Here is a 72,089-nt window from a genome sequence, read left to right on the forward strand (position 1 = left end):
AGGGAAGTGGCGATTACTCTCCTTTTATTCACATACAAAGTTACCCTATAAGAATCAAATAACAATGTCAAATTGAGGATGACAATATACTATTTTTTTTGTTATGATATGACAAATCTAATAATGTTTGACATGATTCAGTCAAAACAAAACAGCAACAACAACAGAAGTAGAATATTTCTTCAAAATATATCTAATTTTTCTTTGGTCTACAAATATTTAGCTTTTATGAATTTACTTGATTCCAAGAAACTACCAGTTTACATAATTTCTCAAATTCCAAACTAAATGATTCTGGTCTATCAGTCATTACACATTATTTTCATTTTTTCTAATATTTTTTCTATTATCTTCTTGGTGCGGAAGGCCAATGAATTCATTCTCTAAGATCAGACTTTGCCAAGAGTGAAGCAACAGATCAGCCCTTGAGACATAACTTTTCATACCGTAACAACTAATGTACTTGAATTAGACACACACACCCACATGCTCTCATACACAACGGGTAGTGGGGTTGAGGGCAGAAAAATAAATAAACAAAAGAGGGGAACAAGCAGGTAAAATATAGCCCCTTCCCTCTAGAAGTATCTGATTTAAATTTTGGAGAAATAAAATTGATGAAAAATTAAAAATTAATAGCTATGCATAGCTTCCCAAATCAAAGTTAAGTTTCCCCGTGCTCAAGTAGCTACCTCTATTTATATAAAGCCAGTACTGAAATTAAAAGTGTCGCTTAAAAGAGTTAATTCTGGAAGTATTTCATTTAAATAATTCATTGATTAGTAAAGTGTTTGAGTGTTTACACTGGTGTGAAAGCCAAGGCCAAAATGCTTAGACTAGCGTTTTTCCCAGGGTGACAACCGATGGTCAATGTCAGAATTATGGAAGGTTCCCTCTTTCTGTTGGAAAGAGTCTTTTTTCTCTACCGCAGAAACAATATATGTTAACTGTAAACATCAAAACATTACAGAAAGTTAAACTCACCCACAATGAACCTCCCAGATAATTTATAACTTTTGTGCTGTTTTCTTGAGGGGTATAGTAAAGAATTGAACCTTGGCCAAGGAAAGTTCTAACCTTTGTCCTAGTCTTCTGGGAGGTAATATCTAAGTCCCTGTGGACGTGTCTTTGCCTGGGAACCTTGGGACAGCCAGTGAGGCAGCAGTGTGATTTAGGGTGGGATTCTTGGACCTTGTGGTACCTCTTAGTCCCTGAAATTCTGGAAATTGAGAGCAGCCAGGTGGTCAGTCAGCTGGGCCTGTGAGGTGGAGCCCTAATAAGTATCCTGCATGTGCAAACTCACGTGAGCTTTCCTGGTTGGCCCAATTCCATGAGTGTTGTCATTGCTGCTTGAAAGTGACACAGTCACGATTCTTCAGGGAAAGAACAGTGAAAGCACGGCATTGGCATTTTTCCTGGGTTCTGCCCTATATGTTTTTGCCTTTGCCAATTTTAATACAACAGCTTTGAGTGAGTTCTGTGAGTTTTGCTGGTGAATTATCAAGCCTAAGAAGTTTTGTGACCTCTTGAATCTGTGATTGATGACAGAAGTGAGAGTGGTATTGTGTATTTCTAATTATACAGTTGGCAAACTCTTGCAGATGTCTATTTAGAAAATACAGAAAAGAAACAAGAAAAAAACTATTGTAAAGATTTCTTAAATCTAAAAAAAAGTATTACATAGTAAAAACTGATTTACTGTTAAATAATGTTGAATCCTCTAACTACTTTTTCCAACCACTTTGACTTGTACTTTGATTTTATGTTTATAACTCCAGTTCACTACACTGTTATCATAATTAAACAATATAAGGTGTCTTGCATACATTTACGCTTCAAAAAAGATACCATACAATATTTATTCTCTCTCAACCTGCTCTTTGTACTCAAAATTCTGCTTCTGAAAATTATCCAGCTTGCTGTTTTTCCTGAAACCAAGATGACATGCTCTCCTTCCCTTGTTATTAACTAGGCAATTACCAAGAAACAAGTACGAAATGCCTCATATTTATTTCTTTGATTTAACAATATAAACATCATTCTGACTTTATCAAAAGTTGCTGCTTTTTTATAAGCACCATTATAATATGTAAACTGAAGTATAACAAGGTTATCAGAAAAATTTTAATGCATCTTAATAGTAAAAATGTAAAAGTCATCCTTATACCTCATAAAGGAAGCTAAGAAAATCTTTATTGCTCACAAAGCAAGTTTTCATATCAATTATGATGGATAAAATTTAGTCGATTTTTTCATATAAGAAATGGATTTTACTGCAGAAAATTAGTTTGCCCTGGACTAAATCATACATTTAAAGCAATATCATCATGGGCTACAAATGTGCAATTAAGTAAATTTCTTAATTTCAGAATTATACCAAGAAAGATGGTTAAGTAATAGAAATAAAATTCATACCACTAAGCAGCTCTGCCCGTATATTTTAAAGTTCGTCAAGCCACTGACTACTGTTGTCCCTTTTGTAACAGTTAGCTTTAATTATTACCGGAGCTCGAAGAGAGAGAGAAAAAAGAAGCAATCAAGTTTCACTATTTTGTTAATTTATAAAAGAATGGAGCAATTTATTCTAGGGGTCCACTGCCCAAACCATTCTCCCATAAGTTATCCCGATGAAATTAACACTTGCGTTTTTAAGTAGCAGATTAGTGATTTTACTAATTTTACTCTACTTTTAGACTTTTGCTTCATCGTTTTGCCCTGTTCTCTCTCTCATCTTTACTGAGATGTATCCAGAGGTTTCATTCTCACTACTAATAGCCAACTTCAGTACACTTTTAAAGCAAGGTAATTTTATGTTCAATACTTCTTAGGAGCATGAAACAGAATCTCTGTTTCACTTTAAGCTTTGGCCCTTTTTTGGAAATAATATATTTTAATGGGGAAATGTTTTCTAATAGCAAATTTAGTCTCGAAGATAAAACACATTATAAGACAAATAATATAACATGTTATTAGTGAAGCCATTGAAAAAAAGGGAATCAAATAACAATGTTATTACTAAGAGAGCAGAATATGAGTCCGTTTATTTGCTAAAGCCTCAAGCTAACCATTCTATTGATATACCCAGTTGTAATTATCACATTAAAAAAACATGACTTGGGCTGAATATTCTTAAGAATGTGTCTGCTTAATGCTTTCTGCCAATCTGTTGAGTAAGATTAAATTGGAATCTATTTGAAATTAGAAGAAAAGGGAGAGGACATTTTTTAAATTGCTTAGTCTCAAGAATAAGTTTATTTCCAGTATTAAAAAAAAAGTATTCCATATGTGATACATCTTTAGATTTTGTGATAATAAAAGAATAATACTGAGAATACAAAAACAAATCTGGGTTAAAAATAAAGCATAATTATTGGCTCAGTTATCTGATTGTAAGCCAAATTTTAATATTTTAATTATAATTATGTATATTCAATAGAATAGTTGGTATTCATGAAAAACTTTGTCAAAGTGTTGCTTATTCATGAACTTGATAATAGAATTATGTTAATAGCAGAAAAATATGAAATTATAAAGAATTGAAAATCATACTCTGGAATATTACTGTCTTTTGCTTTCTCCCTTTTATCTCACTTCTCTTGGATATAAAGCAAACAGACATGAGCTAGGTTTGGTGACATACGGAAATAATTGATCTCTGACTGCTCTATCCCCTTTGTATAAGGCAAAATGTCACTTTTGACTTTTGGAAAAGGAAACTTATTTTTTTTTTAACAATCTAAGGAAGATCTTATCTTTTTTACTTTAGTCTTTGCTGGTGTGGTGGCTGTGTAATACGGCAGTTTGACTGGGTTGGACTACATTTCATTGAATCCCCTTCCACATACGATTCTAAGCGCAGTGCACTACAGAACACTTCTGTGAGATTTTAAAGGGGGAAGTTACACAGCAACCATTTTGCAGCTCACAACTTGTAGCTAATCTGCTGGGTTACCTCATTTTGGCAAGGGGCATTGATCAAGGCTGTGACTGCTCTGTAATCCATATTCTCCTGAGTTCCCCTTCAGCCTTCCTGACTCCTGCACAAGGTGTGCCTTTTGCCACCCATGAAAGGTGCCAGCCTTTCTGTTTTGTTTTCAAATTCACAGGTTTCAAGATCAGAGACAGTGAGAACTGACAGGTTTCAATCTATCCCTGCAGGTCCTAACTCGTACTTGTAGGTTCCAGGTTGTCTTTGTTCTGATTTTACATTCATGTACTCTTAACAACTGCCTGCCCACTGGATGCCAAGCTGCAGCATAAGACTCAAGACAACAGCATTATGGAGACTGCTTATCCAGTCCCCACAAGTGCTGGAAGGCTAACCCCTATAAAGAATTTCTGTGTGTGCCTGTTAACATATGCACTTTGGTTTGGCTTACACAATTTAATTCTGATAAAAGTACCTTGTATTTTGTCACATGTTGTGTCTGAAGTTTTAGATTTTTTTCGCATTAAACTATATACTAAAAGTAATAGCAAGATACATGTACATGTAATTGATAAAAACCACCACCACCACCAATAATCATGAAAGCAAAAACTAATATTAATTATACTCTCAGAATGTGCCAATCATTCTACTGGGACAAACTTTTACAATCCTTATAACTACCAATTTGGGGGAGGTAGTATTGTTTCCACTTTGCTGATATGACCACAGCTTTATTGAACTTCAGAGCCCTGAATACTATTTTACAGTCTTAAGTTTCATCTTCTACAGCACAACGTCTCTCACTCTAGTATTAACCTTTAGCGGGCAGTGTCACAGGAGCATTGAAGAGAGTAATCGTTTCTTACCTTTGAATAATACTTGTGTAAAGTTAGCAATTATTTTTATAATGCAATGACTAAACAATATTTGAGCACATATTATACATATTATCACCAGATTTATATCAAAATAACAAATCATAATTACATATATCACATAAAATATTAACATGTATCAGTGAAAAATATAATTGAATCTATTATCTAGATTGTCACTGCAACTGATTGTGAAGTAGTAGACTCAGTAAATTTTTTATAAGTAGTAAAAAGTATTAAAGACACAACCACAGATTTGGTTTTTTTTTAAAGCAATATATAAAGGAAGACAATGTTTAATATTTCAGGGCTTGGAGGATATAGCAGGCGAAGAATTACGGCTGAACCACCTTGCCTGAAACCTAGGAGTTTTCCCACTGTAAGATACTTCAAAGTAAGTTTTAATTTTGTGCCATAATCCCATTTCTCCTCTTCAGTATGCTAGTGCTTCACTCATAAAGATCATTTATATAAGCTTTCAATGCTCTTCAGTTTCAATTTTCTTCTGCAAAATGAAGGTACTAAGAACATATTACATAAGATTATTTTGATAATAAAATATCATATGCAAAGTGCTTTGCTAGTTTAATTATATTTCTTTTAATTGCAAAATAGATTGAGTATGAAGTTTTTCAGAATTTGTAAGATGTGATCCAAATCTAAGTAGGTATTTCTGTTGTTTTTCTGAGCGCTAGTTTTCTGATATTACCACCATTTGATTGAAAGTATTGAGAGGTCAGTTAAGCGTCGGATTAGTGGGAATAAAATGTTATTCTTGATGATGTTAACCTGAAAGACTAATAAAAGGCATCGGTGTGCTTCTATTGATTGTAGTCTGGAAATAAATTACCTTTTAAAAAACAGGAAAGATTAAATTTAAGAAATAATGCCTCGGTCTAAAAGTTTTTTTTTTTTAAGACAATGTATTATAGCATATTTACTCATAGAAATAATACCAAATAAAGGTAGATTTCTGGAGAAGCCCTCTATTTATATGATTCAAATTTAGAGCTTAATTATTTTGGAAAACTCCATGATCGTATGAGTATGTATGTATGTATGAGTTTCTCTGTGTGTGTATACTCCATTTTTTTTTTCCTATGGCTTTTAGCTGGGAATTAACTCAGTGGCTGATCTCTGATCCTTGAATGAAGCCTTGTAGAAAAACAGCCAGTTGTACGGCAAGAGTGACGCCAACTTGAAGCCAAACTGCTCTACTAACCCCTGTTTGACTCCTGTATGCCAAGGTGTTTCTAGAGCATAGATAACCCCTTACAGAGAAATACTGCTTTTAGTGTGGATAACCCCGCATAAAGATTTTTATTTAACCTCTCCACTGGTCAGGATTTGTAAGAACATCTGAGACATAGCGAGCTGCCTATGTTTTACCCCAAAAACTTGCTATAGGACATCTTCTGGAGGGTGGGTGCTGGGATCCGCCGTCTCACTGCCTATGTTTCACCCCAAAAACTTGCTATAGGACATCTTCTGGAGGGTGGGTGCTGGGATCCACCGTCTCACGCCCACCTGAGACATGGCTTCTGCCTGTAATTTCCCATTATCTTTTTTCTCCTGAGAAACTTGATGTCTCAGCCTCTCTCTTTGACATCTCAGATCCTTTGGCCTTTGGGAGCAGGTTTGTCTATACGTGCTCACCCTGGAACAGACCCCCACCAAATTCAAGACAACGAGGGCCTCTGAAATTCTTCTGGTGCTTAAAATCTCTCTAATGTCTCTTCCTGCCACTAACTAAAGAACATTTTTTTGCTTTTCATGTGCTCCTGTGAAGAGACTGTGACTACCCAGATAATCTCTTTTTTGACACAGAGTGTAATATAGTAATAGAAGAAATATTTCACAATATACAGGTTTTTCACCTGCACTCAAAGGGGAGGACAAGACCTATGAGCAACCATTGTTAAAATTCTGCATTTTTCAGAAGTAATTTTAGTTTTAAGCATATATTCTCATGAAAAGAAGTCGTTATGTAAGCTTTATGAAGCCCTGCCTTGAAGAGAAATACTACTTTACGAGGCTTAAGATTTATTCTAAAGATCATCAGACTTAATTTTCATTGACAAATGTGTTCCTTTAAACAAGATATGATTATATTTCAAAAAAATCTACATGATATTTTACTTCTCCCAATCTTATCACTCTCTTCTAAGTAAAGTATAATCTGCTATTCTCATGAATTATCAGTATAAAGTTCTTTTTCAGTTCTTGAAAATAGCTTGGGGCAACCTATAGCTATTGTGATAAATGATAGAACTTACTAGGTTGTAAGTAGAAATAACAATAATTTTAAAATCCTAACAGAAAATAACCTGAAAGACTGTCTCCCATTATGCAAGTATCCCAGCTTCTGTGCTTCCTTTCTTCCTCTCTTTCTTCTTGTCTTTCCCTCCATGACATAAGTAGGGGAAAAATCTCCCTGCTTATCAGAAAATGCTGCTTCTCAGGGACGGGTCAAACTCAATACTGGACTTTGCTGTTTACCCATAACACGTAAATATGCAGTAACTGTCAGAGTATACTAGTAATGTCAGTTTATTTTTATATGGAGTGAAGAAAACACCAAAAACACTTCTCCTTAACAACATTAACATATACAAGCATTACACTAATGGATTACCAGATCATTGCATAAGAATTCTCTTCAAACCTTTTTCAACTTTCTCCTTCATTTAGCATGTGATTCTTTATCTTCTGTTGTTTTTTTTTTTCTTTTCTTATACTTGATTCTTTCATTCAAGTGTCAGAATTGATATGTCCACAATTTACAACGTACTTTTCAAAGAAACGGGAGCAACAACAGTGGACAGAAAATGTGTAGCTCCTATTTTTATAAAGCTGAAGTGTTTATGGCCCAGGAAAATTGTTTTCTTTCTACAAACATTTTCAAGTATACCAGGATATGTCCAAAGGCTAGCGTTGATACTCTTTTCCAAAGAGAAAAATGATATATGAGCCACATATAGTTTAAAAAATAACCATGGATTACAGTTGTGGTGTCAGCTATATGGAGAGACTGGTGGAAGTGGCTAAATAATATTTCCATAATCCCCCTTAATTGTTGATGTTCTCTCTGGAATGAGGGCATATTACTGGGAGATGATGCTCAGAGATTCTAAGTATTATGTGGAATATAGGATACTAAGATTGTATTTTGAAGTTTGAGCTCTGAGTCAACACTTTCTGGATATATTTCTTTGGGGAAATAAAGCAATTGTGATAAGCTTTATTTTCTTCAATTATAGCAATACTATGCCCTTCTCTTTTTTTCTTGTATCATTTTACATGCTTCAAATTAACTTGATTATTTATTGCATTATTTTACCAACTAGACCATAAACTCCATGAAGTCAGAGACTACATCTGCTTTGTCAATGAATGTCCAGGACCTAGCACATAACCAGGTAAAGATGTGTTCAATAAATATATGTTGGCTGATAAACTGTTCAAATTGTAAAAATGCTGACCCCAGAAAAAACATAATAAGAATCAAACAATGCAATGCTGTGACAGCATTTGAGAAAACATATATGATTTAATTTTATGACATACAGATGAGGTATTATAAGTAATAAATTGTTTATGATAACGTTAAGTCCCATAAAAAGTAGAATGTGTGAAGACAGGGATTCTCAACAACTTGTTTTTTCGTTTACTTAGTGATTTTTCAGATCATATTTTAATGTCTAGGGTGTTGCAAAATCTAGTTGATAATCTATCCTTGAAGAGCTTACAACTGAAACTGAAGGAATTGGAGAAAATGTTTCTTATGTTTTCTCTGTACATTCTTCACTGAGTTAGTAAATTCCAAACTTAAAGAGTTCGTCATGGTGTTTTACTATGGAATGTTTATTTCCCAAAGACCTTTGTAAAGTATGTTTAGAATGCTGTCGTTAGCCCAAATTTTAGTATCTTGACAATTTTTCCTTATCTATACTATTTCAAAATTGTTCAGCCATTGTTGATGAGAGGTCAAAATTTTTAACTTCAACTAGCTACTCCAAACAAGGACGACTTATCCTTTTGGGATGCTTTTCTTAGAATTTTCTGCAATCTTAGATTCAGATTTCTATTATATCATCTATAGGACCTCCTGATGATAATCACCATCCAGCTGAAAATTAAAGAACAGTTTTCATCAAAGTAATTAAAATTTGGAGCACAGCCCTATGATAAAACAGTTCAAAGGATAATTTCTTACTGAGTATGTGGCACAGGTTTACAAAGATGATTAAGGAATTGTCAGAACCTGTTTTCTAGTCATGAATAAAACCTTTGCAATTATAATTATTGATATTATGTACCCTAAAAAAATAACTGATATAGTTTTTAAAATTGTATACTAAAACACTGAAACATAACAGAAATAAAATGCAATTTATGTTAAGAGAATATAACAATTTTGCATATTTAGGTATTTTCAAAAGGCAGTTAAATTATATTGTTTACCTCAGTTGTACAACTGTAAACAATCATGTCTTATCTGAGAGCATATTCCAATTTTGTGTTCTTACTATACTTTTATCTCATTTTGGTGTGTCTAAAGTATGTGTAAAGGTGAATTAGTCCATTATTAAAAGTATTTATGTTGGGCACGCTGGCTTATGCCTCTAATCCCAGCATTTTGGGAGGCCGAGGCAAGTGGATTACTTGAGATCAGGAGTTCAAGATCAGCCTGTCCAACATGGTGAAACCCCCATCTCTACCAAAAATATAAAAATTAGCCAGGCGAGGTGGGGAGTGCCTGTAATCACAGCTACACATGAAGCTGAGGCAGGAGAATCACTTAAACTCAGGAGATGGAGGTTAAAGTGAGCCAAGATCGTGACACTGCACTCCAGCCTGGGCAACAGAGCGAGACACCGTCTCAAAAAAAAAGTACCTACATTGATCATAAATCAGTAGCATTCCTGCCATCTAACATGTTTCAGCCCTTTGCTACCCTCTCTCACTGATCAGAATCATTGGATAGAATCAACTTTATGTTCTGCCGAACAAGGGGATGCTTATTTGTGTTTCAGGCAAAGTTCTATTGGATTGATATTTAAATGTAGTGCAGTGAATGAAAAGCTTGTTAGTTGTGCTCATGCTTGTGATTGTGATTCGCCATTGTGTCATAAATCCATAATTATAATTCTGTTCTGCTCAGAGGAGTCAGTTAACAAATTTCAAAAGAATACTGACTGGATGGGCAGAATAAAATTATGAACTAGTTCTAATTAATTTGATTATTCTTTAGCATGTGTTATTTACATGTTAGTATTTGGTAACATTTCATTCTTTTTGAAGTATTCAACTTAATCTCCATAACTCAATGAGGCAATTCAATTACCTTTTGAATCAAAATTATTAAATTTCTCCCACCACTTTCTATGTAAGAAGATGAAAAATAGTATTAATACAGAGTATTCACGTAAAGCCAAGCCCATAGCATTTATTTAGGGTATTTCCAAATAATAATAATATTGCTCCTGCTAATGATAATGTATTACTTTTTATCATAAACATTATGAATTAGAACTTTGAACATTTTCTTCTTACATAATGACCATATGTAATGGAAGGAAATTAAGTAATGAATATATATATATATATATATATATATATATATATAGTGGCTGATCAACAGGGAAAAGCATTCTAATAAAAAAATCTATTAAACTGCAGGAAATTATCTCTCTAGGGAAGTTATACTAGCTTTACTGCTTAAGTCTTGTAAAACTGGACCAGAAACAAAGAAGCACTAGAAATTGCACCAGAGGGAACAATCCTATTTTAGTGAGAAAAGAAAGGCAGCAATACAATGATTGCTCTTCTTCCCCTCTGCTAGAAACACCTTCAATCTGCACCTCAGAGAGTCCCCTTCTATACATCGGCGGGTTTGGGCACAAGAGATGCATGGGTCTTTTATTTCTTCTTTAAAAATTTTGACAATTTAGACATGAAAATTTATGTAGCAATGCAATGATAATTATAAAATATAATAATATATGGCTTATTCTTTCCTATAATATATAATCTTTAAATGAACCACAAAAATTAAAATGTTATTAAGAATATCACATATAAGACCATAGATAACATGTTATATTATTTAGTTCATGTAACCTAGATTAACAATCAAAATAATTTAATATCTCATTTACTACAAAAAGGAGGCTGACAGGGTAATAGGGGAATCACGTGTGAATTCCCGTAGCCAGAGTTTGGAGATAGGTTAAGAAAGACAAACAAAGCTATGTTATTGAAGCATGAAAATTAGGGCACAGTTATTTAGAATGAAGGAATGGTAAACATAGAATCTTTGTTTTTGGTCCTTCAGAGCTTAATATACTGGGAATTTCAGAAGGAAAATTAATAATCTGGTGAATTGATCTGTACAGAGCAAGTAAGAAACAAACAAAAAGCTGTGATTGTGGACAGAACTTTAAAGTACAAAAAGAACCGACAACCTTATTCTTACCTAATGTGCTGGGATACCGTTCTTTGCCAATACCTGTTTTTTGAGCTTTTACTCTGTGCCAGGCACTGCATTTTGTTCTTGAGCTCATGGGGCAATAGAGAAGAGTAATTCAGGCCGTGCGCGCGTGCAGGAGACCGGAGTTTTATCATGACTCAAATCGGTCTCCCTGAGCATTACTGAACCAGAATTTTCAAAGATAACTTGGTGGCTTGAGGCTTGGGAAGTGAAGAGCACTGACTGGTCAGTTTGGGGATGGAATGGCAGGGGTTGAGGTTAGTTTTGGTGTTCCTGGGTGCGATGGCAGAACTGGATGGGCCAGATGACTGGTCTGGGTGGTGTCAGCTGATCCATCGGGTGCAGGATCTGCAACATATCTCAAGCACTGATCTGGGTTTTATGATAGTGATGTTACCCCCAGGAGCAAAGTGGGGAGGTTCTGACTCTTGGAGCCAGAGGCTGCATGACCCCTAAATCATAATTTCTAATCTTGTAGCTAATTTGTTAGTCGTGCAGAGGCAGGCTGGACCACAGGAAAGAAGGGGTTCTTTTTGGGAAGGGCTGTTATCAATTTTGTCTCATAGTCAAACCATGAACTGAATTCCTTCCCGAAGTTAGTTCAGCCTATGCCCAGGAACGAACAAGGACAGCTTAAGGTTTAGAAGCAAGATTGAGAGTCAGTGAGCTCTGATTTCTTTCACTGTCATAATTTCCTCAGTTATAATTTTGCAAAGGCAGCTTCAGTACCCCAAAATCAGCAGTGTCCCTTTTCATGGTCTTAAAGTCTAGTGAGAAAGAACATGAAGTAAAAAATACACTGACTGTACCATTACAGCCTCCTATCCATGGTCTGAGAAACAGTAACTCAGTCCCATAACAGCATTAAACAGAGTTGCTTGAACCAAACTTCTGAGGGGCCAAGAAGGATGGTCAGGATATGAACTAACAGAGAGTGTGTGTTAATTTGGTGAAAAGAACAGAGGAAGCTAGGGGTAGATCATGTTCCAGCAGAGGAAGCAAAATTTGCAAAGATCCTGTGGAAGGTGAGACGGTATACACTGCATAAACCAAAAGAAAATGATGGGCTAGAGTTAGAGAACAAGGTAAGAGAGTGGCAGCGTGGGCTGCTCCGAGAGCGCAACCTTGGGGTAGAACGTGGGTAAAGGATCAAACGTGCATTTGGAAAACACCTCTCTGGATACCATGGGGGAAAAGATTGGGATCAGGTTAGTTAGTAGGTTAACCTAGTGCTCTAATTCCGGAAAGAAGTACAATTTGCCTTCCCTAAGACATTGGCAATACATATTCCGAGGAGAGAAAGGGAGAGAGAGAAAACCAAAGGCAGTGTGTTGATGTACAGGTGTTGAAGTCTTTGCCATTTTGCCAAGATGCATCCTAGAACAGAGCTGAACATGAGCATACTATGTTCCCACAGAGGGATGCTGACTGCCATTGCCCTCCCCGGCCCCACTATGTCCTTCCTTTATTTGGGGGCAGGATGAGAACACATGTACAAACAGACTTCTTGGCCATTGCTGAGTTTGAGCTTACGTGCCTACTTTTTACTGCCGTCACAGGGAAATTCCACCATCCAGGACCTGGAGGCCTTGGGATCTATTGCAAGTGTGAACAAACTCAGGTTTGGCTGCTTGTTGATCCAAAACCAAACCTAAGAGACAAGAGTTAATGGGAGGAAAAGGAGGTTTATGCAGAGAGCTAGCAAACTCTTGAACCCAGGAGGCAGAGGCAGCAGTGAGCTGAGATCGCGCCACTGAACTCCAGCCTGGTGACAGAGTGAGACTGAGGAAGGAAGGAAGGAGGGAAGGAGGGAAGGAGGGAAGGAGGGAGGGAAGAAAGGAAGAATGAAAGATCCATCCTCCCCAGTGATGGCAGGTGTCTTACAATCTCTTGAGGGCCTAAACAGAACGAAGGAGGAAGGACAAATTTATCTCCTTTTGGTATCTATCTTCTCGTGCTCTTGGATGTTAAAGTTTCTGATTCTTGGGTCTTTGGACTCTAGGACTTATTATGCTAGCAACCCCTCATGTCTTGGGTCTTCAACCTCAGACTGAATTTAAGTGTGAGCAAATATCATCCTCTTTGGTATATAACCGTTGTATGGAAGTACTTTATAAATCAGAATAAATTTGTCAGATGCTGGCAGTGTAGTGATGAGATTCTTGTATTCTCACAGAATCATTCTTTCACCGATGACTTGAGGGGGTATGTTAGTATTGGTAGCCCTGTGTAATTTTTAATTAAATTCTTACTTGGTCATTATAATTAGTCACTGAATCTAAGATGAGATATGCCTTCAACTTATGCTTGAAAGTTTAAATATTTACTTACTATTTACTTCAACTGAAGGATGTCAAACATTAGAACAAGCCTTAATGTGAAAAATAATAACAATTAACAGTATAAATAAGGCATCTGAAATTTTAGTTGATGGACTTAACTGTAGCCCTACAATATATTAATTTCAGCTCATGATTTACTGTTTCCAGGAATAAGTAATCAGTTATAGGATACAATATCATATTTTTATTGATAATATGCTAAATACAATTCTATTTTTCTCAGAAACTAAAATTACTAATATGAACCAATTTCTATTATACTTGTTACTGTAACATCCGGCATTATATTTGACTGCATATGGCCTATGGTACTGCTTTGTGACTACATATAATTTTGAAAATTACTGATGACACTATTCATAAGAAAACATAAAAATTATAAACAAAAATATGTTCTGCTTCAGTAGCCAAATTCAGAATGTAGATTTGTTTTGAATTACATTTAAAATACCATGGAGCTTACTGTTCAGATTCATTGGAAAAGCTGGCTAAAGTTTAAGTTTAGGAGAGACAAAAAATTGTTCTATGTTTTGGGAGCACGTGTAGTGGTTGAAATAATTCCAAGCTTAAAACAGATCAAGAACTTTTCAAATGCTGAGTTAGAGCTTTGGTTTCAGCCAGGCAAGCTCGAAAATCCTTATGAAGTTAAGGCTAACAGAAGCCTTGGAAAGCACACTCGGTCCAGAGCTAACAACGTATTGCTGACTCTCAGAACATCTAGAGAATTCTGAGTCCACCACAGGCTAGGACGTCCTATATCATGAGAATAATGTTACCTACCATTTCCCACTAAATACATAAATACATAAATCACGATTTTAGGTTCAAAGGCCAGAAGGAAGAGGAGAGCCAGGATCATACACGTCTTATTAAATCCATGTTAGACAAATAATGTAAAAAGTCACTTCTGAGAATGATGGTTTCTCAGCAAACTAACACAGGAACAGAAAACCAACAGCGCATGTTCTCACTGGTAAGTGAGAGTTGAACAATAAGATCACATGGACACAGGGAGGGGAACATCACACAGAAACGCCTGTTGGGGAGTGGGGGCCTAGGGGACAGATAGCATTGGGAGAAATACGTCATGTAGATGACGGGTTGATGGGTGCAGCAAACCACCATGGCACGTGTATACATATGTAACAAACCTGCAGGTTCTGCACATGTATCCCAGAACTTAAAATATAATAAAAAAGTATGCAGTTTTTTAAAAAAGTCACTTCTATGATTATTATTTTTTGTTGTCATTTTATTTCATTTTTTATTGCTTTGTAGTGTTTTCCTCTAACCTAATCAGAATCTGGAATCAATTCCCAATGTCCCTGTAGTGACAAATGATAACCTGAAGGCAATCTCTAAACTGGTGACATTACATTGCATTGGGGCCTGGATTTTTTGTATTGTGCTTTAGTTAGTGGTGAGTACTAGTGACAGGAGGGAATACCATGCATCCTGGAATACTTGTAAAAGACTGGAAATTATGACCAGTGTTCCATGGGACTATGAGTAAGGAATGATTACTGCTATAGTTGAATGATACAGCACTTGGATGTGAGAACCCATAAAAAATATTAAACACAATTTGGATCTAGGCCAGTGGAAGTTAATGTATTAAGATTTAAAGAGTAGAAGAAGCATTTGTCTATGCTTGGTCCATTTATTCAATAATATTTAATAAGCATCTACTAGGGAGAAGACACTATGTAATTGGAGGCACAGATAGATAAATCAGATAAAAATTGTGTCTTTTAGGGGCTCCCATCGGATTTAGACAAGCAAAGTTTAATACACAAAGAAAGTTAAAATGTAAGATGAAAAAGTGATACAGGTCATGTACACAGAATAGATTACAATGCTAAGGTAGTTTAGAGGAAGGAGACATTAGTTTATTTAAGGGGAGAAAGAAAATGGCTGTGAAGCACATGGAATTTTTGGTGAGAACTCAGGAATACATAATGTTTACTATTCGGATAAGGAATAATAGGGATACCAGTATAAAGATGGACAAATTCTGAACATGGAAAAGGGCAGGACAAGCAGGGTGAACACAGAGCAGTTTAATTTGGCATCACGGGAAACATTATGGTATTTTTCTGTAAGAAATAATTTTGGGGAGGCTGCTTTTAGTATATGATATAACAGTGAAGCACATGACCTTGAAAATGAGATCAACCTGGTTTAATGGCTAGCACTTGGACATAATGCTGCCACACAGTTGACGTCAAGTGGCTTCTAAGACACAGTTTCCTCATTGTAAAAGAAGACTGCTAAAAGTATATGTAATTTTGACAAAATTAATAATCTAAAACATGCATGACAAATGTCCAGCATATGGTAAACGTTTAATGCACACTAGAGCTAAATGTTTTAATACAGGTTGAGCATCCCTAACTTGAAATTTAATTTAAAATTTAAAATGCTCCAAAATTCAAAAACTTTCTAGTGCCAGCATGATACCACCATTGAAAAATTCCACACCTGATGCCTTTAATTTCTTACTTCTAGATACAAAACTCATCTATGTTTCATATACGCCTTATACATATAGCCCGAAGGCAGTTTTATGTGATATTTTCCATAATTGTGTACACAAACTGTTTCATACACATAATTATAAAAAAATAACATAAAACTACCTTTGGGCTATGTGTATAAGGTATATAGAAACATAGATGAGTTTTGTATTTAGACTTGGGTCCCATCCCAGTATCTCATTGTGTATACGCAAATATTCCAGAATAAACAGACTCTGAAATAACACTTCTGGTACCAAGCATTTCAGATAAGAGTCTCAACTTGTATTGCAAATAAAGAGGATGCTGGACAGATAATGGTAATGTCAAGCTGTACTTCTGAATGAATAAGCTAACTTTCAAATAAATCATTTAGATGATGAAAAATGGAATACTGAGAAAAAAAAGCTGAAGCTACAGAACTAAGCAGTGAGGTTATTGCTCATTTCTAGCCAAAGGCCCGAGCCGCAATGGTAGTATGTGAGATAAAGTATGAGGGACAGTTGTGAGATATTCAACAGCTCTGTCATAAATAGGACTTAGGAATTGACATTAGATTCCTGATAACTAGTGGGCCAGAGAAGGAAGCATTTTGTGTAGTAATTGCTGAGTCAATTTTCATGAAAGAAAACTCTAAAGTGGTTGTTTATTTAGAAATCTATTTGGTCATTTTAGTTTGAATACTGTTTAGATTTATTGATTAATATTTACCTTTTTTGAAACCAGTTAAAAAGCAAATTAGAATTTTTTAATACCTAAAGAAATATGAGATTGGGTGATCAAACTACAATAAAAACAGGCACTTAGAAATCTTCCCCAAATGTAGCCTGCGGAAAACTCTAAGCCATAGTTCTCTTTAGGTTAGACAACTAAAATTCTTAGTTTATCCAAGTCACAGAGATGTGTGTGCGTGTGTGTGTGTGTGTGTGTGTGTGTGTGTGTGTGTGTGTGTGAGACAGAGAGAGAGAGAGAGAGAGAGAGAGAAACGTACTCTTTGGAAGACAGCATATTTATAGTCAGAAATGGAATAATTGTGAACTAAGGAAGTTTATGCTTCAGGGTCTCTCAGTTACACTAGGCTGCTCTAAAGTCCTGTTACTAGTTTTGTGCTTGTAATTTTGAATTATTTAAGATTGGTTCCTAATATTTTATAATATTCAGGAACCCTCAAGACTTCTGTTAATCTCTGGTAATAATCCATAAGTTCTTTACCTGTATTCATTGTGTAAGATTCAAATGGCTCAATGTTTCTTGAAGTCGTAAGCAACATTTTGGGTCCATGAGCAGTGTCTGTAGAAGAGATTTGGAGAATTCATCAGGTTTTCCAAAAGCCCTTAAATCAACAACAAATTTAAGAACTTCCAAAACATATCTGGAAGTAGTCATGAGGACAAAGATGCTCATCGGGAGGAATGGAGCCAAGACATTACAGCAAGGTGCATGTAAAAGCTCGCAGGCAGCTGGAAAGTGCACCCAGGCTGGATGTAGCTACTACTTCCCATTCTTGAACTGTGTTGGAATGGTTAAAAGGAAACAGTCAAGATTTGGGGGTTATCCCAATTTTGTATTGGTGTACTGATTTTCATAATAAAGAAATTAAAGCTCAGAGGGGTTAAATATTTCATTTTAATATCATTATGAAAATCAGTATGCTAATAAAGTTGAACAGTGTTATCTAGGGTAGGCAAAATAATAAGTGAAGGGGGATAATTGAGGATAAAAATGGTGGTGTCAATAGGGAACAGATCATGGTAGGTTAAATTATTTTTGAATTCAGATAATGAAATGTGAACACAGGTGATTTTGAGGAACAGAAGGATTGGAGGTGTTATTTAGAGAGATAAATATCTGAAGTAGAGATTACTGTGGGTGTGCAGCTATTGGTGATGACAAGATCTAAGGCATAACCAAAATAGTAGATGACTGAGTTTACATACAGGAGAAGATTTTTGAAAATATGAAGAAATGGAACTAATTGGTCAGGGCACTGGGAATATTTTCCAAATGGTTATTTAAATTGTTAAGAAATTTTCAAAAAAGGAAGAAGGATGAGCTCAGGCTGTGTACAAGGAGGGAGACTTTTATTTATTATTTCCGTATCAAGAATATCCTTTAGTGAATTTCCGTTTTTAGAAGTTTAATGATAACCTGTAAAGTTTGACCTCAGATTGTTACAATAAGAAACATCAAAAATTTGAAATTATCATGCAAAGAAATATAATTCAATGCTTTATATTGGTTCCTTATTTCACTTTCTCCTTCCTAAACACCAAGTAGATAATTCAGAGGTCACCTTAACCTTACCATTAATCAATCAAGCTAGGTTTGAGAAATATTATTGAATAAAAGAGAAGTCTCTTGTCAGTTGGTACAGTTGTTGGATTCCTTGTAATACTTTTCCAAACACAGCTGAAACGGAAATTCAGCCCAGTACTTGAATTGTCTCTATCTGCTTACGTGGTTAAAAAAAAATCTTGTTCAGTCAGGATTTATAGGTTGTAGAAAGAAGAATCCTTATTTGTCTTTACATTTCCCAGGCCTTTTAATAATGTTTTGCTGGTTGGCATTTCATAAAAGAAACTGAAACAATTAAAGTGGAATTCTCCCAGGTTTCCAGTGCTTCTTGCCGGCACAGCTGGTTTCTGAGGTTTTTTGATAGAGCCTATTTCAGAAATGCTGGAGCGTTTACTGACTGCTGACCCCTTCCTCTTCCAACTAACGCACTGCTCACGCTTCCAACACAGGCCACTTCCTGAGCTTTTCATTTCTTAAGGTGAACTTTGCTCAATTCAAGGGAGAATTTGCCAATTATTTCTTTCTTCTAGCAGTTCTCTTTATATCTCCATGATCAACCCCACTCTGAGCCAAGTAAATGTTTTTTTAAAATAATAATACCTGTTTGTTTCTGCACTGTTTAAATTCTCAAGGAGCCACATATCAACTCTTTGCTGCTATGCTACTTAGGACATTTTAATTCTTTCACTGTCTAAATCTGCCTGGCATACTTACTCACCTCAGCCAAGAAACTGCCCCAGTGGAAAAACAATTGTGTATTGAACTCTGTCTCATTTGACAGGTAAAAAATGAGATCTTTAAAAGGCAATGACCATTGTGGGTTTTTTCTGCTGAACATCGTGCAAACAAATAAAGCTTTGCATGTTCTGAGTCAAGTTTCCCATTTTTCAGGTGACTATGAGAATGCAGAGTTTTCCTCTTATAAAAATTGCACATTTTCTCAAAACATAGTTAAGTAGGCTATTTTGGCCAATAACTCATTTCCAATTATGTATTTGCTCATACATTTTTCTGTGTGACAAAAATCTCATTTTCATAAAGGGATTCACTGAATTTTATATAAAAATGATCTTTCATTTATATAAAATATTTAGCAATTTTAAGTAAAGCTTATATATTACCTTGACTTATTTGATCTCAAAAATACTAAACAGACCAAGTATTATGATATTTCTACTTTGTATGCACGGAAAAGTTAAGATTTAGAGATTTCAAATGACTTCACTCTCACAGTACATACATGGCTGAAATAGTTATTCTTGACTTTTAGTCATTTGCTTATTGTACTTCACAATACATGATGTTAAAAATTCTGTAGTCATTAAAAAAGTCATACTTTTATTCCTGTATATGATGCTTCCATATTTCTGAAATTTGTATGTACTAATTGGTTTAAAAAATCAGACTTTAAATGTGCAGGTGTTGCTCTTTATTTAAATGAATTCTGAAGTGAAGTCTGGCAAAGATAATCTTTTGAAAATGTGACTCACCTATTCCTAATAATTGTCACGAAAATTGAAAAGAGCAGCCTATGTAGCTTACTAATGCAATGTTATCAAGTGCAGTGAATGCGTTTTCTCAGTCTTCTCTTTTGTAAACAAAACAAAATAATTGTGTTTATATTACATTGTAATTTGTATTTTCTCTGGCATAAAAGAGGGTTACATTTTACAGTTAATCCACTCCTTATTTCTAGGAAGGAATTACTTCTAAAGTCCTCTTCTAACTTCTCCCCAACTTCTTTACTCACTGTGCCTCTCTAGACACTTAAATAACATGCACAACTTGCCCTTATGCATTTTGTCTTGATTCAAATATTTATTAATCCTTTCAAAAACATGTATTCTTGAAATATCAGGTGTTCTTCCAAAAGTTGAGGATGGAGAATTCAACAGAACAAAGTAGGGAGGATCTGTTTTATCCAGTATTAAGGAAGGTCTTCCTGTCACTGATATTTTCATAGATATTTAAATAAATTAAGATAGTAAGAGAGTATCATGCAGCAATCTGAGACAACAGCGTTTATGTATAAGAAAGTCAGTATAAAGACCCTGAGGCGGGAGCAAATGTGGGTATTTAAGCCTCATTGTGGAAGTTAGCATGCCTGTGGTAGTTTATTCAAACATGAATACTGTTAGACAAGGAAAGTTCCAAAGGGTATCCAGGAATTGGAATATATAAGTTTGATAAGGACTTTGAATTTTATTCTAAATGTGATTAGAAACTGTTGAGGGGGCCTGGTGCAATGGCTCATGCCTGTAACCCCAGGACTTTGGGACGCCAAGATGGGAGGATTGTTGGAGCTCAAGAGTCTAAAACCAGTCTGGATGACATGGAGAAACCCCATCTTTACAAAAAATGAAAAAATTAGCCAAGTATGGTGGCACATGCCTGTAGTCCCAGCTACTCAGGAGACTGAAGCAAGAGGATCCGTGGAGGCTGGGAAGTGGAGGTTGCAGTGAACTGAGATTATGCCATTGCACTACAGCCTATAAACAAAACCCTCGCTCAAAAATAGAAAATCAAATAAAAATAAAAAAGCATTGAGAGGAACAGAGATGTAAAATAAATGATTTTATAGTTTAAACAATGTGAGTACCAAATAGAGAGCTCTCTGCATACAGATGGATCAAGAGTAAAATCAAGGGTCCACTTAGGGGCATGGCAGTGTCCCAGAAGAGGCCGTGGTAGCTTTACTAGGGCAGCACAGGGATACAGGTCTAATACAAGTTGGCTTATTTTTTTCACTTGACAGGAAGTACAGTGGTTCAGTTGCTTAGTGATGCTCAGTGATGCCAGGGTGGTGGAAGGGATAGTGAGACGCGATTTGTTTTAGATTTTAAGTGTAAATGGTATCAACAAGACCGAATAATGAACTGAATGTGAGATGGGAAAAGGGGTCAACAATGCCTGTTGTGTTTTGGGCCTGAATAGTTTTGCCCTTGATTGGAATGGATAGACTGGGTAAGGAGCTTGTTTGCTGGGGGCACAGAAGTAGAAATCAAGAGCTGGATTTGGGCGTGCTGTGTTTATGATACATATTAGACATCCATGCAGACATGCTAGGGTGGCAGTTAGACACATGAATCTGAAGCTTCAATGGAAAATCTCAGCATTAGCTGGTGGGTAGTGTTTGAAATTCTGAGACCAAGGAAGAAAACAACACTTCCAAGGACCGAGCACTAGAATGCTACATTTAGGGGTCAAATAGAGCGTAAAGAGAGAATAATATGGTTTCCTGGAACCCAAGTAAAGGAATTTGTTCAAGAAATAAAAGGATATCAATTATTTTGAATGCTGCTGAGATTTTAATGAATCAAAATTGATAATTGGTCTTTGGATCTCACAGTATTGGGAGAATTGTGGTGTAAACAGTCGTTCATCTGGAGTACTGGCCAGGTGGAAATCCTCCAGTAGAAAAATTAAAACAATAGCAACAACAAAAATGATGCGGGTGTGAGAGAAAAAGAATTTGATTGCAATAACAAGTTCCCTGAAGAAACAGTAATAAAATATGCTTCTCTTGGGAGCCCTCGTTTCCTTAGACAGTAGCACATAATTTTTATTAATTTTTCAGATGAAGAAGGCAGAGTACAGTGTAAAGAGGTCTTAGATTTAGAATGGAATCATTAAGGAATTCTCTTCTAATTACTTACCTCTGTCAACTAAGCAAGTTCATTAGGCTAAAAAGGAGAGAGAGGAAAATGTATCAGAGAAAACAGATGGTCTAAAATGGTACACACTTAGAATATAAATTTCAGGCAAAACTCCTTCTAAATAGATATTAAATTCCTAAAAGTAAGTTATGATTTGACATAGTCTCAGCCTGTCTCTGAGTCTTCAACTGTAACTCATTCAGTTCCCCACTCCCTACTCCAACTCGGTACGCCAAATGAAGTCTAGCAGCACTAAAAAGGAAGTCCAAAACACACAAGTGAATTATGTCTATAAATGCTTTAAACTTCAGAAATATATTAATATAGTTCATTGTATTAATAGGCCAAGGACAAAAATATAATCTTAACATAGTCTTTGGCCAAATGCAACTTTCAGCATAGGTTGAAACTTTATTAGATATAGTTGGAAAGTTCCATATGTAACATGATATAATAATTTCTCTATGATGACATAATTTAAAAATTATTAAAGTCAAGAAAAAATACAGAGGTACACTTTCATTACTATTACTTATTATTAAAATTGATCTGGAAATTACAGCATATATAATTAGACAATACTATCAATTACAAACAAGCAGCAATACTAACAGATCTGTTGTAAAAGAATAAAGACAACCATTATGGTATAAATGAACAACCTTGTAGAATAACTAATATCTCATCAAAACCTTATAACGATATGAGGTAGGTACTGATTTTTTTTTCAGAATTTAATAATTGTAGCTTAAGTCAGTTACCCTGCTAAACATTACACAAATGCTGATTAGCTGAGTGTGATTTGGTTTAAATTTAGGTAGATTGAATGCAGTTTAGGATACTCAAGTTGTTAACATAGGAGAAAGATTAAATTTTATATCCCTAAAATTGAAAGCTGTGACCTGCTTAGAAATAAATGTGTGAGTCAAGTTTTTCTAAGGCACACCAGTTTACGAGCACACTCAAATCATCCTATACGTAATTAAAATTGTGCTGGCTACTGGCCCCACTGGGCTATGCAGTCACAGTCTCTAGAGGGAGACTCATTATCAATACTTTCACAGTCTTCTTTGCATTACCTATCGATCATCTTTCATACTTTTCTTCTGAATCATAGATAGAGTTTTTTTCTTATACAGTAACAAAATGAGAGGGAGAAAGCAGGTCAGTTTTTGAGATAAATGAAAATAGAGGAGATTTTACATTAAAATAGAACTTTAATAAACAAATGTAAATAAATAAAAACATACATAGACATTTTGGTACATAGAAAAAATTAACATTCAAATAGCAATGCATTCCCAAAGTTAAACATAAGCTAGAAATAAAAATTTGAAAACCTCTGTCAAATTTTTATATTTTCCTCTCCAAAGTAATAGTCTATGAATATTAGAGAGATTATTGAGTTTTAAATGACTCATAAGTGTTCCTTAACTTTATGCTAATTTAATTCAATTTGTTTAATTTATTCTTTTGATCTGACATTAGAAATGCTATCTTAGATCATTTTATAATTATCTCTCTTCTTTCTAATTGACAAATACCTGGATGAATAAGACATATTTGGGAAACATCCAAGTTAAGAGGCTGGATTTGGAGACAGAGTGTCTGGGTTTAATTTCTGGCACTGCCATTTAATGTCTCCTCACAGACCTTGTACAAGCTACTAACTGTCCTGTGCCTCATTTTCCTAATCTTAAGAATAATAAAATTTTCTACTTTATAGGATGGCCTGAAGATTCAATATGATAATATACGTAAAGCAATTAAATAACTCTATAGATTGCAACAATATTTTTTATGTGTTTAAAAAAAATGTGTTAAATTTTTTTATGTGTTTAAAAGATGTGTTAGCATCTCCCATGGGACTGATTCCTTTGATCAACATCCTTGGAAAAAGCAAAGCCATCAATTTTGATTATTATAACATATATAGTAAGTTAATGCCTACAGAAGCATAATACACTTTTCATTCTTCTTATTTTCTCACACCCTATATTCAGTTAACTAGCCAATTCGCACCATTTATACTTAAAACATACCTAAAACTACCCACCTCTTAGAACCCCCAGTGCTGTCACACTAGTGAAAGCCACCATCACATCTCCTCTGGAACAGCATCTGAGAAGCCTGCAGCCTCTGAGGTGGGGCCCTTGTTGGTGTCCTGCTCCCTCTCCATGCAGGGGCTCTCTCAAAATAGAAAATGAACATGTAGAAAACACCTTTCATATCTTTATGTTCTTTTATTTTTAAATTATCTATAAAAATAGAATATTTCTAAGAAGAAAATAATGCAACCTGCAATTCCACTGCCTTACTAAATTAATTGGTAAATTCCAATTTTATACTCCAGAGATTCAAAAATGGGGATTAACAGTCACATGCAGAAAGCAATACATGCACTAAAAATCTGATATTCCTCCATAATACCATTTTAGCATTAAGTTGAAATAATTGATGAAGCTGAGCAGCACACATGTGATTGACTCAATAACATCCTGCTAGATTAGAGGATCAAGCTTTTCTTTAATGCGTTTTTCTATAAGGAAATTCACAAGTTTACTCACAGGAAATGCCTTGTCTTGATTCCTGAGTGAAAAAAAAAAAAAAATTCCTGAATTCTGAAAGGATATTTAAATTATAATCGGCTTTTAAAGAAATATTTAAATTAAAAAGTAATCAATAAAAATGCCAATTTATTCCAAAATCAATTTAGATTCTATAAAAGGTGATTTTATATATGCTATATCAACATGAAATTCTTTATATTCTTTGTCTTACTAAATATAAACTTTTAGCACCATTTTAAATCAATTTTCATAAATACCCAGAAAATAAATAAATTTATTTGAGATTAGATTATCATGTAAATGTATAGGATATTAATTGAGAAATAAAACATGAAAAAATAAACAGCTTTATTTTTTCTATTACTACGCTAATCCAACCCTATCTTCAAACATTTAAGATAGGGTTAAATGAACTTTTAATAAGCTAAAATGCACAAGATGACTAATGATAATCCTTATTAACTCTCTTCTTTAACATTTTAATTATAATACTATCTTTAATTTATACAACTTTTTTTTTCTTAATCCAAGAAGTTGTGTTTGCCAGACTGCCCCCTTAAATACTGGGTGGAGAAAAACCAAGTGTCTACAATTCTGTACATATGAAACCCAGAATGTTAAAACTCTTTTTCTCCTTTCTTAGTATTCTGTAGCATTCTCTACAGATATAGAAATAACCAGTGCTGTACAGCTTTTAAAAAGTGATCCAATTATTTTCAAGTCATTTCTGTCAGAGTACCTTTAAACAGCAATTCCTCTTTCAGGTTCCACTGATAGACCTATGGGCTACACTAACCTAAAGACCTCAATTATTGTGGCAGGAAATCAACATTTTCGGTCCTGTAGGTGCCCCTTTATCCTGTGTGACATAATGGAAACCAACATATTCATATGAAATTTATATAGTTGTAGCATAAGCTGCATGACTTTCTGTCTTAGGGCAAGTTAATATCTCTGATTTTCGTTCTCTCTTTTGCAATATTAGAGATTATCAGATGTGACATGAACATTTCTCTGTGGACCTGGGGTGATATCATGAAGACACTTTACATGTTTCCTGAAAATAGTGAATTCCCAACCACAACAAAGAGATAAGCTTTATTATTACAGGACATCTGGTACGACACAATAGATATGATAATTCTACCCTTTTGTTTTTAGTAAGACACAGCAGATTTTCATTTTATTTCTTAAGCAAGGTATAATCCTAGTATCCAATTACATGGATGCAGTGTCTCAAGTCTCAGCTGCTTAGGGCACTGTCCATATTTTATTCCTTTTTATTGCTATCATAGATTACTGTTGAAATAAAATTAATTAAAGTGAGGTCACATGGAGGAGCAATTGCTCATCCTTATAGATGTCCTCCATAGAAAATGCTGTGGGAGGTAAGCTGATGAATTTCTTCAGTGACAGGACAGAGTAGTGGAAAAGCAAGGAATTTGAGAATAAGTCATTCCTTATAAGTTGGGTATACTTGATTTAAATTCTCGTTTTTTAAACTTAATATTTCTGTGAATTGAAAAATGTATTCTTCCCCTGTATCTATTTTATGTAAAAGGGTGCTGGAAATATTTATCTCGTTAGGTGACTGCTGTGGCTCAGGTAATATATGGAAAGTTGCATGGAATGAAGGCTGACACATAAACAAATAATATAGCATAGGCTTGTTAATTGACTTCTTAACTATTCACAAAAGTAGCTAACAATTAGTAGTGTAAATATTGTCCACAGAACCAAGAAGGAGGACCAGATAGCATAAAAGAGAGTTTTACTGGCAATATCAGTTTGCAAACTGGAGAGAGTCTCCTGCAGGGACCAAAAGCGCTCTCTCTGAAGAATAAAGATGAGGCTAGAGGTTTTATAAAAAGCAGAAATGTAATGTAATTCTATTTGAGAAATTTCATTGTTGCTAGTAGGGTTTTGAGCTAGACTAGTTTTGTCAACCTCTGTCACCAATCAGAGCTTGGAGAACTGCATCAAGTTGTATCAATATTCATTAGGTAAACCTGGTTTCAGGTTACCACCAAGACTTTGAGCTGCCAAGCTTGCAGAGACATTTTTGGAGCAATGTTTTTTGCCTTAGTGCTTTTACCTCCTGGCTTCTCAACCTTGTTTTAATTGTGTATGACAGGAATAACCCAATTCATATGATTAACTTTCACAATAGGTACAGAATTAGTGCTAGCTTCTCCATTCTTTCCTTGTAGTTGGTATGTTCTGGTGGTAAGACATCTGTGGCAGTAATTTATATTGCTTTAAACCATTTTTTACCAGTCTTTTTTCTTTTGAAATACTGTTTTCAGGTCATAATGAAAGAAGAGTTCTCAGTAAATGTCATACTGTGCATTCACATTAAATTTCCTAGAATCATAAACTGTGTTTTCATTGAAATTATAAATCCTCAATCAGCCTCAACAAACAGTAAGGTTGATTGTGAGAAAATATTAGGATTACTGATCTACCATTAAAAAGTTGTCTTCCTTTTTTTTTTTTTTACTCATGACCATATAATGTCTAATCTTTGGCAAATATTTATTAAGGCTTTACTATGTTACAGGAAGCATACCAGGCTCAGTAGACAAACAGTGTGAAAGACCAGGGTGTTTCCTACCTTCATGGGATATATTTCAATTATAGAACCTCTACATGCTTTTAAAAAAATATATACTGTTGTTTTCTAGATGAATTCTTCTGAATTATTCTTTTCTTTATGGCCAGTACTGTAAAGCCAATAAAAACTGTTGATTAGTGGATATGATTTGACCACAATGAATAAATTCTGGATAGCTTGATTTTTAATAAACAAGCAACTCTCCTAATACCAAACGAAAAATTGTTATTATTTAAAAGTGATATATCTATTGAATTATATATAGCTTTTATAATATATATATATATAATTTGGATTAGATATAGCTTTGGATTAACAATGCAAGTGCTTTAAAAAGAGGTCCACTATAAATTTTGTTATTGTGACCTCCCCAAAAGGTTACCTATTATTGGAAAGTGATAAGGTTATCATAATTGTTTCTCTAAATATAATTCTGAATGATATTTCATAATAAGCCTTGGAGATTAACTTACAAAACATTCTGATAAATGCTCAGAATTATATTTACCAGAATAACGAATATAGTACTGTATTTTATGACACATATTGGAAGAAACACAAAGGCCCATTAAGAGGAAAATATATATTCACCGAATGGGGTATTGTCCGATTCTTTAAAAAAAATGCCATAATCTTTTATATACAGAAATGGAAGGGTAAACAAATAGTAAGCTTAAAAAATCACTGCCAATATAATATCAGTTTGAAAAAATATCCCAGGGAGAAGCAAAATATATTATCACTGTCATACTCTGTTGTTAGTTTACACATACACAAAGAAAAAAGCCAGAAAATATGTAATGTAATTCTTTGTCCTTGTTATTCTTGGGGCTGGAATTGCAGAACCACTTTCTATTTTACCTACTTCTGATTTGATTTAATAACAAACATTTTTGTAATCAGAAAAGAAACAACAAAAACGTGAAACAAATAGTGTGCCTAGGTTATATATACATACACACACACACACACACACACACACATATATTTACAGAAATGTCTGAAAAAATGTGTAGTTTAATTTTTTTATTTAAATGATATAAAAATTTTCAATTCAAAGTATCATAAAGACTTTTGGTATATTTACAAAATTGTATTTGATAATATAACTCTTGTTTTTTGTATAATATAAATTTTGTTAGTTTTTTAAAGTCAGAATTTTTTATTTGCTTTAATAAACTTGCATTTCCATATTATAGAATAGGAATAATAGTGTAACTTTGTGAATCATAAAGTTAAATGTAGCAGGTGAGTAATAAACTCATTCTTTACAGCAGTAATAATACTTTTTTTGTACATATTTTGCTACTTTGAAATTGTCTACATAAACATTGCTTTGTCTATGTCTTATAACAGTCTTGATAAAATAGAGAAAAATTAAATAAATTCTCAAAGTCTAAGACACTCGTAAATCAATTCAGAAAACAAGAACAGAAATTTACAGATTTATTCTCCAGGTACTTTTTTAAATCAAAGATTATATCTGACACCATTTCTACAATTGATTTCAGGTGTGTGATTTTATTGTTTTATAATATAATTATATTTGTGTGCTTTGAAAGTATAAATGGCTTTAAAAATAACTTCCAGTGGAAATTCTTGCATACTATTTTTACTGCTTTTAAAATACTGCAATCTTCCTGTCATGTGGTCAACATAATTCAAATGTGAAAGAGCTGCTGACAGGTATTACATAGAATTTATTCTGTTATCAAACCCCATGTTAGAAGCACTCCATTTAGGTCAGACACTGACCTAAATGCAAGTTAGATGGAACTATAAAAGGATATCCTCTACAACCATCAAATGTTTCATTGTAAGCTGATGTCTCCTCTAGAGGAAAGATCATATTCATCATCCTTAAATTTAGAGACACTGCAATCAGAGGGAGTTGTAAATAAACTTATTTGTTGAGTATCTAGAGGAAATAATTTAATTAAGTTGCTGAAATGCAAACATTCTTCTTGAATATATGCCCACCCAATGGGTTCATTTTGCCTGTTGTCCACATTGACCTGACTGATTAAAACAGAAGAATTGCAATAAAGAGCTGAATTAAGGCAGAGCTGGCTGAACTGGAGACCAACTTTTATTAATCAAAACATTCTCCCTGAATATTCAGAGACTGGGGTTTTTTAAAGGATAATTTGGTGGGTACACACCCGAAAAGTTAGCAGTGCTGATTGGTCAGGTTGGAGATGAAATCACTGGGAGTCCATGCCGTCTTACTGCGCTGAGTCAGTTCCTAGGTGGGGACCATGAGACCAGATGAGTCAGTTTATCCGTTGGGTGGCCCAGCTGATTCATCAAGTTCAAGGCCTGAAAAATAATGCTAGCACGAATCTTAGATTTACAAAAGTGGTGTTATCCTTTATAACATCATCCAGCTAGATACCACAAGATTCTAAACCTTCCTAAAACTCCCCAAACATTGACCTATTTGATGCATTGTAAAGCTCCCATGTTAAATGTGAGATAGGTTCACATAATATGTTATATTAGCTCACTGCTGATCTGTAGTATATGTGAAATGAATTTATATTTGATTTTTTTGTATTCTGTCCCTTATTTTTCCTTTCTCTCTCTGTCTCCCTCTCCCTCTTTCTATCTTGCTCTCACTATTCCCACCCATAGAGAGAAGAAAAGAAAAATCTATCACTATTTTAACAATGCTTTATTGTTAAAAAAAATATTCTATGGGAAATCATGAAAATACATAAATATAGAAAGTTACATTTTTCAGGACACCAACACTAAATAGACTTGTTCAATAGAAACTACATCAAAAAGTTAAAAAAAAAAAAAAAGCTTAAAAACTGTGAACTTTTATAAGCTACAGAGAAAACACTTCTTGTGTTTTTTTTCCTACCGTTTTTGTTAGAGTTGCTCTGCACACATAAGTTCAAGGGTGTATGTGAATGAAAGGAAAGGTAGTGAAAGGAAAATTAATTGAACATTTATAGGCCTCAATACGGATTTTATTTCCAGAAGGGTCAATTGGCTAAGTTAATTTGCTCAGCCCTAGTAATAATGTGTTAGTGAGAGAGCATTCGATGTCTTTTACTTACTGAAAAATATGTCAAGCTCAAATAAAATATATTCTGCTAAACTATTCTACTTTATTACAGTTTTTCTATAACACTTTCTATGATCTATTAAGGTATTTTTGAATTTTTTTTAAAAAAATGCACTGTATAAAATGTAACTGTTAAATACACAATTTATACAACATAAAATCTTAAGTTTTTATAAAATATGAAACCAATGTAAATCATATTAGGATCTTAAGTGAAAATTATTCTCTGTGGTATTTAAATATTCTGGTAGTACCTTAGGTACCTTTGCCTGAGAACTAAAAATCAAAACTGACCAGAAGAAATTAAAGTGAAACTGCCTACTCTGTATTCATTGTCTAAACTCTACTGTGCATATTTTGTTAAGTTTCCAATCAGTTCTTTTTGAAAGAAAAAAATTGTTTTGGTCTTTGAATAATTGAGATTCTTTCTAAACAGGCAAATTCTTACAAATTGATTAAGTTAGTATATCATTAAGAATCATTCTGATAAAACTTATGTTCATGCCATTTTAGACTACTTCAGCTACACAACCTGTGATATGAAAATTCTGTCATGTCAAGTTTTTATGGGATGGTGTTGGTAATTATTTATTTGCTAATAATGTTGCTAATAAAATACGATAATGAAAATATCATTAGTGAATAACAAATTACTTGGGAAACACATTAGCTTACTTAAAATAAATGTAATAAGTTAATATCACGTGGAAATCAAAAAAGATGTTACACTGTGTATCTTAATGAGAATTGTGAAACTTTGAAAATGTGCTTTGTTGTTGTTTCTTACATTATTGATGAATATACTACAACATGTTATCTTTATTTCTCATACAGGGGATACAGGAACAAGTAAATCATGTTTTTCCCTAGAAGACTTAGCAAGTGTATCCTTGCATGTAAGATGGATCTGGATGTAGCATACCAATGGGTCTTGGCTTTTTTTGCCTGTCTGTGTCTTTGGATTGGGGGATTTAGTAGATTTAAATTTAGAATTAATAACAATATATATGAGTTTGATGCTGTCATTTAATGTTGGCTGGCTGTTTTGCCAGTTAATTTATGCAATTTCTTGATTATGTTGATGTTCTTTATTTTTTGGCATTTTTTAGAAAGGCTGATACTGGTTGTTCCTTTCTATTTGTAGTGGTTCTTTCAGAAGCTCTTGTAAAGCAGGCCTGGTGGTGATGAAATCTCTGAGTGCTTGCTTGTTCGCAAAAGATTTTATTTTTCCTTCGCTTATGAAGCTTAGTTTGGCTGGATGTAAAATTCTGGGTTGAAAGTTCTTTTCTTTAAGGATGTTGAATATTGGCCCCCATTCTCTTCTGTCTTGTAGAGTTTCTGCTGAGAGATCTGCTGTGAGTCTGATGGGCTTGCCTTTATGGGTAACCTGACCTTTCTCTCTGGCTGCCCTCAGTATTTTCTCTTTCATTTCAACCCTGGTGAATCTGGCTATTATGTGCCTTGAGGTTGGTCTTCTTGAGGAATATCTTTGTGGTGTTCTCTGTATTTCCTGGAGTTGAATATTCTCCTGCCTTGCTAGGTTGGGAAAGTTTTCCTGAATAATATCCTGAAGCGTATTTTCCATCTTGGATTGATTCTCTTCGTCACATTCAGGTACACCTATCAAATGTAGATTAGGTCTTTTCACATAGTCCCATATTTCTTGAAGACTTTGCTCGTTCTTTTTTATCCTTTTTTCTCTAATCTTGTCTTTTTGTTTTATTTCATGAAGTTGGTCTTCGACCTCTAATATCTTTTCTTCTGCTTGATCAATTCGGCTGTTAAAACTTGTGCATAGTTCGCGAAGTTCTCGTGTTGTATTTTTCAGCTCCATTAATTCACTTATATTCCTCTCTAAATTGTGTGTTATTTTTAACATTTCGTCAAACCTTTTTTCAAAGTTCTTAGTTTCTTTGCATTGGGTTAGAACAAGTTCTTTTAATTCCCAGAAGTTTCTTATCATCCACTTTTTAAAGTCTGCTTCTGCTAACGGAACACAGTCTTTCTCCATCAGGCCTTGTTCTGTTGCTGGTGAGGAACTGTGATCCCCTGTGGAGGGAGAGGCGTTCTGAGTTTGGGTATTCTCAGCCTTTTTAGGCTGTTTTCTTCCCTTCTTTATAGATTTATCCATCTGTGGTCTTTATAATTGCTGTCTTTATAGTTGGGTTTCTGAATAGACGTCCAACTTGTTGATTCCCGGCGCTAGAATCTGAGCAACCCTCTGCGCCGGCCAAAACAGCGGCGTTAAGATTGATGGTGCTTTTCTGACTCTGCACCAAGAACCATCGCTCCAAGGCAGCGGCAAAACCACCTCACCGGCCTCAAGAGTCGCGCTGGTGACACGTGGGGCTCCTCCGCTGGGAATCTCCTGGTGGGTGAGCAACAAAAATTGATCTGAAAGTGTGGCGTCCTCTCGTTCTCTTCTCTTTCAGTGGGAGCTAGAATCCTGAGCTGCTAGTGATCAACCATCTTGGATCTCTCTCCCGAGATCCCATTTTGTTATTTGTCTGCTGGTTGTTTTGCAAACTTCTCTATTCCTTCCTTCCTATCTTCCTTTTAGTGTTGCTGACTTTCTCCAGTGATATGCTTTAGTTTGCTTTTTATTTTTTGTGTAACTGTTGTATGTTTTTCAATTTCAGGTTACCATGAGCTTATAAATAGTATCTTTTAACCCATTGTTTCATTTTTATTTTTATGTATTTATTGTTTTTGAGATGGAGTCTCACTCTGCTGCCCAGGCTGGAGTGCGCTAGCACAATCTCTGTTCACACAATCTCTGCCTCCGGTAACCCATTATTTTAAACTCATGAGAAGTTAACACAGATTGCATAAACAAAGACAAATAGAAAACTAATAAGAACTCTACACTTTAATGGCATCTCCACAACTCTTAATGTTTTGTTGTTTCTCTTTATGTCTTATTGTACTGTGTCTTCAAAAGTTGTTGTATTATTCTTTTTGATGGATTTATCCTGTAGTCTTTCTACTTGTCAAGAGAAGTTCACACACCACAGTTAGTATTATACTAATCTGTGTTTTTCTGTGTGCTTACCGTTGGCAGTGAGTTTATTTCCTCTCACATGATGTTTTCTTGCTCACTAACGTCTTTTCTTTCAGAATGATGAATTCACTTTAACAGTTATGGTAGGACAACTCTGGTGTTGATGAAATTCCTTGGGCTTTATTTTTCTGGAAAGGTCTTTATTTCTCCTTCATGCTTAAAAGATATTTTTGCCAGATATGCTATGCTGTGGAAGAAGTTTCCTGTTTTTTTTCTTGTTGTTTTTGTTTGTTTTCCTTCAGCCCTTTAGATATACCATGTTTCTCTCTTGGCCTGTAAGGTTTCCACTGAAAAGTCTGCTGCCAGATATATTGGAGCTCCATTGCATGTCATTTGTTTCTTTCCTCTTGCTGCTTTTAGGATCCTTTCTTTATCCATGCTCTTTGGCTGTTTGATTACTAAATGCCTTGAGGTAGTCTTCTTTGGGTTACATTTGCTTCATCTTCAATAAGCTTCTTGTACTTAGATATTGATATCTTCTCTAGGTTTGGCAAGTTCTTTGTTACTATCCCTTTAAATAAATCATTTAAATTCTTTCTACCCCCATTTCTTTCTCTACCTCCTCTTTAAGACCAATAACTCTTAGATTTGAAGCTATTTTCTAGACCCTGTAGATTTGCTCCATTTTTTAAAAAATATTTTGTCTCCTTGGATTGTGTATTTTCAAATAGCTTGTCTTCATGGTGACTAATTCTTTCTTTGGTCTGAGCCTTTCTGCTATTAAAGGACTCTAATGCTTTCTTTATTATGCCAATTGCATTTTTCAGCTCCAGAATTTCTGCTTGAATGCTTTTAATTATTACAATACCTTTGTTAAATTTATCTGATAGAATTCTGAATTTCCTATGTGTGTTCTGTTAAATTTCTTTGACTTTTTCTCAAACAGCTATTTTGAATTTTCTATATGAAAGATTGTATATCACTGTTTCTTTAGGATTGGTTCCTGTTGCCCTCATTAGTTCATTTTGTGAGGTTGTGTTTTTCTGGATGGTGTTGATGCACATGTTCTTCAGTTTCTGGGCATTAAAGAGTTGGGTATTTATTGTAGTCTTCACAGTCTGAGCTTGTTTGAGCCTATCCTTTTTGGGCTGTCTTTGCAGGTATTTGAAAAGACATGGGCCCAAAGCCAAATAATACTATGGTTTTTGTGGACTCACAAAGATATTGTGTTGGTGGTCTTGGGTATGATCTTGAAAAATTCTCTGCATTAACAGGCAGAGAACTTGGTTCTTTTCCCTTACTCTCTCCCAAACATATGGAGTGTCTCTCTCTGTTCTGAGCTACCTGGAAGTGAGGATGTGTTGATGCAAGCACTCCTGTGACCACTAGATGGACTGCTCTGGATCAGATCCGAAGCCAGTACAGAACTTGCGTTGCCAAAGGCCCTTCCCTTCATGGTGGTGAGTACCCCCAGGCCCTGGGAATGTCCAGAAATGTTTAAACTCTTAGTCGTGTACCTGATGTTCTATTCTACTGTGGCTAAGCTGGCACTGAAACCATGATATGAAGTTAAAATCAGGTACCATGATTGCTTACCTCATTTTTTGTTCTTGTGATGCTGCTTTTCTGTGTGTAGATAGTTGTTAAAATTTGGTGATTTAATAAGAGGGACAAAAGGCATAGGCTTCTATTCTTCCATGTTGCTCTACTCCCTGGTTATTTCTTATAAACAGCACATAACTACTCTTTTAAAAAATTAAATCTAACAATCTCTGTTTTAAATGGAATGTTTAGTCCATTTACAATATTTTGTGTTTTGAGCCTGCAATCTTACTGCTTATCTTTTGTTTGTCCAGTCATGTTTCTCCACTTTTTCCTTCTTTTCTGCATTCTTTTTTGAATCAAATATTTCTTAGTCTTTTTTTTAAAATTTGTTAATTTGATTTTTGGTGTGTCTTAAACTTATTTCTTTATTATCAAGAATTTTAAAAAATACATACTAAACTTACAATGATCTTTTATTATTTTATAATTACATTTGAAATTAATTTTAAAACAGTTAAAGAGTATTTACTCTCATTTTATGTGTTTGTGTTGTCACATTTTAAAATCTAGATGCATATAATCCCTATACCAAAACATTTGTATTTTGTATTTCATAAAGCCAGTTGCCAAATAAAAGCCCGAAATGCTCAGCAAAATATTTCCAGTATTTCTGGCCATAATTCTAACGTCTTGATGATCTTTGGTATGTTCTTGGGAAGATTACAATTTTAGTTCTAAATTTATCACTAGGCAGACTTCCCCTGAGCACACCAGAAGTCTCCTTATAAAATATATATGAATTCCATAAAAAACACAATAAGTCCAGGAGAACCACATTCAATAACATTTTCTGTTAAAATATTTATTGTGGGCCAGGCCCAGTGGCTCATGCCTATAGTCCCAGCAATTTGGGAGGCTGGTTGGGGGGAGAATCCCTTGAGCTCAGGAGCTCTAGTACAGCCTGGGAAACATAGTAATGTTTTGTCTCTATTAAAAATCAACAAAATTAGCTGGGCATGGTAGCATATGCTTGTATTCCCAGCTACTCAGGATTTTGAGGTGGGAGAACAAATTGAGTACAGGCGTTACAGTGTTCATACCTTTATACTCCAGCCTGAACAACAGAGTAAGAACCTGTCTCAAAAAATAAATAAGTAAATAAAAATATTTGCTTCGCTATTGCTTTTTGATACCCAGTAATGGAGATAAAACAAAATTAATTGCAAACTGTTTCCCCAAATTATAATCTAATCCAAAATTTTCAAACACATGGCTTGGGTCAATTATATTAAATATTACATATTACTGTAGAGAGAAATATATATATCGCATGTATCTATTAAATATACATATATTAATTAAATATGATAACATAATTATATAACAAAACATAATTATATAACATTATCTAATATATATTATATATATTGCATGTATCTATTAATTATACATATATTAAATATGATAACATAATTATATAACAAAACATAATTATATAACATTATCAAATATAATTATATTAAATATTTGGTATTAAATATGTATTATTTTACACATATATACTATCTATACTGTGTGTGTATATATATACACACATACTGTGTATGTGTGTGTGTATATTAACTACAATACTAAAAATAATATATATTCTATGTTTGTAAATGAAAGAGATAGTTAAAATTATGTGTTTTTTATAGTATGAAGGGAAAACTAACATCAAAGTTGAGAAAACACAGCTCACTGCAACCTCCATCTCCCAGGCTCAAGTGGTCCTTCCACCTAAGGCTCTCAGATAGCTGGGACTACAAGTACTTTTCACCATGCCCAGCAATTTTTTTTTTTTAATTTTTAATAGAGACAGAGTCTCACTATGATGCCCAGGGTGTTCTAGAACTCCTTAGCTCAAGAGATTTGAAGTTAGCATCTATTTAATGCTCATCGATTTAATGCTCATCAGTATAATGCTAAATCAATGTTATGAAAAAAATGCATAGAGATTTTAATATGTACTCTTTTAAAAATATGTTGTTTTGTCAGTCATTAAAATTCCTCTGAGAAGCTTATAATGGACAGGATTAGGAAACTAGATATAGATGGAAATACTGAATTCAAACAAAATATTATTTGCTTTCATACTCATTGTTTAATGCAATTTATTTAGTAATTTTATTTTGTCAACTTTTTTTTTCTTTTTCTGATTTTATGCTGCTTTTCCCTTTCAGTATTACAAACAGGATCTCTTTAATGAACTGCTTCTTCCTCTTGAATTATTTTCAGTGAATTATAGAGTTTTCATTAACATCCTGATTTAAATTAAAACAACTATATAATTTTAGAAAATTTAAGAAAAAAAAATTGAAGAATATTGTCTCAATTATCATAGTTAATTTCATCAAATTCCTTTTTCCATAATTCACAAATTTAATTATATCTTTATTTTACAGTAAGATTTCATTATTGTTATGTTTGTAACAAACAATATTTGTTACATTATTGATAATTAATGTTACATTGATCATTAACAATAATGTAACAAACATTTTTAATTAATACTGTTTGATATTTAATGTTACACTAATAATAATTTTTAATAAACATTCCAGTGCAATAATTAACCATTTAAATGATTGGTTAAATTATGTAATCATTTAAATAGTTAATTATTGCACTGGATATTTGTTAATTTAGCCAATTATTTAATTATTTAAATTACATATTGCACTGAAATATTTAGCCTAACTAAATTCTTCTTTTATAAATTATAGTATAAATTTATTATTTGGTTACTATTATCAATGCCATACTATAAGTTATGAAATAAAAAATTGAAGTAATAACAGAAAGAGATTTACACAATTCTGATATATCTTCTTTTGTTCTGGTTTATAATTTTTATAAAAGATGTGATTAAAAACAATCTCAATATATTAAATAGTCATTTTTATCACTACATATGGGGTACAAATGGGGTACATATGAAAAGAGGTACATATGGTAAAGTCTAGAAGAACCCATGTGCAAGCAGCTCGTTATTCCTTCTCAGAGGAATCTCATAGGGATAAGTTTAATTCTCCCAGCAATGATATGTGACATTTGCAAAGTATTGCCAATTAGGAAAGCTCACCTTAATCCTGCCATTAAGGGTATTTATTAGTGGCCTGTCTTGTAGACATGCAGAATCTGCAAGACTGACTTAACTATTTCTTTCCAGCCTCCCATAAGTCCAGCTAATACAGCATGGCACGGGGCCTCAGGCATACAAAAATGGTTGCTCACCATAAGTCACACTGGTAGAATAAAGTATCTGGCCAAGTTAATAGACGTGACCCAAAGTCTCAGGCAGACAAAAATACACTCACCAGGTGTTGTATTCCAGTGACTCAGAGGTTCTCTTTCAGAAGGTGGTCAAGATCCAGTCCTTTCTTTGGAATGTGCAGAATTTGAGTAACCAGTCCTGCTCTGTTAACCTTTTAGGGCATAGTCACAAAGTTCCCAGTGTTAGTCAAGGCTCCCCAGAGGGACAGAACTAAGACATACGTATATATGAAAGGGAGTTTATTAAGGAGAACTGGCTCACGTGAAATCCCATGGGAAGGCTGTCTGCAAGCTGAGGAGGTAGGAAGCCAGCAGTGGTTCAGTCTGAGTCAAAAAGCATCAAAAGTGGGGAAGCCACGAGTGCAGCCTTCAGTCCTGGTCAAAAACCCGAGAGGCCCTGCAAACCCCTGGTGTAAGTCTGGGTCTAAAGGCTAAGAACCTGGAGTCTGATGTCCAAAGGGAGGAAGCCTCCAGCATGGAAGAAAGACGAAAGCCAGAAGACTCAGCAAGCCAGTTAATTCCACCTCCTTCTGCCTGCTTCCTTCTAGCCCTGCTGGCAGCTGACTGGATGGTGCCCGCCTGCATGCAGGGTGGGTCTTCCTCTCCCAGTCCACTAACTCAAATGTTAATCTCCTCTGGCAACACCCTCACAGACACACCCAGAAACAATACTTTACCATCTAGCTAGGCATACTTCAATCAAGTTGATACCTAGTATTAACCATCACATTCCCATATGATATTTTTAACTATTATTGACAGTACTTCAAAATTAACTGCGATTATGAGTTGCTAAGATTTAGGTCTCTAATGTTGGTCATATGTTGGTCTATTTTTGATGGTAAGACTGCTTTTTAAAAATTGACCTGGCACACTGCCGCACTACTCACAAAGCAAAGACATGGAATCAATCTAAATGTCCATCAGCAGTACACAGGATTAAAAAAACATGTGGTGCATATACACTATGGAATACTACACAACCATAAAAAAGAGTGAGACTGTGTTCTTTGCAGCCATATAGATAGAGTTAGGGGCCTTTATCCTAAGTGAAGTAACACAGGAACTTAAAACCAAATAATGCAAGTTCTCACTTACAAATTGGAGCAAACTATTGACTATACATGGACGATAAGAAGGGAATGACAGCCCCTGGGGCCTACTCTAGGGTGGAAGGTGGGAGGAGGGTGAGGATTAGAAATCAACCTGTGACATATTTGGTGACAAAATAATCTGTATGCCAAACCCCTGTGACACACAGTTTACCTATTGAACAAACTTGTACATGTACCAGTGAATGTAAAGTAGAAGTTAAAAATAAAATTGAACAAGCAATATTCTTAGGCAAGAAATATTAATTAGGAACTAAATAAAATGGAGGAGAACAGAACTCTGAGAAAATGGTTCCAAAGGTAATTCAGGTGAATTCAGTAAAAAAGTTTGGTTCATGTATTGTTTCTTAACTGCTTTACTCTCTGGGTAAATTTGGTTTGTTGTAAACAGTGGGTGACTGAGTGGTAGGGTGTGCAGGGTGGCAAATTTATTTTATTTCAACTTATTATAAACCTTTTCAAGTTCTTCTTCCTTTTGTTGCATTCAAGTTAAGTATGTTATGCTACAATGATAAAAACCCATTAAATTCTCTTAGCATAAAACATCAGTATTTAAAATTTGCTTCTGCTGCATACCTGGTACAGATTATCAGAGGGCTTGTATTCCTGTTGGGGTCCCACCTAGAAATATGCTGTCGGGATACTAAACTTATATAAGAAAGAAAATGCAGTGAACTGTGTGCTGGCTTTTTAAAGTTTCTGTTATCAATAGTCATGTCCCTCTGATTTCATTGTTTTGATCAAATTGGATCACTCTATCCTGAAAATGAGGATGTAAAATCTTCCCACATTTGTGACCAGTAAATTCGTCTGCTGCAATTTTCACTGCCGATTACTAAATATGCAAGTTTATTCCTCTTCAACATGGAAATTACATTCAACAGAATAGTTCTTTTGTTAGCTTATCTTTCTCTACAAAATCATATCCTTTGCAGCCAGGGCACACAAGAGACACTTTCAACATGCTACCTAGAGAGTTTCCTGTCTAAATCTATGGTTTTTTAAATACATATTTTCCAAATTTCGAATTTCCATAGGCAATATTTCTGCTGATATTTCTGTCATTAAATAACATGGGTTACCTTTTTCCCGCCTCTGACAATTTTCCTCATCACTGTTCCAGTCCTTGCTCTTGATCACTCTTAAAGCCAGGTACCACTTTTTGTATTTCTTACCTATTTCGGTGTAACAAATCACCTTAATACTTAGTGGTTTAAAATCACAACTAGACGTCTTTACATAGTAGTCTCATGATTGCAAGGTGACAACAGCAAAAGCAACCGTTTTTATTGGGAAGTAAAATAACTCCACGTTTGCAAAATTATATTTGTAAAAGCAAGTCAAAAAGCCAGGCAAGATTCTAGTAAAAAAAAAAAAAAAAAAAAAATGAACTCCACTTCGTGATGGGGGATACTGCAAAGTACCTGTTGCAAACAAGGAAAGAGCTAGTCTCCCAATTCACTTCCTCCTGTCCATAGAGGATTGGATACCAAAGGAGTCTTTTATGTGTCAAACATTCGGAGCTTCCCTAAGTTGGTGAATCTTTTTTGCATAACTCTAAAATCTTAATTGACTTCGTATTTTATTATTTTCAGACATAACATTTTGTCAATAGAGAAACTAAAAATTATTATCAAAAATTTGTTTAAAGACATGCTTTCCTAAAGACTCACCTTTTAGCTGTTCTTCCTAAGCCATTTTAGTCAACTGGTGCAATTTACTGAGTGCAATTTCAATTGATTCAGTTTTTTAAACAGTGTATATTAAAATAATCCTTGACAAGAACTCGAATTTTAATCTTTCCGTTTAATGATCTTCTTAGTCTTATTTTTTATGTTGATGTTGAGATACAGTTGAAGGTTTGAATTCTGTAAGTCCCCAGATTTCTGAAATATCTTTATTCTCTTTAATTCCTGTTTGAAAACCAGTTAATACTTGTCTGGGCTTACAGATTTTTGTAGTAACTTTTGAAATGCTACCAATAACAACCAAGTCATGCTACTAACATTTAGTTTGTCCACTTCTTTTCCAAAGTAAGAAAGTCATTGAGTAACAACAATCTATTTATGCTTTGTAACAGTTTCATCATGTTTTACCATATATTACATGGATTGACATTGCTCAGCTTCCAATAAAGTTTTCTTGCTTTCTGTCACTTAAACAAGAAGGCAGTGGCACATATGTTGGCATTTGATCATGGTACACCTTATTTCTGATTCCAGTGTCTGTGCTGTCAGCATAGGTTGGGTTATGCTGTAGTAAGAAGCGCCTTGAAAATCTCAATGATTATATGAGTGAAGTTTTTCACTCATGTTACATATCAGTCAAAAGTCAGTATAGTTTTCCTCTGCCCTTCAAGTTCACTGTGAAATGAAGATTGATGATATGGACATCTTAACATATGATTTTATGATCATGAAGGCTTAGAAAAAAAGAGAACATGGGAAACCAAATACTGACTCTTTAAATTTCTACAGTAAAAATTACTCACATCACAACAAACTCTCATAATGGCTATAATGTTATCAGTTATTACATTAAATGTTAAGAAAGAGTGATCTTTTAAAGTTTTAGTGGCCATACACTTACTGATGTCTCAGAGTTTCAAAACAAAATAAGTTTGTGAAAAGACACTCTTTGGTCACCAGACTATCCTCTAAGTTACTGAAAGGCTTTATGCTTTAAAAAGGTCATTTATAAATCTTAAAAAGGTCATTTTGTAATAATATAGCAATCTGATTACAGGTACTAATGCTAAGTTTGAATATAAATCTGCTATTGCGTCAGGGCCAATGTCACACAATCAGCACATTAATTTTGACTGGAGTCTCAGTCCCTGAATGTCTTTCACCTCGTAGATGCTTGACAGCCAACTTGAAGACCATGCTGTTCTCCAGGTTACCAGGCTTCCCAGAGCAAGCCTCCATGGCTATCTTTAACGAGACAGGGATAAAGAGGTGAGGAGGTCAGCAGCGAACTCCCTGGCAAGCACTCCAGTTTGAGCTGCTGTTGGTGACTCCATGTCTGCTCCACTCAGAATAGCTATATCTTTTCTGCTCAGAGGAGAAAGGACCTACCGTTTCCAGAATTTATCAAATTTCGTCTGTTCATGTGAATGTAACTCATAATCTGTCCTTTTTGACAAGTAGCTTAACTTCTTGCAGCCTACAGAATTTGAGATAAAATGACAGATGAAATCATGTCAGCTTGTGCTGCCAGTTCATAATTGATTCTACCATTCATAAAAAAATGCTAAAAACCATTTTTTTCTTAATGAAATCATTTGACAGTAAAACCTAACATAAGCTGACATGAGGCTATTTATAGACTTTATTCATCCCACTTAGCATGAATATTCAAGGATTCGTCAATGCAGAAATATTAATGTGTTCTATTATAAGATGATAAAGAGACCCCGCTGGAGGAGCTGCCTAGTGTTTGGTATCTGTAGCAATTTGTCTTTTTAAAACTCAAAAATTCTGTAGTCTACAAAAGTTTTGTCTGGAAGATTTTGAACATGTACAAGAGATCTGTATATCTGTACCTTTTAAGTATGTGCCTGATAGAAATAATGAGCATTCTCAAAACTTCCCCTGAATTAGGATATTAGATTTCAAATAGACAAAGCAAGAAACAACTCAGTGTTCATCAGCTCACATAATAGCAATTTTTTACAGAATGATTATTAATATCTGTGATAAATTTTAACTGAAGTGTTTTTTTGACTTTCCAGTTTTGTTCTGTTTTATAGGAACAAGGTCTCACTTTGTTGCCCAAGCTGGAATGCAGTGGCGCGGTCAGAGCTCACTGCAGCCTCAAACGCATGAGCTCAAGTGCTTCTACTGCCTCAGCCTCTTGAGTAGCTGGGACTAGAGGTATCCACCACCATGCCCAGCTAATTTTTTTTAATTTATTGCAGATACAGAGTATGCTATGTTGTACAGGCTGGTCTTGACCTCCTGGCCTGAAGGAATCATCCTGCCTCAACCTCCCAGAATGCTGGGATTACCACTGTACCCAGCCAACTTTTCATTTTTGTCACATATTTTGTTCAATTTAATTTAGATATTTACTTATTGAATTCTAAACATATTGGAATTATGAGCTATGGTACATAAATACAGCTAGTTTGTTAAAGAGTCTCAGTTTAATAAGAAATAAACCTAAAATAGATTATTTTTCTATAATGTATTTCACAAAACCAGCTATGATGAAGCTCCATTTCCTAAAATGTAGTAGGTCTCTTAACAATGTTTTAGGGAGAATATTTAAATTTCCTGTTACTATCAGTTACATTTGATTACAGGGAAGATTGAATTATAAATCTGTCTGATTTATACCATCAAGATCATATCCAGTTCAATGTTATTCTTTCTCTCAGCAGGTGATTTATTGACACAAGGGGATTTACTTTCTCCAACCCTTCACTTACCTTGGAATGAAGAGAGAAGGAATGTGTGTCTTTCTTTCTTTCTTTTTTAAGACATCTTAAGATATGGTCTTGCTTTGTTGCCCAGGCAGGAGTGTGTGGCGTGATGGCTCATTGCAGCCTCAGCCTCCCAGGCTCAAGTGATATTCCCACCTTAGCCCCTGAATAGCTGGAAAAGAGATGAGTGCCATGATGCCCAGCTAATTTCTTTTTTATTTTTATTTTTTGAGAAATGGAGTCTCACTGTGTTTCTCAAGCTGGTCTCAAACCCTGGCCTCAAGTGATCTTGCAGCCTTAGTCTCCCAAAGTGGTGGGGTTGCAGGGGTAAGCACTGCACCCAGCCTGTGTCTGTTTTTTTTTTTCTTTCCAATTTATCACTTCTCTGGGTATTATGACAAATGGTGGGAGCAGGGAAGGAGACATGTGTCTTTTTATTGACTTGCCACTATCGTAGTTCAGTCTGTGTAGGTTGTCACTGGTTAATGCTACAGAATGGCTATACTGCATTCCTCCCACAGAAAGAGGGAGTGGAGAAAGATATTCTCCTACCTGAAAGGGAAACTTCTTAAAGTTTCCTCAAGGAGTTTCTCCTCTTACTTGCATTTATTTAGTCATAGTTACACCTGATTACAGGGCAGATTGAAATAAGCAGTCTTCTAGCTAGCCATGTGCTCAGCTAGAAACTGGGCTCAATCATTCAAGAGAATAGAGAAAATTAATGTTGGGAAGCAACTAGCAGTCTCTCACAAATCAGCAATAGATGAAATTAATGGAAAATTCATTACTGTCAAAGCAAAAGTAAAGAAGACTGACCTTTTAAAAATCCTAAGTGAACAAAACTAATGAGGCCTTCATATAGCCTTGTAGCCTTAACCTTGATTAAACTGCCAAGCAAAACTTAGCTTAAGTGTGTGTGTTAAAGAAACAGAACTTAAGCTCAGCCAGCAGACAACTGTCATATGGTTAGGTGGCTAGAGATGTCCAGCAAGACAAACCAAAAAAGGCAATATTGTAACTGCAACCAATTAAATAATTTCTTTATTTTGCTTCTCATGTATTTATAGGCATTCATCCTGCAAATAATTACCTCTGATGTTTTGTCATGGGAACGCTAACCTTTTTTGGTTTGATGTTTCCAAATTCATGAATTTTGTCTTTATGCATTTTTAGACATGACTGGGGTTTCATTTCTAAAGTACTTTATATTTTTGTTTTACATTACTAAACAGTAAATGAGAAAAATATTTTTATTAGACTATTGATAAGTTGTTTTTATTATTCTAATAGAAATGCAGTATCCAATATAGGAAATTTTGGTGCCAATAAGATTATGCCTCACAAACCGCTCTCAGTTTTTCACAACACGTTCAAAATGGGAAGTTGAAAAATATACTTTATTTATTGAAGAAACAGAACCCCAAATCATGTCTATGTAATGGATAACTGGAACGAAGGTGTTTTAATGGAGAAAAGAAGGGCACATGGGCCATGACTGCTACCATCAAACTGACAAACTATCATCTCCGTACGTTCAGGCTGCTTTAACAAAAAGCTGTACACCAGGCAGATTCTAAACAACAGAAATGTATTTCTCAGAGTTCTAGAGGCTGGGAAGTCCAAGATCAAGGCAACAGCAGGTTTGGTGTCTTGTACGGGCCCACTTTCTGGTTCACAGATGGGGTCTGCTAGCTGTGGCCTCACATAGCAGAGGGAACAAGCGAGCTCCCTTGGGCCTTCTGTTTAAGGATGCTGATCTCATTAATTAGGGCTCTTATCACTTCTCTAAAGGTCCCACTTCCTAACAGTATTCCACTGGAAGTTAGGATTATAATATATAAACGTTTGGGGAGGTGGAGGACACAATCATTGTGACCATAGAAACTATCATACGGATTTATGTTTGTGTGACTCTGGAATATCCATGAAAGGAATATCCACAAAAAGAATTTTGATAGAGGCATGTTCTAACCCTTAGAATATGCCTGGGTAAGGGTATCTGTGGCACACTCTGTTACCAGAAGGCAAAAAAGAAGTCATAGGGCTGCTAAATTGTTCAGTCCATGGAGTTTTCAAGCAGAGGATGCATAATAATGTGTCTTGAATGTGAGCACACAGCAGTTGGTTAGAGAATTACACAATATCCAATGTTAAAATTACATGATTCATATTTTTAAAAGACACTTAAGCACTCGGTCAGAGTTTCTGAGATTGCAGTAGCTAGTGATTACTACCTTGGACTGCATTTGAAGGAGGCTAACAGCTGTTACTCTAATAAAGGGTTATATAGTCAAATTACTTTAGAAGATCCTGGGAGTTAACATCTTAGACCTTGAAGATGCTAATGAGCATTGTGACCCTCAGAAGGGGTTAGAGTATGCAGGCTTTTCAAACTATATTTGACTACAGAAAAAAATTTACATGCGTGCTTTAACCTCTCCCATAAATAGCGCTTTACAGAGGCAGATCTAAAAATACTCCCCCCATGAATTCATTTCAATCTTCAGTTGTCATGAATGTGTAACTTACTTCCAATTGGCAGCAACTATCTCATTTCCAACTAAATTTTATGTATTTTCAACTGGATCTTTTTGTAAGAGTGATAAAGATTGAAAACACAAAAATGAACACTTTTTAATACTCTCCTTTATATAAATATCCTGAAAGGTATCTTTTTGGGTTTATTTCAAAAATATTACTTCTTGGAGGGACATTCTAATATTCATACAAAATAATTTACTTAAGTTAATTAAGGTTATATGTATGCGTACTATGAACATATACATACTGCGTGTATACATCTGTAATAATATACTAGTATATTATTAAATTGTGTAATATTAAAGCTAGTTTCCTGCTCCTTTCCCACGTTCATTGATTCTGAATTTTACATTTGTCAGGTATCAACTGTTGACTCACCAGAGAATTATCAATATGACCTGTTGAGCAAGAAAAGCCAACGTTATGCCCAACTTCAGTAAGGAAGGCCAGTGTACCTGGGAAGGGAGTATTTTTATGGTTTTTGTCATCTAACATAAGGTAGGGGGATTTTTCTCGTATAATTTTTGTGGGGTAGTTTGGGGAATGCTGATTAGAGTTGGGCAAAGTTGATGATATAATAGCATTGGTGGACATAGCAAGCTTTGCAAAGCAGGTTTGTAAAACAGGTGATAACACATATTTGATGAATCTAATTGAGTGATCTATTGCTGTAAGAAGATTGTCACAATTTCATTCAGATGAAAGCATGCTGAATGGTCTATTTGGAAACAAATAGAGTTTCTGAAGAAAGAATAAAGTTATCTACAACTTCATTTCCTAGGCAAGAATTTCCTGGGCTAATTAAGTCATGTCAATTTAGGAAGTAAAGCTGTGGCTATAGATGACTTCAATTCTCAGAAGTAAAACTTGACTTAGAATTCTACTAGTTCCTGGCCTTAGAAAATCATATTTTGAGAAGAGAATATAAGCTAATTTAGCATTCCTCTCTTTTTAAAAAATGATATAACAAACTTTCATCGAATATTGTAATTTACGTAATATTATAAAAACTACTACATATTTTCACACTTTATTGAATTAAAGATGGATTCTATTAAATACATGAAGTTCCATAAATAGTACTTGAGCAATTCAATTTTAAAAAGTGCTGAAATTTAGTTTGCTTATCTGAATTTTGCAAATAATGAGTTGGGTAAGAAGCTCCAAAAAGCATTTTAAAAAGCTGATTTTTAATAATGGTGTTAAATAGTAAAAATATTGTGCTTTTTACCCTTGTCATTTATCATGTACTTTAAGGCAGAATAGTTCTGGTTTGTTAAACATTAATTAAAATCACCAATTTGCTTCTTGCTAATATTGATGATGCTTTAGTTGTGAATTATTCATGATAACTAATAATAGTTTAGCTGCTTGGTTTCTCTCTATTATTATGCATGTAGTACATCATTTAGAATTTTGATCTTTTGCACATTAAAATCCACATTTACCTTTCAGCCCTTTATAACACTGTATAATGCTTCTTGTTTGAGAGGTCTACTGGATGACTTTATACATAATCACAGGAGTTTGCTTAGTACTTAGTGCCTTACATTTCTGAGTTTAAAATAATCTATGATAATACCAATAACTAGCCTATTCACTAGTAACTATATCCCCTTATGAGATACTTCTTTTTCTTCTGGCTACAGTGCTAGTTTTGATACCTAGAAATCAAGTTTGTGATGGTTATTCATAACAACAGGTATCAAGTTTATAAAAAGTGTTGAATTTACCAAACTATTAAAAGACAACTTATTAAAAATGCAAAAATAAACTAATTAGAGCTCACTGCAGAACAGAATGAGCAAGACTTCCAGAAGGAAGCAGGGTTCAGAAGAGGCCTTTAAGGTCTGACCTGAAGCCTCATACAGTGAATCTTTCAAGGTAGGAAAATGATTGAGATTGAGCAAAGTTCATGATATAATGTGGGTTAGGATTGGTGGATACAGTACAGGGATGGTGTTGAAGTAAGTATACTGTTACTTAATAGTGATGTCTGTTCACATGAGAAGATTTTTATCTTCAGTTAATTGATCTCTAGGAATTTTTTGAAGCAAGCAGTGAGGTAATTGGTTGGTTTACACTCTTTTTAGGCAAAACTTTAAGACATATTGACACAGATGGTTTCAGTTCCCAAAGCCAACGACAGTAAGAAATAGCAAGTATTTACTGTTTAGGCCTTATGTTTTGCTGAGTCTGTGAAAAATTTACTGCTATTTTCATGTTTGACTCAAGACTTAATGTGGGATCAGCTCTAGCATCTGGTAGAATTTGGATTAATGTCAAGTATCCTGGCCTCAAAGGACAAGACCATTATTTATTTACTCTTTCATTTCTTCATTTAGACATTCAAAAAATTGTCATGAGGGCTTATGTTTCAGGAATTTCTTTTTTTAAAACACTAACTATATGAATATAGGTGTTGTTCTTGTGTTTCTATGAAACAATATGATTCTCGTGCCTCTGTGTTGCATAGACACCCCAAGACACCCAAATGTAACACTCTTTAATTTCAATCAAGCCTTGTATTTGTGCATCAAAGGAAAATTTAGCAAATATTTAATGCTTAACTTGTAACACTCTCTAATTTTTTCTTGTGTTTCTCTTATCTTGGTTTTTATCTCAGATTCCCAATTCTCAGCCTTTTAGGCTGCAGTTCTGATACCTCAGTCAACTCTTGCTAGTTCATTTGCTCAATTCTACTCACCATGTATCCAGTCACTCGGTGGGCTTCTGTCAAAAACCAGGCCTCCATCAGAACCACAATGCAGATTAAACTGTTGCCTTTGCTCTCATTTTTGATACCATGTCTTAGCTTTTCATTTTCTATTCATTTTGGAACACTCTTCATCAAGCCCAGCCTCTGCAGCTGAATAAATTGCCCAGGGTATACCTTTCTCAATTAGTGAGTCTTGGCCTTTCTGCATTTCTAAAGGTTTTTCCGCTTGTAGGCCCTCTGTGGTAACCTAGACCCAACATAGTTTCTACGCAAGCATATATTAGTTAGGAAAAAGACAGGATTTATTATGGGAGTTGATTTACTTGATTATGGAGGCTGAGAAGTCTCACAATATGACATTTGCAAGCTGGAGAAACATAAAAGCCAATGGTGTAACCCAGTCAAATCGGAAAGCCTGAGAACCAAGGTTGCCAATGGTGTAATTCTCAGTATGAGATGGAAGCCCTGAGAAACTGGGGCCACTGGTATCCCCTGACCAAAGGCCAGAAAGAATCCTGAGTTCTGAGGTCTAAGGGCAGAAGAAAATGGGTGTCTCAGCTCCAGAACAGACAGCAGATGTGTTTTCCCTCTGTCTTTTTGTAATATTCGGCCCTCAGCCAATTAGATGGTGCCTGATGACACTGGGTGAAGGCAGATCTTTCTTCCTCAGTCTACGGACTCACATGCCAGTGTTTTCTAGAAACACCCTCACAGACATACCCAGAAATAAAGCAATGCCATCAATCTAAGTATCCCTCATCCCAGTCCAGTTGACAGCTAAAGTTAACTATCACATCAAGCCTACTCTGACTATGGCAGAATATACTCAGGAAAAGACAGACTCTATTCAGGAAAAGAGGTTTGAAAATGGATAAGGAAGTGGCCACAGGAACTAGGAATTGAGAAAAATAATAATAGGAACAACTTTTTTTTTTTTCCCAGTCAGATCAGCTGAACCAGTTTACAGGTCTAGTAAAATTTTAATTAGGTAGTGCATAGGTCTTGATTAGCAGTGCTTCTAACAATTCCATTATACTTTTCCCAAATAATTTATAATAAAACTTGATAGCTATTTGTTGATATGAAAAGTATTAAAAAGTAAGTGGACATTTAAGATTTATTGTTTGATAAACAATTTTTTGATAACATATTACTTATTAATATATTTTCAAAAGATATTTGTAGGTGAAATCCCATTTTCTGAATTTTTTTTTACCACTGACCTTTCATTCTAAGCTAGATTATTACTATATTTGCCCTAAACAAGTTTAGCTCATTTACACTTTTGTTCATTAATGATACTCTTCCACCTGCTTAAATCACCAGATCACTAGATCACTTCTCTTGTCTTTGGATAGCCATATCATTCAAAGTCACATAATAACTTTTCAGCACGTGTCTACTCTACACTGTTAGGCCAAGTTAGGAGGAGCAAAGATGAAGTACAGGATTCACCTTTCCTCTTCTAAATTCGATTTTCCATTCCACGTAGAAGAACATCCAAAATATATTCTTCCCTTAATATCTTTCTTTAATACCTCGTTCCACTGATTTTTCCCTTTGCTAGAATCCTGTAGCTTTTAAAGATATACTGAGGAATTGAGAATTAAAATACACTTCAGTTTTTCTCTTTATTTTGCATGCCACAGCCATGTCTCTGTAATCAGGTTTTATGAGAACAGGAAATACAGTTTGCTTCTATATCACCTATGGCATATATCTCAAGATAAATAGTATACTTCATAAATAGTTCATCAGTGAGTCAGTGACTGATCAGGGGCTTGTTGATTAAAGCAACAATTTAAGCTGCTTACTTTATTATACAAGAGCATCAGACATGGCCGTAAGAAAACAAAGAGCCCACGTCACTCCTGTGATCGCCTCTCAGTGAATAAAGCAGTTAGCTCCAATTCAGCAATCCTCAGTCCACTTTGGTATTCATTGTACATATCGTATCCACAGGGCATTCAATATTATTTCCTACGTAGAAAAGTCAATATTTTAGAAATAAAAATTCACCATGTAATTCAAAAATCTGTTCTTATAATCTTCAGGGATTTGTCCTGCAGTTTTTACATGCGTAAAACACATGGAAATCATTTGGAAATAACACATAAAAGTGACAAATTGCATCATTAGGCCAAGTAACTTCAGGCCTAAAGCCAAATATAATTATAAAACACTAGAAGCATTGGGACGTAAAGCGTACAGAAGAATATTCCATATTTTTTCTTAGCAAGGATTTTCAGTATGCAGTTCATGAAATGGTCAACTATTATTTAGTGAAAAATAATATATTCTTATGAAATTAAAATCTAATTTACCCACACTTACTTTGCAGTGCACTTCAGCCTAAATAGGTGGACTCCTTGGATTATATAAATTACTGATGCAAAGTCAAAACAATGATTACTGCTTATTCTCCTTCTGTGTTTTTTTTTTTTTTTTTTTTTTTTTGGAGAGACGGAGTTTCTCTCTCGTTTTCTTGGCCGGCTGGGTCTCGGCTCACCGCAACCTCCGCCTCCTGGGTTCGGGCAATTCTCCTGCCTCAACCTCCTGAGTAGCTGGGATTACAGGCACGTGCCACCATGCCCAGCTAATGTTTTGTATTTTTAGTAGAGACGGGGTTTCACCATGTTGACCAGGATGGTCTCAATCTCTTGACCTCGTGATCCACCCGCCTCGGCCTCCCAAAGTGCTGGGATTACAGGCTTGAGCCACCGTGCCCGGCCTATTCTCCTTCTCTAAAGGACTATGGGGCTAAGAGAAAACTGTGAAGTGTAAAGAAACAAAGTCCTCAAGACCTGCTAAGATTGTTCACATATTACTGTATTAAACAGAAAGGCATTAGTGTTTGTTAAACAGTAAATACTGATCAGAGGTCAATTCTCAGTTCTCATCCTCCTTGAAGGACTTGATCACATCGTCCTCTTGGAAACACATTCTTCACTTGTGTTCTGTGACACACACTCTGAATTTCCTCCTATTTCACTGGCCACTCCATCACAACCTCTTTATATAGTGTCTCTTCATGTGCTAATGTCTTACTATTAGACTGTTGAAGCTCAGTTTTTAAATCTATTCTATATAGATTCAGTAGTTTCATAGCTTTAAATACTGTCTACTAAATTGAGGACCCCCAATTTTAATCTGTAGGTCATTTGTCTTCCTTGTATCCAACTTGCATGTTTTGAGTAGCATTTCCAAATTCATATCGCCCAGATGTGGCTCCCAAACAACATCTCTTTTAATTGAAAATACAGTCTTCCAGTTGATCAGGCCAAAAGTCTTGATGTAATCTTTGACTTTTCTTTCTCTCACATTTCTCATTCAATTGTTTGAATGTAAGTATGTCATAATACCTATAAATACAATATTCCCAATATTAGCATTTCTCAATACCACCACTCCACCTTCCATCATCTAAGCCACCATTTCCAACTGGCCAGTTTTACAGAGGCCTAAAAAATCCAGGACAATAGGAACCCATCATCACTCTGACCTCACTGTTTACTACTGCACTATTTGGAACCCTGATCCCCACATACGGGACTCTTTGCTATTCCTTGGAAACATCAGTTGTGTTGCCCCATTAGGACATTCGTAAGCTTTTTTTGTTTTTCTGCTGGAAACTATTTTACTGCTAAAAACCCATGTCATAAAGTTAATTCTGTCTTCTTTTAATTCTTTGCTCAAATGTCGTTTTCTTGGCTACGGATCTCTGAAATATCTATATAATACCATAGAACCCAGGCCTGGTAGTCCCCAACTCACTCAAGGATTATTTAACATTCCCACCTGCAGGTACTTGTGATACGTATTTGTGCCTACCCTTCATGAGGCATGGTTAGAGAACTGTACTAGTCTGTTCTCATGATGCTAATAAAGACATATCTGAGACTGAGTAACTTATACAGAAAAGAGGTTTTATTGACCCACAGTTCCACATGGCTTGGGAGGCCTGACAATTATGGCAGAAGACAAATGAGGAGCCAAGTTAGGTCTTACACGGCAGCAGGCAAGACAGCATGTGCATGGGAACTTCCCTTTATAAAACCATCAGATCCCGTGAGACTTATTCACTCTCACAAGAACAGCATGGGAAAGACCTGCTCCCATAGTTCAGTCACCTCTCATGGGTCCTACCCACAACGTGTGGGAATTATGGGAGCTACAATTCAAGATGAGATTTGGCTGGGGACATAACCAAACCATATTATTCTGCTCTGGCCCTTCCCAAACCTCATGTCCTCACATTTCAAAACTACTTATGCCTTCCCAGCAGAAGGCATGAGTCCCCCAAAGTCTTAATTTATTTCAGCATTAACCCAAAAGTCTGCAGTCCAATGTCTTATCTGAGACAAGGCAAGTCCCTTCTTCCTGTGAATCTGTAAAATCAAAAGTTAGTTGCTCTGTAGACACTATGGGAGTACAGGCATTGGACAAATAAACCCAATCCAAATGGAGTAAGTTGGCCAAAATGAAGGGACCATGGGCCCCATGAAAGTCCAGAATCCAATAGGGCGCTCATTAAACCTTAAAGTTCTGAAACGATCTTCTTTGAAGGCACGTCTCACATCTTGTTCATGCTAATGCAAGAGATGGGCTCCCATCGCCTTGGGCAGCTCTGCCCTTCTGGCTTTGCAGGGTACAGCTTTCCTCCTGGCTGTTTCCATGGGCTGGTTTTGAGTGTCTGTGGCTTTTCTTGGTGCTAGGCAGTACCCAAGTAGGAACTCCGCGGGGTTTCCAACCTCACATTTCCCTTTTGCACCGACCGCCCTAGCAGAAGCTCTCCATGATGGCATGCCCCTTTCGGCAACCTTTTGCTTGGACATCCAAGCATTTTCATACATCCTCTGAAATCTAAATGAAGATTCCCAAACCTTGATTCTTGACATTTGTGCACCCACAGGCTCCTCCACACCACATGAAAACTGCCAAGGCTTGGGGTTTGCACCCTGTAAATCCATGGCCTGAGCTGTACCTAGGCCTCTTTTAACCACAGTAGGAGCAACTGGGCAGCTGCACAGCAAGTCCCTAGGCTGCACACAGCAGAGGTCCCTGGACCTGGACCAGGAAATATCATCCTCCTGACCTGTGATGAAAGGAGCTGCCTGAAGGTCTCTGATATGCCCTGGAGAATTTTTCCCATTGTTTTGGTGACTTATATTCAGTTCATTATGTATGCAAGGCTTGAATTTCTGCAGCAGGCTTGAATTTCTCCCCAGAAAATTGAATTTTTTTCTCTACAGCATCACCAGTCTGCAAAAATTTTGCAAACTTTTATGCTCTGCTTCCTCTTGAATGCTTTGGGGCTTAGAAATTTCTTCCACCAGATACCCTAAATCACCTCTCTCAAGTTCAAAGACCTCTCTCAAGTTCACAGACCTCTAGGGTTGAGGTAAAATGCCACCAGTCTCTTTGCATAGCAAGAGTGACCTTTACTGCGTTCCCAACAAGTTCCTTATCTCTATCTGAGACCACCTCAGCCTGGACTTCATTGTCCATGTCACTATCAGCATTTTGGTCAAAGTCATTCAACAAGTCTCTAGGAAGTTCCAAGCTTTCCCACACCTTTCTGTCTTCTGACCCTAAGTCTCTCTATGAAGCTCCAAGCTTTCCCACATCTTCCTCTTGTCTTTTGACCCCTCCAAACTGTTCCAACATCTGTTCGTTACTCAGTTCCAAAGCTGCTTTCACGTTTTTGGGTATCTTTACAGAAGTGCCCTGCTACCTGGTAGCAATTTTCTTTATTAGTCTGTTCTCATGCTGCTAATAAAGACATAACTGAGACTGGGTAATTTATACAGAAAGAGGTTTAATTGACTCATAGTTCTCTTGACTGGGGAGGCCTGACAATCATGTCAGAAGGTGAATGGAGCAAAGTCAGGTCTTACATTGTGGCAGGCAAGACATCATGTTCAGAGGAACTCCCCCTTATGAAACTATCAGATCTCATGAGATTTGTTCACTCTCATGAGCACAACATGGGAAAGACCCGCCCCCATTCCATTACCTCCCACCACGTCCCTCCCATGACATATGGGAATCATGGGAGCTATAATTTAATATTTAAGGTGGGGACACACCCAAATCATATCAGGAAATCTGGAGTTGTATTATTCAATATAAAATATTTTCCAATTATTCTTTTATTTTTGATTCAGGTGTTCTTCAGATTTTTAAATTTTTTTTTCAAATATATGGAGATTTTCTAAAGATCTTAATTGATTTTAATTTAATTTTATGGTGGGCAGAGAATGTGGTTTATAAAATTTTAATTGTTTGATATGTACTGAAATTTATTTTACGGTCAAGCATGTGCCTTTTCTTGATGAATGTTTTATAAAGACCTGAAAATTATGCTTATCCTGCAGTTAAGCATTTTATAAATATCAATTTGATCAATTTGTCTTATATTGTTTTCCAAACCATTATAACTTTGTCTACTTTTCTTAACACATATTGAAGGTGTTTTTAAAATTCTTAACATGTTTCTATTTCTACCTTTAGCTCTGTTCAAGAATTTATAATCTTGAATTTAGAATATCTATTATTAGAAGAATACAGCTTTATAATCTTCATGTCTTCTGATTAGTGGGCACTTCTGTCATTTATAAAATATATTTCTTTATCTTTGGTAACATAACTTATATTTGAAATCAACTTTAACACTGATAGAGCCACATCTGATTCCGTTTGAATAATGTTTTCAGAATATATCATGTTTCATATTTTGAATCATAGATATAATTCTTTTTTTTTTTGTTTTGTTATCTTTGTTTAATCCAATCTAACAATCACTGTCTTCTATTTGTTGTATTTAGTCTGCTTCTATTTAATAAATGCTATAATTAGCATTTAAATTGATTTTGATATTTATTAATTTTGTCATATCCATTTTCTATTTTGTTTCTGTCATTTTTATCTTCCTTCTTTTAAGTCATCAAAGACTTATTTTTTCCTTATTTTTATTTCAATTGATTCAATGTTTTTTACATTCCATTTCTGCATTACTTTATTAGATGTTGCTCCAGGGATTATAATGGCTTCTTAACTAATTAGTTTACTTATAATTTATATGCATTATTTCAGTTAAAATATACCATTTTTTAGAATAATACAATTGTTTCAGTAAATAAGCTGTAAAAGTATGAATATTAGTTTTTATTTGAAAAGTTTTATTTTAAGGAAATTCAAAAAAATATAATGGATATTCTTTCTTTATTTATTTTTTAAAATACCATTTCTGGGGTCCTTTCCTTCATTTCTTCTTATAGAATCAAGTTCCCATATAGTATTATTTTTCTTAAACTTGAATATTTAAAAATATCTTTTTGTATGTAGGTCTTCTGGCATCAAATTCATTACACTTTTTTTTATTTGAAAATGTTTCTATTTCACCCTTATATATGAAAAATATTTTTGCTGGATATTTAAGTCTAGGTTAGTAATTTTTCTTTTAGCACTTAAGATATGTCATTCCACTTTTTTTAGTCTTCATTGTTTATCGTAAAAAGTTATCTGTCATTCTTATTTTTGTAACCTATGTGATATAGCCTTATTTTTGGTTTCTTTAAAAATACTTCATTCATTTTTAGTTTGTAGCAGATTTACTATGATAATGCCTCAATGCCATTTTCTTTTTTGTAAATCATGCTTGAGATTCACTATTTTTTTGGTATTTATAGATTAGCGTTTTTCATTGAATTTGGGTAAGTAAATACTTATTCACACATGCATAATACATACACACATTTCCATATATGCATAAAACATAAATATAATTATACATACAAACATACTTGTTACATACACATGTGTTCCATTGCAGTTTCTTTGATTTATTTAATTGCTACCCGCTTTCCTTTATCAAAATATTCTGGAAAAAGAGCTTCACATAAAATCAAGTAAATTGAAGTCGAATTGAACTACTGTACTCTTGAGAAAAGTCTGATATATGTAACCATCCTACCTACTCATCCATCTTTAATCATTAAATAGTTAATAATTTAGTATGTTTTACTTTCATTTTAAATTTATTCTAGAGAATATTAGAATGATTCCAGTAAATTTTACATAAGCAAAGAGAAAACTTCTACATGATTTTGTATATGATTTTTTTTTTAATTTAAAATGCTATACTTTTCTTTAACAATTTGCAATTGCATTTTTCATTATATCTAATGCTATAAATTTTTATGTAAATACAGAGAAGAAGTACAAAATGTATGAACTAGTAAATATTCAAAATAGAAGTCACTTGTTTACAGTTTTTAAATAATAGAAAAATTTTTATTTCTGTAAGGTGAAAATATTTTTTACCATATTTAAACATTAATTATAGAAGATGATTATTATTTTTGCTGGGTATTTATTTTAAAACATCTTTTGTACAGTAAAATATACCTCTAGCCTATCTGCATACAAAGTATATGGATAAATGCATGCAAAATCTTTTAGAAAAGTATTAATTGCTTTCAGTGGAGGAAAAGAATACTCAACCTTTAGTGCACTTGTTTCTAAAGGCCTAATAATAACAGCTTACACATTTTAATTCAAAAGCTATTGAGTTATCACTATTTAACATTGCTGTATTTTATATAAGTTTTGCCTGGAATAGCTCATATTCGCTTAATTAAAGCAAACAAAAAGGAATAATATTTTGAATCTAGTTAGAAAACATTCATATCATTAACAACAAATATCATCTTTTTAGTTTTGATTTACTAAGGTGAAAATTAGTCCCTATTAGTTAAAAAATTAAGAAGGGGAATTTCAGAAAATAAAAGCACAATAGCCAAAGCTATTTTTCATATTTTTTGCATATTGGAAAATAAATAAAAATTCTTCTAAAGTGTTCCTTTAATCTTTAGGATGATTTAAAGTGAGGTTTCTAGCTTTCAGAAAGTCATTTTCTTCTTGGATAATAATTAGGTTATTGAGTATTGAAGAAAACAATGGACTGAAGATCCTGACAGTAGATTATAGCAGTTATGGCTCCGTCCCAGTTCACTGAGACTTTGTGGGAAACCTGTTAAATTTGTAAAAACTTTCTTTCTTTACTGCAAAAAAAGTCACAGTTTATCTCAGAGACTTTCACAGATTTTTCACTGTCACCAAACAAAAAATACTTTTGCATTCTACCTTGAAATTTATATATATATGTATGTATATAAACTATATATATACATATGTATAATACAAATAGACATATACATACATGTTTCAAGTTATAATATATATAATTATATATAAAATGTATGTATATAATTAAAAGTTTTACCCAAAATAACATTATAACCTATGATTCTCTCTAACCTACTTATTCTATTCCATTTTTCTTTTTAGTGCTGGTCAGAATCTAAAATGTATGAGCTGATCAGTACTTACACAGTGTTGTACCACATAAGGGTGCTTTGGTCAGCATTGGCCCATAGCATTCCTATAAGATTATAATGGAGCTAAAAGAATTTCCATTACCTAGTGACAATGTAGTAGTCGCCCTGGTAACACAGCAGCACAAACAAGACCTACCTTTAAGATATTTAGATATGCAAGTACGTACCATTGAGTTATAATTGCCAACAGTGTTCAGTAAAGTAACATGCTACACAGATTTGTAGCCTAGGTGTGTAGTAGGCTATACCACTGAGGTTTGGGTAGGCACATTCTGTGATGTTCACACAATGAACAAAATCATCTTATGGAACATTTCTCAGAAAAGATACTCCTCTTTAAGCAATGCGTGAGTGTAATTTGAAGTATATTGGATGATCTCTCTCTTTTTTGAGACAGTCTTGCTCTGTTGCCCAGGCTGTAGTACAGTGGTTAGATCACTGCTCACTGCAGCCTTGACCTCAAGCAATTCCCCCACCTCAGCACCTGAGTAGCTGGGACTAAAGGTGTGAACCACCATGCCCAGCTAAGTTTTGTATTTTTAGTAGAGACAGAGTTTTGCCACACCTCCAGCGCTGGTCTTGTTACAGGTAGTTAGGGGGAGTGAGGAAGGAGGAGGCTCTTCTCCCCACCCACTAGAAATGTCAGGTAATGATTAGGCGATGTTCACACTGTCTCTCTAAAAGTGCTTAATTGGCATCTGGGCCAGGGGAGGCCATTTCCTGATGTTCCACATCTGTCAACATGAAAAGGGGTTCCTAAGCCTGGCCTAGGAGCTTCAGCAGTGCTTCATGGGGTACTTTCTGAGGCACCACTGGGCCAGCCTGCAACAAGGTCCTTCCTCCTCAGTATCAGACTGAGGGGGGTCTCAGGCTGAGATGGCAGACCCAGGCCAGCATTCACTGCAGCCTCTAAGTCCTTTTCCAGACTCTGTAGCCAGGCCTGCAGGTTCCCCGCTGCGCCTGGAGGTCCCCATGAAAGGCAGCCTCGAATCCTTTTGCTGAGCCGCATAGCTGGGCCTCCTGGTGCTGCGCCTGTACCTGGAGGTCCCTTACCTGGGCTGTGTCCCTCAAGGACTAGGGGGTACTTCTCACAGAGCAGTCAAAAACGCCCATCCAACTCTGGGGGCAAAAGTTCCCTCCTCCTCACCGCCCTGTGCTCCCAGCTGCGTCAGCATCTTTTCCAGGCTTCCAGGTGACCCGCCTAGCACTGCCCAGGTTTCCAGCAGAGCCCATCCGAGCACATAGCTGCCACCAGGTACTACAACCCATGCTGCAGCACATGGCTGACTCAGAATCAGCATGGACCAAAGGCTCACGCACCTCAGCATCCTGCTGACTATACCAAACGTCACACCAGATTTCAGGTTCTGGCCCAGGCGGAGGACCAAAGGGAGTGGGTGGACAAGTGAGGGCAGCCAAAAGAACACTCAAGGAGTCACAGGGAGTTCGACATGATTTTAGTCTCTCTGGGCGCAGGCCTTGTGCAGTCTCTCTCTCCCCTTGTCCCCCTGCAAGGAAGGCGGCCTCTCTCTCTGTCCTGTCTCAGCCTTGATCCCAGTTGCTTGCTGTGGCCCCAACCCCTCTCAGCAGCCAGCTCATGGCTCCCGCTACCCCATGCCTGCACCTGCACTGCTTGCCACATTCGCTGTCTGCCTGCAAGGTGGCTGGCTCCGGCGTGGCTCCTTCAGGCCTGTGCCCTTACGGTGTTGCTGATGCACTTATGCACCTCACAGACAACAGTGGCTCAGAGCCAGGTGATGAGCGTCCACAAACCGGTCATATAATGAGTAGAGCTGTGAGCCTGTGCTTCAGACTGTCTGAGCCGTGGGGGACCGGATGCCTGCCTTGGCCTGTTCTTGACTGCAGCACATCCATTTTGCTTACACACATACCAGAAAAAGGAAGAAGGCTCCAGGTGAGCATGCCTGTCACCCCTCAAATACATGCATATGCTGAATTCTCAAGGGTAAGGACACTGCGCATGCCGGAGGCCCACCCTAGGGGAATAATGATGGAAAAAAAGGGAACCTGTCCGGGTTCGGGTTTAAGGTTGAAGTCTCTCCTCCTTTCTCTCTTTGACCTTCAGGCACCTACTTGGCTCTCTTTCAAGGATTCTTTCATTTTTTGCTTGTTCCGACGCTTTTTAATTAACTTCTACTCCTGCTCTGGAACTCACCTGGGTTTCTTTTTCTGCGTTACACCCCTCAGTCAGATTCTCTCCTTTAAAGGCAAGGACTGAAGTTGCTGCAGACGTGTACAGATTCTGGGACGGTAACTTGGATATCTTCCACCAGTAGCAGTCTGGAACTCCTGGGCTCAAGCTATTAGCCCCCCTCAGTCTCGCAAAGTGCTGGGATCACAAGCATGAGCCACCACACCTAACAGTGATATCTATTGTCTCACAGCACTAGTATTTGATAATTTTAAATAACATACTTTTATTATACCTTAGCTCCATGCGCTGTTTTGAGCTAAGTTCATAAACGTGCTGCTGATGGAATTCCCTGGAGATCCTACTTTTAATACTTTAACAAAAATGGTGTGCCATTAACCGGGTTTCTTTAGAAATGAAATATACCCTGGCAAGTTATTCTTAGAGAAGATAAAAACTTATCTCCTAAACTCTTTAAACATTTAATCTGTTTGGCAATCTTTTTTGTATACAAATCGTGCAAAGATGTACTTTACACCCTGCACAAATTAACTTACATCTTTAGGGAACAATGTAAATAAGTTTTATTTGTGGAGGTTGGAAGTAGTGTTGATTCAGATTGGCTATTTATTTTACTAAGAATTTTCTAATACAATTATTGTTTTTGTTTCTTTACCATGTATTAAAGCTTCTCTAATTTTTATTGATTATCATGTTTATTTCATTTGAGTGAGCTATTAGTATAAATCTGTATTAGGTAAAAATACGGGAAATTAAAAATTAAAATTTTTCTCTATTACTATATAATGCCAATTTTTTCAATGAATTTGTAACTTTTGTTAGTCATATGTATAATATTCTCCCCCCCCACCATTTTGCTGTAAGAAGTAGCTGCTGTCCACAGGCTTCCTCACCCTCCCTATGGGACCTGTGTCTGTGGGAGAATAATATTTCCTGTCTCATTGATTCTTACTTGTTACTACTAAGTGATTACATTGAAAAGAACTTTGAGCCACAAAGGTTGTTTATTATTCAGCCTTGAGGCAAAAAGTAAGCTAGGATTTGGCCTTCGAGGTCCTAAGTTGTTAAAAGACCTCAGTCGGTAAGGTGAAACCCTAACTCTGTATTGATTCAGGAAAAGAAGACCAAAGATGGTTCTCCAAGGAAAATCTAATAAACTCTAGGTGACCAAAAATAAGAAGGGGAAGACAGGAAATTCACAACAAAAATTGTGAGTATCAAAGGGTAGCTTATCATAATTCTTTAAGCTTTTAAGTACTTTTTTATGTATAAGTTTTAATTAAGTACTTTTTTATGTATAAGTTTTCTAAATGGAAATAATCTAAACAAACATTTAAAAAAAGACTGATGTGTTTTCTAGCTCTGTAAAGGTAATACAAAATATGATAATGATTAGGTTTAATCTTTATTTTTTATTGGAAATTGATAAATTCCTGTCCCACATTAGGATTTTAATGCATTAAAAAATGTGGAAGGGGAGCTTTGGAACATGTCTTAGAAATAAAACTTTAAAATATAAAAATAACCCAAATTTTTAAAATACAAAAACAAGTCCTAACTTTTAAAACTCTGTTTTGAAAGTTATAATGTACTATTTAGTATAATTCTAAATTTTAATATATAGCATTTCTAAAAAACAGACTATAACATTTTTAATTTACTATTCAGAAGTCAAACTTCTTATGTAATTATAGTAAACTAAATAACAAATGCCATTTAATTACAAAAACTCTTATATCCAAATATTTTAAATAATAATATGCATAAAGTAATATTTATTAGCTTACTGATTTATAACTAAAATGCTTTGCTTTGGATAAAACATTTGAAATCAAATGCCTAATCAACATTCTACTAGGTTTAATGTGACATGGGCTCTGTGGATATTTCTAATGGTGTCACTTATCTTCGATCACTAAGCTCCAATCTCATGGATCGTGCCTGCTAAGCTCTCAACTCCTTAATCCATTAATAATATACTCCTATTATGATGCATGGAAGCACAATTAGTGTGTTCATTTATTTTGTGTTTTTAAAATTATCTTTTTCAGCAGAAGGTAGGTTCCCTTCAAGTGTGTCCTATTCTCTGATGGTACTTCACCACCTTTATAATGGGTCACAAAATTGTAACTATGCTTTATTGAACACTTTCTATGGTGTAGACACTTACCAGCTCTTTTCATTTTTATAGCATGTGTAGGAAATGAATAAAAGGATTATCATCTTTTTAAAAAGCAGAAAACTGAGGAAGGCTAAGTCATTTATCTAGTATTTCATAACCAGTAAGTAGCAAAGCCAGGATTTGTACTCAGACAGTTTAGTGTTAAGTATCTGTTGCCATAATGAATACATACACACTAGATTTGTGGTATAATTATTATATAGAGATGTCAACATATAGAAGATTAGGTGCCAGCAAAGATAAAACATTAATTTTGCAAACTCTAGTATTTAACATGGATGTGTTTTATTTCATAATTAAAAAAATAATTAGCATTTTCTCCTGTGTTCAATAATGAATTTTAACAAATAGAACAGTAAATACTGGAAACACTTCTGCTTGAATCATTCTGTACGAAATTCTCATCATAAGACTGTGGAGAATATGTCACAGAGATTAAGTATGTTATTCTAGCCAAACATTTTGACGTGCTTTCAGAGTAAAACAAATGTAAACCTAGCCAGCATTCCCTATGGATCTGGTTCTAGGTAGAGTGAGATCCCTTTTGCTACCTGAACTTACGTTGAATATTGATTGAAACAAATATATGTGATTATATGTGAAAGCTTATTTGAAAAAAGTGAGATAATTTTTTTCTTTTTATTCTCAGCGTAAGAGAACAGGTTTTAGATGGAGATTCCTAGTGGACATTTATTGTCAAGTAAACAATTGGCTTCATGAGACTGAACTTGACTGAAGAGGTCCAAGTTGGAACAAGGACTCACTGGAATATAGAAGGCATTTAAAGCCAAAAGCCTGGTGAACAAATTATATAAAGGATAATAGAGACCCTTGAACCACACCTTGGAAGTTACTTAGCAGCTAGGAGGAGGAAAAGTAGGTGGAGGAGGATGTACAATCATGAGAGTGCTTTTAAAAAAATTAAATATAGATAGGAAATTCTCAAGTGTCTTGAGTGTCAAAATACAATGTTCAAATGGTGATTATAAAATTATGTAAGATAATCATTACTCTAGAAGAGATTAAAGCCTGTTAACAAAGAGAGGACACGTACAGAATGATAAAAAAAAAAAATACAGTTACCACACAGCAATAAAAACATTCCAAAAACAATCTGAAAAGCCTAATTTTCTGGCAATTGTATTTAATAATAAATTTATAAATTTTACATTTAGTCTTACTAATGTTTTTACATTTAGTCTTGAGTTCATATTGTATTTGGCTGTGATGACTGGCATTTTTTTTAACAATCAATTTCAATACTCAGGTTGTTTTAGAAACCATTGTTGCTTACTGTGTTAAACCAGATTTTTTTACTTTTCATCTTTGAATATTGATACTAGGACAACTTTTTATAAAGGCTTTTACCTTATCAAGAAAGAAGAAATACCTCACTGCCTTCAAGTAGTTCATAGAACACATAAAATTATTATTCCTTCAGGCATAAAGCATTAGGATTCTGTAGCGGTTATTACATGAGTATTCCACACAGGAAAAAAACAACAACGACGCTTGTGGGTCACGTCCTTTGAGAGCAAAAAAGAAAATACACCAAGGGTTGGCAAAGTGGGTAAAGAAGCATAAGGCATTTTGGAGGCAGCCAAGCACAGCAAACAGCAACAACTTTTCCCACTCTGGAGAGTTCAAGCTGCATATAACAGTCTGAATTTTTTTTTTTTATTTCTTAGACACAAAGTCTTGCTCTGTTGCCCAGGCTGGAGTGCAGTGGTGCGATCACGGCTCAGTGCAGCCTCTGAAACGATCATCTCATGTCAGTCAGCTGGAACCACAGGTGCGTCACCACAGGTGGCTAATTTTTTGTTGTTCTTGTTAGATACAGGGTCTGTCCATATTGTCGAGAGTGGTTCTTGAGTTCCTGGGCTCAGGTGATCCTTCTGCCTTGGCCATCCAAGGTGCTGGGATTACAGGCATGAGCCAGCTTTGTGATGTTTTGCATGAGAAAATGCAACACTGTTGTTTAATAGATGTGTTCGTAAAACAAAAATGGAAGATATATATGCCCACACACATAAAACTATTTGTACATATATGTACAATAATTCTTCACTTGACATCACCAATAGGTTCTCGGAAACTGAAACTATAAGCAAAATGACACAGCAGGCTCTCAAAAAAACATTGTTTAGTTCAATGTTGTTTTGCTATAATGTTGACAAACAAATTGGTTTTAGCATACATTATCTTGCTTGAAGTTGTAGTTTCCAAGAACCTATCAACAAGGTTAAGTGAGCACTTCTGTTATGTGTATGTGTTTGTGTGTGTATATATGTGTGTGCTATCCTAATATACAAATTACCTATTTACTATATACCAATTTATGGGAGCCATATACCATATATTGAAGAAGGATTAAACTGATTTCCTTCCAATAAAGTAATAGTATTAATCTTAACTTTGAAAAAGTCCCAAAATAATTTTAGGTTTTGTGTCTATATTAGTAAGCATGATGGGTGTTAGTAAATACAGCAGCATAAAATATATCTAAACTTAGTAAAACTATCCGAGCATTAAAAGCATTAAAAATATTTTTGAGATAGCCATTTTATAGTTGATAATCGGTATCAATTGGGAGTACTGAGGTTAAAGGTCTCAGACCACAGTATTTTTTATTCAATAAGCTCAAGTTGTACAAAGGTTGTAGGATTTTGAAGTTTTATTTCCTTTTTTTTTTTTTTTTTTTTTTTTGAGATGGAGTTTCGCTCTAGTGGCCCAGGCTGGAGTGCAATGGCACGATCTTGGCTCACTGCAACCTCTGCCTCCCAGGTTCAAGCGATTCTCCTTGTCTCAGCCTCCTGAGTAGCTGACATTACAGGCATGCACCACCATGTCCAGCTAATTTTTTTGTAATTTTTGGTAGAGACTGGTTTATCCATGTTGGGCAGGCTGGTCTTGAACTCCCGACCTCAGGGTTTTATTTCCTTTTAATAGAATATGTGCAAACTGATCCAATGGACAATTCCTTGAATCTTCTTTTTTCTCCCACCTGCTTTTGTGGTGTAATTTTTCTCTACCAAAATGGTTGAGGGGATATGTACCTGACTCATTCTCGTACAAATCACACAGCCAAAGAGCTTTATAAACTCACTTCATGCTCAGATGTAGTGTGATGCCATGGGTGAGAGAGGAATGGTAGTAAATTTGACTTGTATTTCTTTTGCGTTTCTTTCTCATCATCCTGTATTAGGCAATAATATCCTTTTTGCTTTTCATAAGTTGAAAGCATTTTCTGTACGCCAAGTTCCAATTTTTTTTTAACCTGGTCATGAGTACTATGTTTGAATCTTATATCTTGTGGCCTTCTGAGTAAGCATGCATTGACAAATATTTGCATTAGTGCAGAGCTAGAAGAGAGACCTAGGGGCTGATGGTATGTCTACCTATGATGTTACTTTTTTTTATATATATATATGGACCATCACAAAAGGTCCATTATGGTGACACCAACTAGTCTGCTTCAGTACAATTCTGACACTAATCACCTGCAGTTAACACAGATCTCACAAGTTGAAGAGTACAGTCCCCAACACAACCACCCTCACTTCAAATGTTAGGTGCATTTTGAGGTTTCCCAGGCCACCTGCACTTACTACCAATGGGCTATAAATTCTGTGTTGCCCACATTTCCTTTCAATTCCATAATTTGCTAGAAAGACTCACAAAACACCGAAATGTATTATTACAGTTTTGTTGTAAAGGATACAAATCAGGATCAGCCAAATGAAGAGACACACAGGGTGAAGTGTGAGGTGGCTTTCCATGCAGAACTCCTGTGCTTGCTTGTGAAGCAGCCTTGCTGTCTGGGGTATCAGCTGAGGTTCTTTGTCTCATGGTCCTGGAAATCAAAGATGTGGACACAAAGGGAGAGGTTAGAGCGGAAGTTCAACAGGTGAATGGAAAAGAACAGCTCTCTGTCACAGAGAAGGGCCCCAAATGGGTTGCCAAGCTGCAGTAAAATTTAAGGGTTTATATAAATGAGCTAGTGGGGAGGGGATATTTTGTCTACACAGGGTGCAAAAAACCAGTTAGGACCAGGTGAGCCATCAGCATAGAGCAGTGTCTGTCTCTGGCACCCCCACCTCACTTATAGTGCAGGTGGGCTCTTAGCTTGGGCTACCCCACGCTGCTTATCCTTCCACCATGCATATGCTAAAAAGGGGAGGGGGATTTCTGTGCTTGGTCCCGGGTACCACCTTGCAGCTGCAGGCATCCCCCCAGCACCCTGTGCCCCTATCTTAGTGTGCCCAAAATGGAGAAAGGAATGTGCTCATGAAGCCCCAGTGTTTTTACTGGGACCCGTCAAATGTATGTGAAGTCTGGTGATTAACCTGGAAATTCTCCCTCTGTGCTGGAGCTGCTTATCTATGTTTTACAGCCCGATCTTCCAGGCTGCTTTTTAGTAGAAGAGTAGTGATTTCTTTGAGCTGCATGTGGTTAGAAAGAAAGTAATTTCTGAGCTGCTGCTTGTTAGAAGGAAAGGTTTTGCTGGTGACTCTTTCATCCTAACTATCTACCTAAATAGTTTCTATCTCCTGTGTCGCTGTGGAATTAGGTGACATCACTGTCGTGGCACATTGATTTTGTTCACCAGCCAGGAAGTTCCACTGAGCTTCCATGTCCAGAGTTTTTAATGGGCTTTTATTAAGTGGATCTGTTTGATTGAATAATTGGCTACAAGGCTGAACTCAGTGTCCAGCCTCTCTACTTTCCTTGAGGTAGTGCTGGGTCAAAGCCCTAACTCTTTAATCACAGGGTTAGTCTTTCTGATGGCCAGCCCCCATTATGACCTATCGGTTTAGCACACACCAAGGTGTGAGCCAAGAGACTAATGAATAACAAAGAGTCCTATTGTCAGGGTGTAGGAACAAGAATTTGTTTTTCCTGTAAGGCATCAGGGACAAAGGCCAGTGCAATTCTCTCTCCTTCTGGGTGTGTGTGTGTGTGGTGAGAACACTTATGTTAACCTTGTTCCTAAGTACAGTTACCATGCTGTATATTAGGTCTCCGTAACTTATTCATCTTACAAGCGAAAGTTGCCCCCTTTGACGTTTTATTCTTTGAATACATTTATTCATTTATTTCTATTTTTTATTCTATGATTAGAAATAATTTCTGTTATCTGATAGCAATTTAACCTAAAAGAATAAGATAAGGAAGATTGAAAAAGGCTTGAGGAAACGTGGAGCTGCATAGGAAAAACCAATAGTTTCTACATGCTCTAGGAAAATGCATAGTTTAAAATGAATTGTTGTAATTACTATGTACACATTTCATATGGCACCCTGCCTAAGGAAGATGCATCATTTTCAATTGAAATAGTCTAGGCATTCCGTCTCAGGGGTAGGAATAAGAAAGTTAGCAGGCGAGGTGAAATGCCTTACCCAATAATGTAACAAGATTTTATAAAATTTTGCTTTTGATCATCAAAAAAATGGACTCAGGTTTTAGGCTCTGAAATAACTCATTTTCACTTATATATGTGTAAATTACTTTTCTGTCATTAATATAGCATTCATATGGTATTATCCACAATAACAAAAAGCAATTAAAATGGTAATCTACAAAAAAATAATGGTAATCTACATACAGTACTTGCATTTGCAAACATTACAGTGCGTTGCTCCCTCTAGCAATATGTGTGTGTGTGTGTATGTGTGTTTGTATGTATAGGCGTTTATTCATGTAAATTTAACATATGTTAATTTAAAGAAAATTCTTAGGACACAATCACTACATTCTATCAGGCTTTTGCTGTAGAATATGTGTTTTTGATGTTGCCAATTATTTAACAAAGCTGTCTATAATGTACGCTTTTAATGGTGGATAAAAAGGCAAAGTTAGTTTTCAGATACATTACTGAGAAATCAAACCAAAAAAATGTTATTTGTTGTTAACTTTGTGAATTTCTTGTTCACATTAATCAACTCATACAATACATTTGCATAACATATAAATCATATGTATTTTCTCTATTAAAATGGCAAGTCCTCTTGACGAGATTTTGTTTTCAGCAGAAATAGGTATTTTAGACATTATAAAGTCAGATGACACTGTAATTTTCAGGGGAGAAAGGTCAGAGTAACACATGACAAGTGTAGCAACTTAACCTGACCCCAAGGTGAAAGATGAAGAAGGTATACATTTTGCAAGAAGTAGAATATAATGAGATAAACATGAACTAGAATTTTAGTTTCATAGGAAGGGTCATTACATATGCAACATTGGAATGTGTTTTTTAAAACTTTGTAGATCCAGAATTTTAGAATGTAAAAAAAAATACTTGGTATGGTTTTGTGAACTATACTTTCTGTTGCGTCTACCACAGAAGCATGGATTACACAGAAAACAGGTATGTGGTGACCTCTAAAATCTGTATTTCTTTAAACAAAATCCAGAATGACTATAATACAGTTAGACTAACACATGCTTGAGTATCTTATAAAAGATTTCTAAATTTTATAGAAAAGATGTACAGTACAGATCTTTACTGATGTGAAAAGTAAGGGCTCTCCATCAAAATATACTTGAGAAACAAGCATTTAAAATATATTTAAAAAATTTTTTTATGTTCATAAACTATAATCCTTTTAACTGTAACTTACTGTTGCCAGGAAACACATATCTAAGCTTGGTGTATTTTTGAGAAAATGCATGGCTTTGCTGAATGAAATATGAGTAAAAATGTTAGTAAATGGCCCCATAGGTATCCTTGCATATTTAATTCTGTTAAGTATTGCATATATTTAAAAATGAAGATGTGCTTTGATGGCTCTACACAACCCATCATTTCCAACATTTTAAACAATTTTGCATGGTCAGGCTCTGTTCTTGCTGCTGTTGTCTTGTTTACAGCATTGACACCAACAGAGAAAGCTTCAGAGCATATGTACGCACCCATGGTAGGTCACACTTGATAGCTGGTCGCTCATAAAAAGAAGAAACAGAAGTTGTCCTCTTGAAAGATAAATAATGGCAGCATTTCTCAAAATCACCTTGTAGTACAAGGAAGGTCAGAATCTGTAAAGTGAATATATTTATGTTTTAAACCTAGGAGAAACATACACTGTCAAGTAGTACTTTTGGGGCCAGTGAGATAAAATACCATATGGGTATACACCAATAGATAAAAACATACCAACAGTGGAATTCTCTAGTGAGATTAAGAAATAGAACAGTTCCAGTTTATTAATTATATTTTAGAAACATGTTTAAGTGACAACAAATACATACTAGTCTTTGAACCAAAAGTCAGCATAAGTGAACGTAAAATGATTCAAAATAATTTTCTGATATTTTGTAATAATTTAGATTATTTTATACTTTTTGTCTTCTGGGTTACATAATTCACCTACTATCAATATTTCATAATCAAACTAGGGATAAATCATGGTAACTACACAGATACAGTGATAAATGAAATAAGCCAATATCACCAGCAGAATAAGTAACTATTGCTATCTTTAAGGCAAAAAGATGTAGCTTTTGTCATTATTTCTTGTTTAGAATTCTTTAAATCAAGTAATGGGTAGTAAACTTAGCATTTTCTACTTTATGTGTGTGTATATCTTCATATTTAAGTTTCACGAATGTTATTGGCTCTTGGGAAAAATGGAAATACATTTATTGCTTTACTATTGGTAACTTTTTGTAAATTTACAACCTCAACTGATAATTTTTTCGCAGATAAAAATAAATGAGCATTCCTTCCAATGAAGAGAGAATATCCACAATATTTTTAATAGTACAAAAGTACTTTTCAATAATTCTTAGACTAAGGCATTTATTTTTTTAAGGGAGCTTGTTTCATTTTCGAATAGACTCTAGCATGGAAAATATATTCGATGTCTTCAATGAATTCGATTTTATTATTCTCACGCATTTATTTTTGTTGTGATTTCTGCAGTAGAACACATGTGATGTTTTCTCCACCATTTATAACTAGCCCTTCAAGGATGTAAAAATGGCTTTTCTAGTCATCTTCCTCTCACAGAACAACCTTCTAATTAGAAGTACAGACCGTGATGATGGGTCTATATCATTTTACACTAGGGTCCTTAGTTTGCTAATTGGCATTTAATTGGTTACTTTATAGTTCGAAACCTGTTTTCCATCTTTAAAATGAGAATAAAACATTTTACATTCTAGGAACATCGTGTGTATAAAATGATACACGCACACACACAGAAACTAAAACAACCCTGGTACAAAATATAAACTTAACTAACATTAGCTTCTATGATTACAATTTAAGTGAGTTCACATTTCTTTCAATAATAATTAATTATAAAAAATATTTTCCATACCTTGTTAAAATAAAAATTCAATGTCTTTAACATCTACTTCCATTTTCTACTGTCTATCTGCATTCATTTTTAATCACTTGATGATTGTAGCACCATATTGATGGCAGCAATGGCTCATCTGAAGTGGCCTCTGCCATGATGCGGGATGCAATGGGGGAAGTGCAGCCCCCTGCTCCATGGAGTCAGTCAGCAAGAGCCAGAAAAAGGTGGGAGCCCCACCCCCTTCCAAGCCATAGGGTTGGGAGCCCTGCCTTCTCAGGTACAGCTGCAGCCACCTGGTCCTGGCTGCAGATAAGGGCATCTCTGCACCCACTACCTGGCCTCTCCTGCTCCCAGGGCCACTCTGATTTTTGAGCAGTTGTGACTTATCCCATGCACTGTTACGCCCTGGCCAGGTATAAGTGCCCTCAGGGCAGTGCTGACAAGCCAGCTCCCTGCTGCTGCCGTCCCCTCTGGACTTTGGGCACTAATGAGCATGGGAGGGAGGCTGGGTGGGTACGTATAGCTATGCGCCTGCCTCAGGGACCCTTCAGCATGAACAGCCTGGCTGCTGTGGACAGCAAGTTAATGGTGGCAGGAGGCAGACAGGCTTCTGGGTGAAAAGCAGGTCCCCTGTGAAACCTCACCTTCAGGCCAGGGACAGCCTGAGACCTGGGGCTGGGCTGCCAGTTCCATGGATGGCAGTGAGAACTTACGGTGCTTTCTTCAGGCCTGCCCATTGCCACCCATGGACCAAGCAGCATGCACTTCCTTCCCTTTGAAGCCCATAGAAACTCTGGGTTCAGCTAGACTCCAGCAGGTGATGAGCCAGCCTGCCTGCAGATGGGTCTTCTCTCTGCTAAGAGCTGAACACTCACCAGGACACGCTGCTTTCAGTGAGGGGCTATCCACTGCGGTCTCCTTGGAGCTGTTCTGTGACTCAGTGAAGCACCTCCTTGTCTTGCATACCTCCCACTTGATCACATACCTCATTCAACCTGGACAC

General features: G+C 35.4%; 1 long non-coding RNA gene across 1 annotated transcript; it reads left to right on the forward strand.

The window, feature by feature from the left end:
• The first annotated feature begins 5,010 nt into the window (after positions 1-5,010).
• LOC116559989 lies at positions 5,011-34,926 on the forward strand. Its single transcript, XR_004272720.1, has 3 exons — positions 5,011-5,200; positions 8,154-8,225; positions 34,710-34,926. It is a non-coding gene; the product is annotated as an uncharacterized LOC116559989 (long non-coding RNA).
• Positions 34,927-72,089: the final 37,163 nt, after the last annotated feature.

Source organism: Sapajus apella, unplaced genomic scaffold (genome assembly GCF_009761245.1).
Source record: "Sapajus apella isolate SASKATOON/1434 unplaced genomic scaffold, GSC_monkey_1.0 scaffold25, whole genome shotgun sequence".
In the NCBI taxonomy this organism is placed as follows: domain Eukaryota; kingdom Metazoa; phylum Chordata; class Mammalia; order Primates; family Cebidae; genus Sapajus; species Sapajus apella.